The 72,089-nt window shown below is 38.6% G+C and overlaps 2 protein-coding genes across 6 annotated transcripts; one reads left to right on the forward strand and one right to left on the reverse strand.

Annotated features, from left to right (window-relative positions):
- Positions 1–9,476: 9,476 nt before the first annotated feature.
- On the reverse strand, positions 9,477–39,559 carry LOC131313340 (uncharacterized). Of its 5 annotated transcripts, none has more exons than XR_009196174.1 (7): positions 39,390–39,559; positions 35,789–36,826; positions 26,011–26,670; positions 12,405–12,553; positions 12,297–12,327; positions 11,836–11,908; positions 9,477–11,738 (listed from the first exon to the last, which is right to left on the reverse strand). XR_009196174.1 is itself a non-coding variant. In XM_058341601.1 (7 exons), exons 4-7 carry the CDS (start codon positions 24,617–24,619, stop codon positions 23,113–23,115), a joined length of 387 nt encoding a protein of 128 aa, XP_058197584.1. In that variant the 5' UTR covers positions 24,620–24,648; positions 26,011–26,670; positions 35,789–36,826; positions 37,242–38,683; the 3' UTR covers positions 22,905–23,112. The 5 variants fall into 5 exon arrangements, 3 of the variants coding, with proteins under 3 accessions (XP_058197584.1, XP_058197586.1, XP_058197585.1); XM_058341601.1 differs by lacking the exons at positions 9,477–11,738; positions 11,836–11,908; positions 12,297–12,327; positions 12,405–12,553; positions 39,390–39,559 and adding exons at positions 22,905–23,249; positions 24,147–24,284; positions 24,411–24,509; positions 24,607–24,648; positions 37,242–38,683; XR_009196175.1 differs by lacking the exons at positions 26,011–26,670; positions 35,789–36,826; positions 39,390–39,559 and adding exons at positions 15,485–15,582; positions 38,222–38,683.
- Positions 39,560–59,531: 19,972 nt separating this feature from the next.
- On the forward strand, positions 59,532–62,272 carry LOC131313342 (pectinesterase-like). The gene is made up of 2 exons (XM_058341604.1): positions 59,532–60,733; positions 61,339–62,272. Exons 1-2 carry the CDS (start codon positions 59,710–59,712, stop codon positions 62,061–62,063), a joined length of 1,749 nt encoding a protein of 582 aa, XP_058197587.1. The 5' UTR covers positions 59,532–59,709; the 3' UTR covers positions 62,064–62,272.
- The last annotated feature ends 9,817 nt before the right edge of the window (positions 62,273–72,089 follow it).

The following is a 72,089-nucleotide window of genomic DNA, read 5'->3' on the forward strand; positions in this document are numbered from 1 at the left end:
CTTTGAATATGTCAATGTTGGTTGCCCATGCATCATCATGTTCATACCCAAACCCAGAGATCGCTCCACCTAAGAAACACAATGAAAGAAGGTGAGTTTGAAAAGAGAAATTCCAGCTTTAAGTCCCACCGTAATCAATGCTCTTCTATGAGTATCCTAAACCAACCTTTGTCTGTTTTTAGTTAATTTTAGGAGTTATGATGTGTGTAGATGTAAAGGGAAATAAGCCCATGCTGCCATTATTCTATTTGTACGCTATTCATCATCTCCACCGTGACAATTCTCCACCCCTTCAGCTGCAGCAAATTAGAAACAAAATCAAAAGACCACTACGAAACTTTCAAAGAGGAGTAGACAAATAAAGAACCAAAAAAGAAAAAGAAAGAAGGTTGCTCGAAGAATATTTGTTCTCTTTTTGCAAGAAAACTCAAAATAGTGAATTCATTCAGCTTTAACACCTCTTCTCGTGCAAAATACGTTAATATATAGTTCCATAAATAAGACTGCTGACATAATGATGGAGAAGATGCATCTTGCTTGGATGCTATGAAATGGCCAAATATCTATGCATAAATAAGGAAAAGTAGGAAGAATGCAGTACAATGGTGATAAGCACTCAATAATGCATATTCTTGGTGTTTAAGTCCTTAGTTTTATTGTATTTACATTTATAAAGTTAGTGTTTTATGCGATATTACACTTAAGGTAGGTTTTTGTGTGTTTCAGGTAATTCGTATAAATAAGGCGCGTTTGAACGCCAAGGAATGCTCCTGGTGCAACCAAGTACCCAAGACCATGTGCCACCCCGTTATTGTGCCCGAAAAGTCATGAAAAGATGGTTTGCAGGTTGCACAGATTGCCTCAAGGGTCAAAGGAATTGAAGGAGATGTGAGGATTTTTCCAAAGCAACTCATCTTCCGACCAACTGAGGGTAGAATCGTCATATCTTTTGATGTACAAATTATTCTTGATCCAAACCATTTGGGTTAGAAAGTAGACTCGACAAGCTTTCCAACGGTCCAAAGAACACCCAAATCCGAATCCAGGAGTGTCCGAAGCGAGCCTGCGAAATTCAATCAAGCAAGATTTGCCTTAATGGCTTGGGTATCAATACCAAACACCTTAAATCACTCAGAAGCTGAACAAGCCTGTGGGTATCGATACCTCAGTTTTGAGGTATCGATACCAAAGCCCTTCGTGCAGATTTTGGACTACTTTATCAACATTCCATTTATGGAAAGTTTCTATTAATATGTAGTTTTTGGGATATTTGTAGGGAGAGAGGTTGAGTGTATAAATACCCCTCTCTCACTTTATGCATGATCTAGTCTTTTATGTTGTAAGTCTTTTACTTTTTTAGAACTCAATAGCTAGCTTTCAAGCTTTTGAATTGCATTTCCTTCAAGAACTCCTTAAGGTATTCGTCGTACGTTACTTTCTCATTTGTTAATGTTGTAGCCTCGGCTTGGATCTTTCTTAATATCTAGTTTATTTCAGTTTTTATCGGTTAAATCTCGTGGCTTACTTTCATACCATGCTTTGTTCATCTATTATGTGTGAGCAGTTCTTAGGTTTGGTCATGGGGTGATCTCTATCCCATGACTTGGTAGTTTTAATGGTTTTAACTATAACTTGATATGGTTTGGTAAGGAAAGACTTAATCTCTTATTTCCGGCCAAACCATAAAGCTGTTACCCTTTTTGATCGTATGTAGACCAGAGTTTAACCTACTTGTCGCACACGGTGCTCGGAGCTTTAATGCTCTTGGTGTTTGAATTAAATGTTTTCAAAACAAGTTTAAGTCATTTCCGAACTTATCCCATGATTATGCTTGGCTTTAACGTTGAGTACTTCGGGTCGCATGATTGTCTATGTCTTATCTTTGAGCTGTTAGAAAGAAATGGTTAAAACGGCTAAGTCATGAGTGGTTTAATCCCCTCGACCTTGCCGCCTTTTTATCCAAGTTTAAACCTCATTTCTAATCTTTTTATAAGAGTATTTCACTTTTCAAAGCAAAACCAACAGTTGACCGTCTAAACGCCGCAAACCTCACATAAAGCCTACAATCCGAACTAGCTCTATTCGAGCTCCCTGTGATACGATCTCGGTCTTACTGAGTTGTTCTGCAAACGACTAGAAAGCCCTATGCTTCAGGCTAGACATTCAGGAGTACTATCTTTGGTCGTAAGCAAATGGCATCTATGGCATTTGTTACTTTCTTCTACAACACCCTTGCCTTCTCTATTTTTATCCTTTTAGCAAATTACAGTCCTATCCAACCATTATCGGGTGCCCTCTTCTCCACTTGGAGACACAGCCACCACCTCCGACACTAAACACAACCAACACTTGCGTAATCTAAGACAGAAAAAAAAACGAACAGATGTCACATCAATTACTAAACGCCTTGTAAAATCTATGTACCATTCAGTAGAAGGGTACTGCTAATTGACTCATAATATCAGTAACACATGGAATCATCCCACCACATCAAAGTCAAATAGAACTGCATATAACACATTACTACCTACTCAAAACTTGAATGACGTTGCAAAATAGAAGAAATAAAACATCCATGTTTGCATGTAATAATCAAGTTTGGAATGGAATTTTCAAGTTTACCACGAAAAGAAAGGGCATGACCAATCTATAAACCACATCACAATAAATATCAAATTTGTAGTTATCTTTATACAGTATTCTTGTTAGCAGTCAAAGGGGTATCAACTCAAGGACACAATGTTTCTTTGGGCACTGTTCGACAATTGCATATGGGTGGATATGAGTAGCAAAAAATAGAATAATGTACGACTTTTTTTTTCTCTTTGTATTTGAATCACTGTTTGGGGTTGGACGTTGGAAAAACCCAGTTCAATATCCATCTCGAATTCCTACTCCCATCCAGGATTTTGGTTTCGTGAACTTTGGCACGGGTTGTCTGCTCTCCAAACTAGTGCATTATTCATTGGTTCGAAAGAAAAAGCAGATCCACTATTTTTTTCTAAAAGACTCCAATAGCAATATTACAGCAGGACCTGTGAGATATCATGTGGGTACTACATGATTCAAATAGAAACAGCAAAGAAAAGAACCAGAGGAAACAAATTTTACATGCTTTAGCTTCTTCAAGTAAAACAAAAAACTATTTATCCACCTGCTCAGTAGGGAAAAAAAAGCACTCATTAAAGCATGAAAGCAATTTGAAAGAACCAATTTTTAGAGGGAACCAATGAAAGCAAATGGATGCAACATTCACTTCATAAAGCGAAATAACACAAAGGATTTCTTCATCAAATCAATGTTGTTTATAGATTGAAAACCAATACCTTGCTAAATTAGCAGACCAAAATCAAATACCGGATTGAGTTTGGAACCAACTAATACCTCACATATAAAGGTTATGAAAAATGAGAGAGAGAGAGAGAGAGGAGGAGGAGGAGGAGGAGTAGGAGGAGGAGGATCTACACTGAAAATCAGGTTCACCAGCCGTTGGCCATCCTTCTATTCAAGATTAAACAAAAAGTATTTGCAGACCATCCAAGAGTTCATGAAGAGTGATCTATTTACCCTGTAACTTGTGAATTTAGAAAACAAAAGATATTCTAAGTCAATAAACCAAAATCTAAATGATAATTAGACCTTCACTCTATGGGCCACCTAGTATTCTTCTCTCTGTTAGCTCAATACTACATCACTTGAGCCACTCGTGCCCTTTGATTTCTAAAAAAATCTGCGAGTCAAAGTATTGGTGTCAAGTTGTGTGCCTATGTCGGTTCAAGTTAAGTCACAACCCATAATTCTACTTGAACTACCTGAGTAGCTGTTAAAAACTTAAAATTGGGTAGAAATCCTTGTCGTCTCCGGTGAAGAAAATAGAAGCTTCTTACCAACGACATTGCTGCAATTTACACTATCCCTAATGCCAAAAAATAGGAAGAAAGCAGTTAATTAGAATTAGCATGGTGACCTTATGTATTAGATCAACCGTTGGGATTAGAAATTACAACTACATGGATCACAATTCGATGAATGGGTGTTTTCTATAACATTCGAAAGGAGATAGAACTAAACGAATTATAACATTCAATTAATCTTGCAAAAGAGGTGAGCGATAAAATTAAGCAAGTTTTGTTAAACATTTCAAAACCAAATTCACAAATGGAGCCATTTAGTCTTTTTCTCTTTGTTAGGAAAATACTACTTATCTAAGCCAAATTGTGGTGTCATGTCCTCCGAATTTTGAAGTATCAATGTTGTGTTGTGTGTCCAAGTCAACTTCAGTTAAATCACCTAACTACTTGCCTTGTGATTTAATTGAACATTCAATCGCATGCTGAATGTCTGACTTTCCGTTTTCACGATTTTAATTACCACACCAAAAGTCGCAAACAAAAAGCCTTCAAATTCACGAAATAAACCAGTTATATAAAAAATAAAGCTATAACATACAAAACATTAGATAATTACATTTACTTCCATCCAGTTTTAACACAAAAAAGTCAACATATCAAAATGTGGATAAATTTAGTCAACTTGAAGTACCTGTTCTGTTGGTCAAAATTGGAATACAAATCCTTGCCACCATTGGTGAAGAAAATAGAAGCTTCTTATTGGAGACATTGTAGCACCACTTAAGCTCTCCTTGCTGTCAAAAAGTAGGACGAAAGCAACAAATTAGAATTACCAAGGCGGCCTTATTCATTAGATCAACTGTTGAAATTTAGACAATTAAAACTACATCGATCAAGATTCGGCAAATGGGTGTTTTCTAGAAGGAACGGAAAGGAGAGAACTAACCCAAGTACACCACTCATGCAGCTCATTGAACACTACTTAAAAAGGAAAACCAAAGCAGAACATTGCAGACACCACTTGCCAATAATTGCCCAAAGAAAATCTCTCAAACAAAAACTCAACCAAATGATCATGAAAAATAGTATTACAATTGAAACTCTGAAAACAAAAATTCAAAACTCTTATTTTAAAGAAAAAGTCTAACGCAGTGGAGACTTAAAAGGAAAAAAATCTCAACTTCATGATAGTTTATTTGCATCTTTTAAGGGAAAATTTTAAATACCCCCAACTTTACACTCAATGTTTAATAGACACCGATACTTTAATAAACTTCAATTTTACTCCAAAACTATTCTTCCGTCTAATTCTGTCAAATTGCAAACTTAATTTGCTTGACGTGGACTTAAACGGTGGGAGGAAAACGTTAGAGCGTTGATTTGGCATTGATAATTTTTTAAATACCCCCAAAACTTTGACCTCAACGTCCAATAGACACCCAAACTTTAATAATCATCAATTAGACACCTAAACTATGAAAACGTTATTCAATTAACCCTCTACCATCTACATCTGTCTAATTACTACAGGAAATTGCTGAGTTGGACACATGAAGCCTTTACCCAACCGGTAAGACTGTAACATGGCTTAAATCAGAGTCTGATCGGGTTAAAACAGGTCGGAGAAAGCAAATACCACCCCACCCCATTTGCTTATTGGGTCGGGGAATACCCGCTCGGATCGGGGTGGGGAAGTCAGAGGCGGGGATAGGGATGGGCCGAAGGTAATTGCCATCCCTAAGTGTTGGTATTGTTTTACCCTTAATCCCACTCTGCTCCCTAGCAGCAGCTAAAACATTATACTTGAATTAGGAAGATAGAGAGAGAGAGAGAGATCAAGTTTCAAATAAACATATAATGAGAAAAATAACCAAAGTCAAAGTCATTTTTGTTAGCAATTTGACGGATTTAAACGGGTGGTGGTTAATTGAATAATGACTTCATAGATTAGGTGTTTAATTGACGTTTATTATAGTTTAGGTTTCTAATTGACATTGAGGTCGAAGTTCGGGGGGTACTTTGAGAATTATCAGTGCCAAATTAGCTCTCTAATGCGAGATTATTTAGGGTTTTTTTTAGGGTAAATTTTCGTAGTCGTCCCTCTAGTTTTACGGTTGTCTCAATTTCGTCCTTCTAGTTTCAATTTCGTCCTTGTAGTTTGTTTTACGTTCCAAATTGATAAAATCGTTAACACCGTTAATGAAACTAACGGAAAAAATATGATTAAAAAATTAAGTGTTCCATTTTTCAATCCGATTGAACCGGTACGAAGATCTTATTTTTTTGATCATTTTATCCTAGATGGTCGTAATGAATTTTTGGCTCTAAGGCCTTTCAACAAGCACCCGAAGACTCGCTCTTTAGTTTCAGGGCTCTCTTAGGGTGTTCATTGAAAGGCCTTAGAGCCAAAAATCCATTATGACCATTTAAGATAAAATGATCAGAAAAATAAGATTTTGCACCGGTTCAACCGGATTGAAAATTGGAGCACTTAATTTTTTAATCATATTTTTTCCATTAGTTTCATTAACGGTGTTAACGATTTTACCAATTTGGAACGTAAAACAAACTATAGGGACGAAATTGAGACAATTGAAACTAGAACGACGAAATTGAGACAACCGTAAAACTAGAGGGACGACTACGAAAATTTGCCCTTTTTTTGATGTACTAGTTTGCTTGGACTATAAAGCAAAGCTAGGGTTGCCTCCTATGTCTTTCATGCTTTCATCATAGTCAACACCCCAGCACCTCGTGGAGTACAATTAAGCAATTAGCTTAACTCGGAACCACGTAAATCTCTGTGTCTAGTTCTTTTCTTGCTTGTGGTTGTTTTCTGTTCTTGGTTTGTTCTTCGATTGTGCGTGTTTGCTTGTGGGTTTAGACATTCCAATCCTCAACAACACTGACAAGAAAAACATAACACATCTAAAATACCACAACTTAAATAACAACGCGGAGACGTAGAGGAGATCCCACGCATTCCTTAAAATAAATTCCCCAAAATATTCAACAAAAGACAACAATCTATTACGCTATAGCCTTTTAGCCTTCCTATCACCAAAAGTCCATACACAGTAAAACACAGTGGAACAAAGAGACTAAGAAAAATTTAGCATTAGACACGAGTCCACAATGTTGTGGAATTTAAAAGTTAGGGAAAAACATGAAATAATTTAGCTTTTTATGACCACTATAGGCCTAGAAGACAATGAGCTTAGACAATGAGCTTCAAAGAGTCAGTTAGTGATATCTAAACCTAAACAATCAGCATAACCTCTGAAATAATCTAGTCTCCATTCTATCGTCCTCAAAGATATTAGCATATGACAGATATCACAATACAAAACAATTAGAGAATCAAACTTTGGGAGAAAAAAAAACACGATTCCCAAAATAGCTCCCATGTCAGCAAACTACAAAGTCTCATTGTGGGAAACTATATCTTTCTCTTTCCTTAAATCAAAGAAGTGAGGATAGATAAAGATCAACCGCAGAAATTGCTATTTTAAGTGTAACATTGCCGAGAAGGAACACTGATATATAAACACGACATTAGAAGGCATGAGCATAACACTATAGTAAGATTTCAAACCTGCAAATTTCTGCCTTCACCAATTTGTCCGAAAACTAAAACAAAGTTCTGGAGCTTTGAACGTTTCCCAAAACTTCTTTCATGAGTTCCTCATGTTCCTTCTTTTTCCACTGAATTTGCAAAATTTCTGAAAAGATATTCCCCCAATTGTCTATTCTAATTGTCATCAGATTTCTCAAGCCATCCTCTCAATTTCACTGTGTACTAATGCATCATCAAATACCCCTGCGCAAATCTAAGTATCAAGATTAATAAACTAAAATTTGAAATGAACACAAAATTATGATGAAAAGTTTAGGTAATGGTTAACTACACAATCCAATGGAGAAACACACAATCAAGTTTCGTGAATTTGATCTCCCATAAAAAAACTACTCACATACTTTTATCTATTTATGAACATCATTATTGAAAACTTGAAATGCATTTGGTTTCTCATTTCCTTTTTAAAAAAAATCTGTGAGAGGTAGAAAACTATAGGCCTAGAAGACAATGAGCTTCAAAGAGTCGGTTAGTGATATCTAAACCTAAACAATCAGTATAACCTCTGAAATAATCTAGCCTCCATTCTATCGTCCTCAAAGCTATTGGCATTTGACAGATATCACAATACAGAACAATTAGAAAGACGGACTGAATATCTTTCTATCTCATCAATATATCCGATGAAATCAACTCAATTTAAAGCCAATGGCTCTAAGTACAGCATAAGAAGAGTCATACCAAAAGACAAGGTTTCTATTACTCGCCAGAACTCAATATTATTCAATCTTGTCTGAATGTTGTAGGAACTCGTGAAGTTGCATCTTTAGAAGCAACCCTAGAAACATTTGGGCACTCCGTAGGTTCTTCAAAAGCAGCCACACCTTCCCCAAAATGAATGGTGCTTCTTTTTGTGGATAAAAAAAAAATAGTGCTTTTTTTTTTTTTTATTTAAGTAATGGTGCTTCTTTGTGATAAATACAAAGAAAAATTCAATGAAAGGAAGTGAATTCTAAAAGAAAATTTCAACTACCTGAAATTTCCAACCCGAACAATTCACAGTTGAATTGCCCTTCAGAGAATTTCCAACCAAAAATCTGCATTTTTTATGATATCCGTTTTCAAGTGGTGATTCAAGTATACCCTCAAGTTTGCAAGGAAGACCACCTGCAGTATTTTAAATGAAAAGGGCAGTCATATTAGTTCTAATTATTGCAATTATGCTAAAATAACAATGCATACGAGAACATTTTGCATGTCTGATGGACCTGCAGTTGAGTTTTTCCTATTAATATGAGCTAAACACTTCGCAATTATACCGTCTATGCCAGTCTATTTTCACTACTTGACATGCACAAAGTTTAAAAAACGAACCTTTGATAACGTATTTCCAAAACGAGCCTTCGTCTTTTTAAAATTTTTTTTTTTTGGGGAGAGGAGGGGGTGGAAGTTGTCATTCTTAGCTACAGTTGAAAAGAAGAGGAGCTATACTAAAGTTTTTAACTTACAAATAAAAACACACGGAATGGGACGTCTTGAAAAAGAAAATTACATCAAACGCTGCAAAATATGTATGACATCTTTTCAATTGGATATCCAAAATAAGAGTTGTACATCTGTACCTATTTCCCTAGATTGAAGAATTCACTCGGGGAAGTGAAACACCATTGGGACAAGCTTTACGTTCATTCCAAGTCTGGACACAGCCTAACAGAGAACGAAAATGTTATAACAGCTCATTGGGTATCATTCATCACAAAATTATAGCTCCAATGATTACCTTTTTTAACTATTATTTTCACAGAAAGCAATATGTAATGGCACATACACATACTATGGCATTAAAGAAAATAGAAGAAGGAAACAAGGATGAGCAATTCTCAAAGCCCTTTGAGAGGTTGCAAGAGGTTGCTCTTCTTGTGCTCCAGTTGATCAGTGCAAGGCATATAAACAAGCGAAGTCACTACATCATGTGCACTTCTCGCCGTTGAATTTGAGCAATCCGCTTTCAAATCATCCTCAATAGTATCCCCAACAGAACATTTTCCCAAGATTCAAGTTCTCAAACCCAACAAATTGCAGTCCCACTTAACTTGTCTAAACGAGGAAAATTGACAAAAAAATTTAATTCATCAGTAAGCCAGAGAGAGAGGGAGAGAGACAAAGAAAGCGTACTAAATCCAAAGTGAAACTCATGTTTAGTTTAGAACCAATTTCACATGTAAATCTAACTTGACTATAGACAGAAATACAACAAAAAAAATTAGCTCTCACCAGTGGCGGATCCAGAATTCTACATAAAGGGTCACCTTTCAAGCAACAATTTTGGAAAAGAAAAATTCAAGTACAACGCACGTCACATCCATATCCTACATATAGAACTATTTAAAATCCTCCATTTAATGTCTCTCTCCCATCCCCTCCCCCACCCCCCCCTTTTTTTTTTTTTCCTTCAGAATCCCATCTATCAAAGCCTTCCCCATCAACAAACATATAGATTATAAACTATTTTGGATGCCCTTAACCCTCTTACCTCATCACCCATTGTTGGGCATTTAGTCAAACACCTAATAGGTGCTATCTTTCTTTCCATGGAGTAAGATCTTTTGAAAGTCTGAAAGCAATTCATGGTTCAACGTGACTTCAAATGCAACAAAGTTGACTAGTACGTTACACAATTTCCAAATGTTACGTACTTTCAAAAACATACCATGATATTCCATATGACCCATACCAGACTTCTAGTTTTAAAATACGTTTTGGATTAGCACGTGTGTAGACTATAGTGCACTACGAAAAATAGTATTCCATAAAGAACTAGATTAAGGGCTTTGTGCACTGCACGAATGTCATGCCCGTCGATTTGTGGTTAAAGAGAATAGGCTTTGATTTAGCACAAATTAGTTTAGCATGTAATGGTGAAGTTGGGAATGCATGAAGCAAATTGAAGTAGTTATAGAAGCATAGTATATGGACTGGTTAAAGTAGCAAATAGGCCCAGAGACTTTGCTCTCTCCTCTCACTCATTACACGATCCCAATTGCCTCCAAATATCACCTAGCTATCTGTTCTCAATACCCTGCGGTCAGAAGCAAAAAAAGGACAACAACCAAGCTTTCACTGTTCTATTATAGCACATGTGACGTGGTCAAGTGTACTAAGTGCACTTGATAAATTATTCATAAAAAAAGAGAGTAAACATAATCAACCTAACATAAGAGAGTAATCGATAGCTAACATAACTTTTTCGATACCTAGGCCACAACAATGTTAATAATACTCATCCCTTATTATAACAAAAGATTTGAGATAGTGCGGAGAGAGAGCAGCTTCGTATGTAGTCTTAAAAAATTCTATTAATTGCTCACTCTGAAAAAATAAAACCAAATCAAAACTTTGTTAAAAAGTTAAGGGATTGTATGACATGCATGCCATCCTAGCTTATCTAGACTTGAAGTAAAAATTGCTAAAATGTGGAATGTAAGTGAATTCAACTATCATCAAAAAATAAAGAGGCAACAAAACTAATGACATAGTGCCTTTTGATTCAACATCCCTCTAACCTCCCCTTCCTTAACCCACTATTTTTTAGTTTAAAAAAATGCCTTCAATCCATGACTAACGTCCTACAACAATAAGTTTACAGAAGTAGCCATGGCACCCACATACTTAAACTTCTAACCAGGTCCAATTCCGCATTACTGTGCAATTATCCTTGCTAACATTTCTATGCCAAGCCCTAAATGAGATAGTAATGTGCATGGCCACAAGTTGTCCACAAAAGGTATCAGAATGCGGAGCCCTACAGGCGAACTCAGATGTCCTTGAGTACTCCCTCATAGTAGCTCGTACCACATCCCACATCCAAAATAGTTGAACTGAAAGAACACATCAATAATTTGGCATAGTTGTTCTGTTGTTATTTTTTGAAAGCAGCAATGGATGTACATGCAAACAAACTAAAACGGTCCAAAAGATTTCGAGAACAGAAGACAACAAAAGCATAAATTAAGTTCAGCACGTACGAACAAGCATGATGCATTCTCCGCACAAAACTAATTACTTGGTCCAAAGTGTATCAAATTCATGCATGAAAAGGATAACATGGTCCAATTTACCCTTTGCCAAGGATCGTAGCCGTTGTTGCCACATGAGGAAACTGCAAATTGACAGGTAAATTTGGAGCCGTAGCTGAGCTTCCACTTGGATAGGAGGGAGGGGGATACACGGCAGTTTGGTTGCCACCAGAAACAGCTATTTGGTCAGACAATGGGTACACATTCTGCAGCCCAAGAAGAGTCTGTAATTCCCTAAAAATAAATTACAAGAAAGGAAGATGAATCTGGAAAACAGGCTGCAACAACAACTAAATTGATTCAAATCCCATATTTGAAAATACAAACTAACCAGTCCTACATTCAATCTCTTATTACCTCAGTCATGAAAAAGTTCTTGAGATGCAAATCGCTTGTTTCAAGCACTTTAGAGCCAAAAATGAAGAAAATTGTACAAATCAATTACTGGCATGCCCAAACTAAAACCTCCCTTTGTCATAAATATAATTTTGACACTTGTGGTAAAATAACACCTTCGATAGAATAAGACAACAATATGCTCATCAAAGAGATAGGAGGCTATTGCCACTTATACATACGTACCAAACAAACGAAGCTACACCCAATGTCATGTTAAAGAGATTACACATCTTTTTGCTCACATGCCAACAAAGCTAAAGAAGCTAAAAAAGGTGGGAAGGAACCCAAAAAAACGTTGAGCTCAAAAATAATGTTTCTAACCCCCAACCCCAACAAAAGCGAAATATATTGGACCCTAATTTTAAAAGTTCCAAAGCTGACAGAAGGATGTACCTGGTGGCATGGAAGCATTGCACTTGTTGCACTGCCAGTAAAAACATAAGCCAAATCAAATACTTTAGCATCAAAAGAATAGTGAATGCTCAAAGTGAGTAGAAGTACCTGTTCATGAGAAGAATAGTCGTTAAAGCCACAACTGCAGATCCAGACACCATTTCGCCATCCACTACTATGACCTATCGGCAGCTGATTTGCTTAGCATATTGAAACCCATAACTGTTGTTCCCGCCTAATGGCCTGCAAGTAGACCTCTGCTGAATTGCATACTTATCAACCCCTCCTAAAAACCACTTAGTGCTCGAAGGAAATGAATGGTAGAGAACCCTATTGCCCAATAATCCATACAACTGGAAGACATGTACCAACAAAACAAAGATCACCATAAGAATTAGCTCAAATATCATCCCTTGTACAGAAATTGAGCTGCCAAAGGGACTGAAAACCCAAATACTTGGGATTACGTACACAAGTGAGGTTCAATCTTTCTGTTTTCTCTTCAACTACACTATTTCAAGTTCAAATAATTGCATGTTCGAATGACCATATAATTTGCTATAGAAGCAACCACATGCCACTGGTATAAAGAAATGGAGGGCATAGTTTAGACAAAATTGTAACCATAATAACCTACTCTTTTCCTTTTAACATGGGGGATACAATGAAAGCCAACCTACTTTCACAACCAGATGAGTTGGGATTTCAGAGATCCTAAAAAGAAATGAAGTTTCAAAATGGATGACAGCAATGGCGCATCAAAATATACAATTCCATTCTCACCATTTCGTTGACCCCAATAGTTTTGAGTTGTGCTGGGTAAAATAACAGTTGCAGCCACACACACTCGCTTTTTAGGGTATCACCACCAAATGACTTAATAACCTTTTGATCATACTTTGTTACACTTGACACACTCGAACTTATTTTCATCACATGTCAAAATCATCTACTGGATGACATCAGTGTTGGCAGCATGCCCTTAAAAAAGGCGGATCGATGAGCGCGCTTTTGGCAGACAAGCGCTCAATGCAAAGTCGCCACTTGGGTTTAAAGGTCCGACACCCAAGGAACCGAACTTGAAACGTTCGTTGCGCTATTTGATTTTTGAATAAGGTGAAGGAACTAGTCCATCATAACCATATCTAGGTTCGGGAGCCAAGTTACGAGAGGGGAAGGATTTTAAGGCACCCCTCTCGCCCAATCCAGAAATCGATCTCTACTTAGGCATTTGCGAAAACATTTGCGATTCTGTTTGATTAATCAATTCTTTAGCCATTTAGGGGCGGGGAACAGTTTAATGGGGATTAAAGCTGTAACACGATTTGCAGGGTGTGATTGCATAGCATGTATGCGAAAGCAGTAAATAGGATAACACCAGGTTCTGTTCAGAAGAGCAAACCCAGTGCAGTGTTCCAAATTTGACATGCGCTAGAAGGAACTTGCATGCACTAACCAAAGCCACTGCGCACCAATATGCAACACGCGCGCGCAGATGTGCCTTTCTTACAGGCTCTGTTTTTATCTTCCTCTAGGCTCTGGAAGGACCAGTGCACACCCAAGACAAACCAAGCAATTGATAAGCAGTTATAATATACAATTTAAAGGCTGAAAAACCCTACAAATTAACAAAACACCCATTAAACAGTGTGGGGACAAAACAACGGCCTAAGGCCAAATTACACGTGCAAGGCCACTCATTGGTCAAAGAAAGACTGGCGCGCGCGTATGGCGCTCCGACGCGTGCGTATGCGCTCCGGCGCGCGTGCATTGCGCCCTGACGCGCGCTGGTCTAAACCATTTAACCAATGTTTGGTTTACATGTTTCTGGGTTCTGGAATATATCTAGAATAATCCCAGGGGTACTCCATAGCAGCAGGTATGAATATTGAACTAAATCTAACAGTTCTAATAAAGGAAAGCAGTAAGCTGGTTATTTACATGCTCGCAGTGATCTATATACAAATTAAAGCGTAAATTAGCAAGACACCAACCCCCACGTAGATCAGCGTGCGCAACCACAGAGTGGCACGCGTGATTATGGGACCGACGCGCGCTGGTTCTTGCCTCTACGGTTTTTGAAACCTTGCCAGCTTTAGGGCCAGGACATGGTATTGATTACCAGCCTTGACCCTGCCAGCCTTCCTCAGGGATCAGAACAGAAAACAGTAGATATGCTATACCTAGATTGAGTTTGAAAGAGGTTGAACTTTGAGGTTTGAGACTTGAATGAGGTGTTGGGAGGAGGAAGAACAAGCTATGTTCATGGGTGCCTTTGTATCTCTTTGGTTGAAGAGAACAAAGTTGGTAGCTAAAGTGGTGACCCTAATTTTTGTAACCTTTTGAAATCTTGGAACCCTTTTGAATTTTGTAACCCTAGATGTGTGAGAATTTGTCTAACCCTTTTAATGGAAGCATATGGGGGGTATATATAGGAGAAAAGTGGTAGGTATGGAGCTGCAAAGAGATGAGTTCAGCCAGTCCACGAGGTCTGGCTGAAGTTGCTTGGTGGTTAAGCCTACCAACCAATAAAGGTGATGGGGACAGGTTATGACCGGTGCGCGCGGGTTGTGCTCAGGCGCGTGCATGTTGCGCCCTAGCGCGCGTGGGTCAATGGTCAAACTACTTTGACTGTTGACCACACCTGGCAGTTTGACCCACGTGCGCGGATTTGGGAACAGCACGCGCGTGTACCACCTACTCACGCGTTGGCCAACAGTCAAGCTTTGACCATTGACCAACACGGCAACACCTGTCAGGTTGATTTGCGTGCGCAAGCTCTCTACCAATGCGCGCCAGTAAGGTTTTTTGGCTTTTGAAGTGGCTTCGGCTAGATTAGGTTCAAGGGTTTTGCAAACACTCAAAGCTCAAACACTCGACATAACCGGGGCGTTCTTGATCCATTTCATTATCGGGGAATCAAAAACTGAAAGTAAACTAATCTGGAAGCCCAAATTGGGGTGTCTACAATCAGTAAGCACCATAAAATAAATACATGAATTAGAAATGGTAAAGCAAAAACAAAACTCTACTTTACATCCTTGGTCTTTTTTTCATGACCCACCAACAGAATTCATTGAACCCAAGAAACTTATAAAACTACGTAAAGCAGAACTTAAAATAATGTAAAAGATAGAACCATACCACCAAAAAGGATTTCAAATCAGACATCCCCACCACACAATCACCTGATCAATACTTGGAAGAAATCATATGCCATAGCAAAGTGGCTAAATGTGGAAATAAAGATAACAATGCGCTACACTTGCACAAAAATAAAATTAAGCTGCAACAATTAAACCAAACAAAACCATTTTAAGGCACACTTAAAAAAATACTAGGTACAAGGCGACGTGCAAGGCACATCTGTCATGCCCATTGTGGGCAACGATTATGAATGTTTCTGGAATTATAAATGTAGATGAGCATAGCAAACGTTGTATGCATAAGTTTGATCAAGGGTTTGATATACATAAGTACAGAACTTCAACTAGCATTTACATAGTAGCATATGGATTCATATATAGCAAGTCATTCCCAGTGGTGTATCCAGGAATTTTCGACAAAAGGGTCACTCCTTTAAGACCGGCCTTATAAGGCAAACTCACATCAATTTTTATTATTTAATTCGATAATGAGTATATATATACATGAAATAGTTTTCTAGTTAGTGGTAGTTAATGTTGAGCTTGAAAAAAAAATAAAAAAATGTTAAAGAAAATACATATTTATTTTATTTTATGTGGAACTTAGAATTATAGCAATTGATTTGTGTAGGAAATTACATTATTGTAAATGACTGTGTGATACCAATGCTACACGAGATAGTTTACGTTTGGGTTTGAGGTTTGCACGCTTAAAAAACCATAAAGAGGTGTGTGTTTTAACCATTAAAACACACACAAAAATGGAGGATGTAGGCGCTAGGATTCGAACTTGCGTCACACCTGTGGATAGGCGAATTCCTACCACTGGAACAGTCAAGCTAATGCAGAAATATTCGGGATATTTTATATATATTACGAACTTAGACTTGGGGGGCCTTCTTTGGGGCACAATTTTTAGGGGGGTCACTATGCCTACACTAGATCCGCCCTTGGGACTCATTCCTCATCCCATGGTCACGCACCAGTATGAGCTCTCTAATAAGCAAAACACATCCAAATAAAAAGACATTTATACCATCAAGCCATAGATCAGGGTGGTAGAGAATTTTACAAAGCAGACTATCTCTTAACTGCTATGCTTACATAGAATTTCAACTGACTGAAAAAATGCAGTAAAGATATAATGTGAAGTCCCAATCCTCTTTTTGTATCAAAAATACGTCCACATCATAACTATACGGATAGCACTTTGTACACAGCAAAGAAACAAAACAAAAAATAAAGGAAAGAAATAACAGAGCTAGTAAATAAATAGTAATGGTACTAAGCTTACCCCCATTGTAGTGGTGAACTCCAACCTTCGCCAACTTGGCGTAGTACTCTATCTCAGACTTCCGAAGAGGAGGGCAGTTGTTGGCAATGATAACCAACTTTGCTCAAGAACATAAAAACAAAACCAATTCAAATAATCATTTCACGATTATTCTTTCTTCTAATTACGTAGGAAGCAATGCACACAAAATTTGAAAACATTTAATTTCTTTATGAAAACTACAACGCAAATTGCTTTCCATAGCAATACAATTTCTGCTGAACTAGAGAGCTACATGTTCATAAAGCATGTTCATAAACAGCACCTTCAGCCAAATTCCATATCGATTTCAATCTTTTATCTCAGAGCTGATTTTTCTGATTAAATTTATCCTTGTCTGGGGATCTTGCAAATGGACCAAACATGAATCAAGGCAGTAAGCGACCCGAAAACCTAAGGAGAGTAATACTACATCTTTTTGCAGTAGCAAGTGCAAAAGGGTTAGCTCAATCAAGTGGTAAAGGTGGAGGTAAGTGCCTTGCAATCATGTCTTTCGAACCAACCTCATGGTGACAAAAACTTGCATGAAATAGCTGGGAGTTTATACAGAGCTTCGATCTCAACTTTAGTTTAGTAACAAAACACCACTCAAGGTATAGTTTTTAGGGGCAAAACGAATTACGCGACGCACAAACACAACATAAGTAAACACACCTCGAAGGCACAGAACACCAAACATGATCACGGAAATAAGATTTGAAAGGGAAGATTCAACAAGCACGCCCTTCCCTACATCATAGGCGACCCTTTTTAAAGCAAGTAAATAAATAAAAGAAGAATAAGAAAAGAGAGCTCAGTAACACTACCCTGCATTCATGACCAGAGAGTGATGTAGCTGTTAGATTTCTGTCTAACAGTAACCTTCTCCGTTGAGAGCTTTCCATCCATCAAGATTGGGATTGAATCCAAGGTGCCATATTGCAATTCCCTTGTGAGTCGCAATTGCTATTATCTCATATGGCCTAAAAAAGAAATATCAACCCAAGATAAGAGTCATCTCAAATAATGATGCTCCTAGCTCGTTTCTTTTTATTAGGAAACAACAGTAACAATCAGAATCATGGTACACTGAAGCACAACATTGCCCTAAAAATATTTAGTATTTGAAAATGTCGGGATCACAGAGGTAAGGTTACAATGTTACCTGCCAATATTGGGTGCCCAAGTAATTGCATAAATCGGATCGCATGAAATTCTGAAATAGTGGTGGTAAATAGAAGGCTTAATTTCCAGCTAGAAAACCCACCTACATGGAACCGAAGAACATTCACCAAAAATCAATGACTAAGATACCCAGCCAAACAAAACATAAAATGAGTCAGACATTTGAAATCCTACAAATCAATTAATTTCAAACCCTCGCAACTAATCTACACAAACAAAAACAATGCAATTTGAAAATCAAAAATAGTATCAACTTACCTGGGAATGTGGGGGACCAAATCAAGTGTTTTTTTCCACTTTTATCGTCCTTCGATTTTCAGAGCAAGAGAGGATATAAGGAAACATCTGCGCCCACAAAACCAAGCATAAAAAACAGAGAAATTTCTGAAAAACCAACATAAAAACAAAAATCAAAAGAGATAGTCTATGATTTCCGAATTATGAAACCTAAATGCAAGAAATTTTCAAAACCCTACATCTTACAAACCTAGCTAAGCCATGATAATGCAACAAAACCGAACATGCAACACTAATGGAACCTAAATACGAGAAATCATGAAAACCCTACATCTTACGAAGCTAGCGAAGCCATGATAATGCTAGAAAACCGTACATGCAACAACACGAATGAAAAAGGGGAAACCCATCAAAAACTAAAAATACTACCCCTGAATGAATCAGCAGACACAAATCAAACATAGCAACAAAGCGACTTCAAGAAAAACCCCAAACAGAACACCGAAAACACAAGCATGAACCAAAGCGTTAAAACCAAGAATCACAACACTTACCTCTTAACAACGGTGACAAGGACAGCCAAACGGAAGCAGTCTTAGAAGCGAAAAAGGGATGGAAAAAAACCAGGGTACGTAGATCAGACGGAGAAGCTCCGATAAGATGTAGTTGTAAAATTAAGAAAACCTATGATCTAATGAGAGAGAAGAGAGAGGGAGAGGGAGAAGAGAGGGGGAGAGGGAGAGAGATGAGGTTTTGTCATGGTGAGAGGGAGAGGGAGAGAAAGAGTGGCGAAGGTTCGAGAGAAGATATACTTGTGAGAGCTTCAGCCCATCGCACCACATACTCCGCAATGTACAAAAGGTAAAATGACAATCAAGGACAACCAAACAAAGACATAGCAGCAGCAATCAGAGGGAAAATTGGTCCAAATTGGCCAAAATAATTCTTCTTTAACAAACTAGGTGAATCGCGACGTGCAAGGCACGTCCGTCATGCCCGTTGTGGAGAACGGTTTTTTAAAGCGTAAACGAAGGTGAGTGGAACTGAAGTTGAATGCACAAGATTGATATGCCTAAGTTGTCTGCATATGTTTGTTACACAAAAGATGTCTACATAAGGTTCTTATGCTTAAGTTTGATACACATTATGAATATGGACAATATTCAACAACTATAACCAATACACAAGTTCACAAATTCACCATCTCTTAGGCCTCTTTCCACGAATAACCAAAGTTATTTAAACAAAGAAAATGCATGGAATCACAAATACATTCATAGATTGAAAAAACAAACACAAAACCTAAGCAAGCATGTGGACAAAAGAGCGGCACGATTTATCTTAACATCAACTGATGGGAAAATAAAGGCATGGTTGCATGACAACTTGGCTTCTAGTCTAATGACAAGGGCCGACGAGGGAAGCTCAGGATGGAGCTGTATGGTGCAGAAGTCTCACGTAAAAAAGCGCTAGCGCACACCTTTTACCTCAGCTTGCTTGTAGAACTTGTACATGTCCTCAGCATACTCCACGACTGCCAATTTGTTATGCACATCTGCCAAATCAATCCTTGCTATTGGATTCCTTGGTTCTATGGCCAGTCCCTTAGTTGCAGGAACCTTCAACTATGCCCACGTTTCTTCGACGGAAACGCGTTTCCACGTTCCCGTCGAAGGAAACTCCAAGAAACCCGTCCCAATGACGACGGGAACTCATTCCTTACCTATACGGGAACTTACACCCAAAAAACGGTTGAGAGACTTACGATTCAAGTTGCAATTGGTACCTTTAAAGTTGTTTTGATCTTGTTAGTAAGCACATCTGATATTAACCTTCTAAAGTCATATTAATGCCCTTAACTTTTACGCCTACTTAATATGCACAAGAGCTCTATTGTGTAATCATGTGCTGCAATAAAAATGTTGAAATATAACTAGAAACTTATAATTTTAATAGTAATATTTTATGTGGTAGAATAATATTTTTATATTGACATTTAACAATATAAAATTCCAAAATATATTTATAATTTTAATAATTTTTCCTAACCGCTCCCAATGGCGCTCCCACACTTCTGTGATCATCCGCTCCCCCACCCCTGCTCCCTCTCTCGTCCCCGCTCCCGCTTCGTGTAACTAAGGTCAGTCCACAAGCAGCCTGAGGAGGATCAAAATAAGTAAAAACGACAATGCCGGGCTAGACATTAAATCAAAAGTATAATCAGAGAGTATATACAATACACAGAACCAGAACCTCATTCAACAAAGTAGTAGCAAAACATCACAATTTAGATCATTGTTCCTGCTTGTTTTAACTTTGATTGGAAAATGGATGCTGATTAGGACAGAACCAAGCCCTCATTCAACAAAGTAGTAAGATAACATTCAATAGTTTCTCGAGAATTTGAAAATGCACAACACCAGCAGATATTACGAGTTGTTATGGATTTTTCAATGCTCAATCAACAATAATAGAGGATTCTCTTCCTTCTCCACTGCCAAGCCTTGAACCCCCGACCTTGGGGTTTTGAGAAACAACACCACCCACATCGGGTCAAGAAGGCTTAGTTTAATATGATGGCACTGCAGTTCATAGCAGTAATGCAAGGGGCAACACTGCTTGACAACTTGAGTAATCAAGAAGGTGAGACTCGAAAGCTGTATTCTAGTATCCAATGCACCTACAAGGCTATGATTTTCTCCAAATTCTTCAAAATAGAGGATTTCCCACCTTAAGAGACGTTTGGAACAGTGTACAAATGAAAGAACTCCGCTCCTGTTTCCTTATTCAACAGCCAAATCAAACCAACATTTAAAGGCTGCACAACTACCAAAGAATGTGTCAACTCCCACGGCGATATTGAATACTTAGTTACACGAAGAATGGACGGGAGCAAGGACGGGGACGGGAGCGGATGATCATAGAAGTGTGGGAGCGCCATTGGGAGCGGTTAGGAAAAATTATTAAAATTATAAATCTATTTTGGAATTTTATATTGTTAAACGTCAATATAAAAATATTATTCTGCCAACAAATATTACTATTAAAATTATAAGTTTCTAGTTATATTTCAACATTTTTATTGTAGCACATGATTACACAATAGAGCTCTTGTGCATATTAAGAGCATCTGCAATGGGAATAATCAAAATCGATAACCAAAATGTGTCACGTCAGCATTTGATTATCCATTTAGTTCATAATCAAACCTAACAAACTTGATCTCCACATTGGTTATTTTTGTATCCCTATAAAAAAAACCCCCCACAATACGCAATGCATCTATGTCCAATTGCAAACGAGTTCCAATCACGCACCCGACCACACCAAATTCGTCTCGATGAGACGATTCTAATGTGAGGTATTTTTTAATTTTTTAGTTTTGAATTTGGTTATTGGGTTTGGTTATTGAGTTTTGGTTATTGGTAAAAGTTGTTAAGTTTGGTTATTCAAAGGTCAAAATTTAATGAGTTGCTAAGAGGTTGCTAAGTTTGGTTATTACAATGTGAGCACTTTTTTTAGCAAACATTGCTAACTTTAGCAACCTTTTAGTTTTGATTATTACATTGTGGATGCTCTAAGTAGGCATAAAAGTTGAAGGCATTAGTATGACCAGAAGGTTAAGATTAGATGTGCACACCAACAAGAACAAAACAATTTTAAACGTATCAATTGCAGCTTGAATCGTAAGCTTCTCAACCGTTTTTTGGGTGTAAGTTCCCGTATAGGTAAGGAACGAGTTCTTGTCATTATTTGGACAAGTTTCTTAGAGTTTCCTTTGACGGGAATGCGGAAATGCATTTCCATCGAAGAAACGTGGGCAGAGTTGAATGTTGCTGCAACTAAGATTGACAATACTTTAGTCACTTGAATAATGGACAAACCAAACTTAGCTGGGGCCACAAATACATCAAATTGCCCAAAAATATGCACAATCAACCAAAAAAAAAGTTGCAAATTGAACAAGTAATATGGATATAGAGACACTACCAAATATAGCATTTGCACCAAGCTGAAAAACCAAAATTGGTTGAGTTGATTATATCATCTATAATAAGTAATGTCGAACTGGACAAAAGCATTCTACTAAGTGGCCTTTTTCTTGCACCTATGCAGGGCCGGCCCAGGCACAAGGCCCAAGAGGCCTGGGCCTTGGGCATCCAAAAAATTTCAAATTTTAGGGGCACTCCAATATTATTTGTAAATTAGTGTGTGTGCGCGTGTATATATACACGGGGCAGTTCCGGGGACCCTTATAAAAACCTCTAAAAAAACCTCCCAAATCTTAATCTCATAGTTCCTGATCAAATTTTGATGATCCGAGCCGCTCAAAGTGTTCAGAATGTGATTTTATGGGTGCCCACGTGAAATTGGCAAAAAAAATAACCGGGGAGGGCTTGATTTGAGCAGTTTTTTTTATTGAACCGTTCAATAAATTTCAATAAAAAACTGTTCGGATAAAGCCCTTTCCGGTCTTTCTTTTTTTTTTGCTGATTTCTCGCGGGTACCCTTAAAATCACATTCTGATTACATTGAACGGCTCGGATCATCAAAATTCGATCGGGAACTTGGGGGGGGGGGGGTTTAGAGGTTTTTTTTAAGGGTCCCCGGAACCGCCCCGATATATATTAGTATTTGTTTGTATTATAACACAAATGTCTTTGCTAGCTCAACGGTAAGTTGATTTTAATCCATATGGAGTGTCCGAGTTTGAATCTTCTGGGCAACTTTTTCTTTTGAAATGTTTTTTCCACAAAAGTAATGCTATTGTGACTATCAGGTTTCAAAACCAAGTCAAGTAGAATTCAAGCCAACCACTTTGGCCTCTGGTGACAAAGTAGTTAACATGCATTATAAAGTTTAAAGTCGTTATATAAAGTTACATTTCTATCATTGTTGTTTAATTATAAAACTACGGAGGGCACCGCCCCACAATTTAGTCTTGGGTATCCAAATCCCTTGGGCCGGCCCTGCACCTATGATCACGATCCCTTGGCCTGTCATGAGAACGCTCACGAGACTTGTCCCGCTCTCGCTCTCTTCCTCTTTCACAAGATTTTTCGATCCCTCCCCCTGTAATACAAGTTCAACTTATATGATAGTCCTTGAAAAAGAAATTTCCAACCTAAAAGAGTCTAATACAACAGAATGGTATCTGTAAACACAATTACAGATATCATTCAAAACTCCATCTCTCTTTCAAAAGACCTTTACTAACATATGGGTATTCTCCAAACAGTCTAATACAACTGAATTGCATCTGCTAACACAATTACAGATAGCATAAGGCTCAAAACTCAAATTCTCTTTCAAAAGACCTTTAATTCCACATGGGTATTCTATAAACGTGTTCAATTAGCACTAATAACACCAACGACAAGATATCAAATTATTATCAACCATAAAAGCACCAAATTATCTACCAAAAAAAACAACAAAAAAAAAGTACCCAATTGAAACCGAGCAACAACCAATCCCACTTCTGGGCATCAGAAATATTCGAACTTGAACAATCAAATTCATCAATAAACCTCAATAACATAAAAAAACATTCAATTACGTTGATGAGTCAGAAGTATTATTAATCACCTTAGAAATTTAATAACACGAACATACTAAGTCACCTAATCCTTCTTGGCGCTATCACCCAACTGAATGCCACTAACGGATTTCAATAGTCTGGATGTTTCAAAAGACTTTTTCTGCTCTACTTGACGCACTCACATAATGAGACATCCAGCTCTTGCGATTGAGGGATTTTATAAGAAAAGAAAAGCAAGGATTAGAGTTTCTTGCCAAATCACTCATTTCGGTTGAGTAATTTGGTGATAAATGGGGAGGAAAGTATTCATTGGCTCCTTTCTCTTTCTTATCATGCCCTTTCTCACAATCCAAAGGAGCTATAGTGCGCGTATACTCAGGAATAGCAACACACACATAGAGAGAGATGGAGGGGGCGAGGGGAATTACCGGTGGTGACGAAGTGACGGTTGTACTGCATGCGCTTGTGAGCCCTACCACGTGGCTTCTTCTTCATGTCCTGCTTGGCCACCTTCAGGGTTTGGCCTCTCACCTTACCGGCACGAGCCAGCGATCCGTGAACGTTCCCTGCAAAAAGAACAACCCAAAATTAACAAATAGACCCACAATCAAGGATAATCGTATACATATTCTGAGAAATCGATTCAAAACCCTAGACGCCATCACAAAGTCTCTAGGGGTCGAGATCCGTACCTTCGAGCAGTATCGTCTCAAGTGGAGGCCGCTTGGACCAATTAGGGTTCCGATCATCCGAGAAACGACGACAGAACCTCCGATCAACAACCAACAAACCTTTGAAAAAAATCGCAGCTACATTAGCCAAACCAAACACCATGCAAACCGCAGCAAAAAACATGCATCGGAAAAAGCCACCAAGAACGGAGCCAAACCTTTTCAGCCATCGATTTGAGCGCTGGACGGAGCTACGAACCTAAGCGAGCATAAGTGAACAAATCTCAGATGGAGAGATCTACTTTGCGATTGAGATGATAGTGCAAAGTCAGAATCGAGAGAGAGCATTCTCCGATTGTCGAAGAAGAAGAAATGGTGTGGTGGTCTCTGAAATTCGCAGAGAGAGAGAGGGGGGAAAGTCGGTGGGTGTATCTTTCATCTGATGCGGACCGTCGCACCACATAGCCATCAAGTGTATGAGGTCAAATGATCATTCCACCCAACCGACCAAGAACAACAACCACCCAACAATAGAGGGCTATAATTGTCCAAATTGTGCAAATTTTGGCAAGCGAAATTCCCCCAAAGTGCTGCTTATTATAGAGGGGGAGGAAATCTCCCCATCATCAAGTCTTCAAAGTATAGTATTTTCGTGTCTACTTTTTTTTGCTTATGAGTAAGTACATATAACCAGATCAAAAGAATCATGAAAAATCAAATGTAAAGCCCTAGTTTAGACCAAGATTAGCAAGCATACCAATAGTTATTTTACCCATAAGAAAAAGATATTAGAATTGGACTAACTAAGGGAAGGTATAGAGTTGCCTAAGAGAGGGAGAGAGAATCACCAACTCAAACTCTCTTCATGTCATAGCATCAAGGAAAGGCAAAAGAGGAAAACTAATTAGTATCACTCTAACAATTCATTACTCATAAGTCGTAACTCTTCAAATGAAAAGAATAAAAAGGGGGGTGGGGGGGGGGGGGGGGGGGGGAGAGAGAGAGAGATAATGCATAATTTTGTTTGTCTTAAGATGACAATATTAAAGGGTGACTATAGTCCAACCCTATGATGCACCGACACGGACACCGAAACCGACACGGGACATGGGAATTCTAAAAAAATGGGGACACGGACACGACGGGGGACACGCCACGTGTATAATAAATAATTATAGTTTAACACCCAAAAATTTAAAAAAATTTATAATTTGTCCCCAAATTTTTAAAAAAAATTACAGTTTAACCCCTAATTTTTTTCAAAAATTACAGTTTAGCCCCCAAAATTTTAAAAAAATTGCAATTTGGCCCCTTCCATGTCCCATCGGTGTCCCCCTCAAAATTTAATATTAAAATATGGGACACGCCACGTGGCATGTCCCGTACGTATCTCCGAGGTGTCCCGCCGTGTCCCCGTGTCCTGACACTGCGATTCTTCGACCTCTAGAGGTGTCGGTGCTTCATAGGTCCAACCCCTAACCTATATAACAACCAATCATAATTGGGAAAAAAATGACTCTTCTATCTCGGTTTCACTATATCAGACTGTAAAATGCTCATGGTGATATGGGAGAGGACAAATGAGTTTATGAGAAGCAATTTTTTTCAAATGTGTCCTTACCAGTAACCAATTGCATTGTGTAAATGCTTTGACATGGGGATAGCGCCAGGGATCCTCCCCGAAAATCCCTGCAAAATAATGGGGCATAAATGCATATAAGTAATGCAAAACCAAAATGATTTTGTACAGCTAAATCATTGCAGCCACTATTAGATATCACTGAAGCCATTATTAGATAAAAGATACAAAACATCTCAAAAACTTTGAAACCAGAAAAAATCCATTTGTCTCAGCAAATCCAGCCCTATTGTTTCTAATACCACACTTCTAGTCTTAAGTCCCAACAAACCACGAAAGATGAGATCAAATCAAAACTGTGAAATGTAATTTATCAAGATGGGTACGATAAGGTCACCAAAAGGTTCATTTTCTATTCTTGCTCAAGATTGACACCACTACCTTGCTACATAAACTTAACGCATACATAAACTTAACACATTCAAACCACTTAAGAAAAACAATAGCTCAAGATCCCATAATCAAGTCACACCTAGAAATAAATTCAGAATTACAACAATGGAGCAAACCACATCATGTTAAATTTTCTGAAGTTGGTTTTAGAAAAAGGAGCAAACTAAAACCATATCTATCTTGGGCATGCATTTTCAATTGCCCCGCAAGTGAAGCCATCCACTGACCACAGCAATCGGCGATTACCAACTGTAAATAGACCAAAAAAAAAAAACCAAATATGAAGCTGAGAACAGGTAAAAAGAGGAGCAGAACCACCCATAGTAGTTAACACAAAAAGGCAATGTTCTAAAACTCGGTACTCGGTACTCGCTCGGCCGGCCACCTTGTACCTTGTAGGCCGAGTACTCGGCGATTACTCGGTGATTACTCGGCGAGTAGAAATTACTTGGATTTTTTATTTTATATGTTCCCCAAATGATTTTCATAATGCATAATGAGAAGTTCAATGTTCATAGTTCAAACCAAATGAAACTAAGTACAAAATTACTAGTCCATTGCAAAGTTAAACGTTCAAACCAAATGAAACCAAGTACGAAATTAATAGTCAATTACAAAGTTCAACGTTGGAACAGCAGCAGTAGCTTGATTAATGTGTTCACTCGATTAGGGTAAGTATAAAACTATACTGAAATTACACTAACGACCCTTCAAATTTAACATCTTATGCATTTTACCCCATTTTTTCAGTTTTTTTTTCGATTTTCTCCCCACTTCCGAGTAATCTCGTTTTACCGAGTAATCAGTACTCGCCGGGTACTCGCCGAGTAATCGGCTGGCCGAGTAATTCACACCAAGTAGCCCTAACTCTACTCGACTAGGCACCGAGTACCGAGTACTCGTCGAGTACTCACCGAGTATTTCCGAGTTTTAGAACACTGCAAAAAGGAGAAAACGAATCGAATGAAACTGAAACCTAACAAAAGGAAAACATAAAAAACAGTGATATGATTACAAAAAGAATAGAATTCAAGTTGAAACTCTTTTTTCCTTTACTTGGATTTGTATCCCCTCAAATTAAATTTTGGTCCTCAGCTCGCATGGAAGTTTGATGCCTACAATCTTCTGGAAAGAAAAAACAAAAAAAAGGTAGCTCTATTCACTAACTAATATAACGCACAGTTCTATTGTCTTCAAATATCATTAACCCCTAAGGTCCAACCCCCACTTTCAAATTACCCATAATCTACTTACCCCTAGCATTTGCACATAACATTGAAGAGATTTGGCCTTTAGGGAATGGGAACCTAGCTAATAATGCATTGCAGAAGCAGAACACCTGTTCTTTTGCTCCGAAAATTGCAGGAAGATAATATAAGGTAACATACTATTTACACAACATAACAAACAACTAAACTCTATTAACCTAAAAACATAAACATACTATTTGCACATAAAAACTCAAGGAAAAGTTCTATAAGTTAACCAAAGGAAAATGGATGGTGGCCGCGACACGCCCGCTTTGAACGAAAAATAAGAAACAGAGAACACTGCTACAGTGGCGACAACGAAACGTGAGAGAAAGAGAGAGGGAGGGAGAGAGAGAGATTGACCTGAGTAAGAAGTTTGTGAAGAAATTGTACCAATGTCGAAGGATCCTTCATACCTACGTATAAATCTAGTTCAACATCCTGCCGGATCACCTTGTCAAATCTGCCTCAAGCCTGGCATCTCTCTCTCTCTCTCTCTCTCTCTCTCTCTCTCTCTCTCTCTCTCTCTCTCTCTAAGCACTTTGGTCTTTGTCTTCCTCTGTGAGAGAGAGAAGTGAACAGATAGATGTCAAGTTTTCTCGCCGTTTTGTGGTCCACATGTGACAAAAGGGGCACGAAGTGAAATAGACAAAATTGCCCCTCATGGCAAAATTACAATAACACCGAACCGGACAACACAGCATGTCCCCCAATCAAGGGGTACAATTGGAAAATTTGAGGCAAAAGTGGCAACCCATCCGATTGCCCAAGTCTTCCTTTTATTATAGGGGAAGGATAATAGTTGATTAGTAGAGCCCAATAGCACAAAACCAAAACACAATGATTAAAACTCAAACCACAATGCCATATTGGTTCTATGTGTTGAGCTTCCTCATCATTCTTTGTTGCCGACACTTATAGCAACATGAACATGTACACATTCACACATTAGAGGAATCATAAACCAAAAAATGAACAAAGGAGAAATCAGTAACAAAGAACAAGAATTACTCTGCATCTCGAACTTGCACCTAAGAAAATTGAGATTTATTGGAGCAGCACTCAAGCGTTTTGCAAATGCTAGACCCAATACTTCCAACCAGCCTTGATGTCTACTGTCTTAGGGTTGAAACAAGCATTTCCTGAAGCCTCAACTTCTGGTGTCTCAATGAGTTATTGAGCACCTCAGATCAAAGTGACATAAGCCTGTCAACTGTGAAAGCTTATAAATGAACATCCATGCTAAGATCCCGAGAAGGTACCGCCAATCTAGCAGCATCGAGCCACACTTCATGCCATAGAAAATTCTTTAAACCATCACGAATAAAAGGAGTACAAAAGTTTGAATTTGTTTGAGCATAGAAAGAACTAATTCCAGGGTGAGGTAATAGTATAAAAAATACAATACCAAAAAGAATCAACTGACCACAACATGTTACACGAAACAAATAGTGACTTGTTAGCTGCAGAAGAATGATCCCTCAACGTATGCCTACAACCTAACAACCAGGGCTCCCATTTTCAGACACATTCCAGAATGAACTGTCTGCACACCATAAAATAGAGAATGGAAAAAGTAAATCTAGCTAAAAATGCAAAGAAAAATCTGAGAATCTCATAATCAACCATTAAAACTTGTAAATACATAACTTCAAGTTTGACCTTTACTATTGATAACCGGTAGCAAACACGCACCCACATAGAAGCACACAAACACCCAATCTCTCAAGCACACAAGTACCTCTGAATATTCACGCCCCAAACAAATAGAGCACTCACAAATAACGATTCACCCAAAACACTCATATTCCCTGATTTTCAAAGACAAACTTCTACTCAACAGGATATAGGATATAGAGTGTAGGAGTATACTCATGAACAACTATTAATGCACCCACTATTAGAAACTCTAATTCATGCACACTCATGCTCAACGATCCCCAAAATATCTTAGGAAAGCATAAATATGTTAGTTGATCCTCTCCATACTACAGTGAGAAGAACTTGCATTGGTTATTATGGGTGGCGGTTGATGTCCTAAAAGCTCATTCAAGCAGCTCTTTGCTAGTGTCATCTTTGAGAATTATCCATCTAGTTCCCAATCATCAAACCAATAACATACTGGAAAGAAAAGCTCACACTTCACTTAAGACACCAGTAGGAAGCATCCACACACATGTGCCTTTAGGATATGCCAATATTTTCCTCGACTACCACAACCTATAAATAAAACTCATTCCAACACCAGAGACAAAGCTACAACCTATGGCACCAAAGTCACTCAAACCAAAAGGGAGAATATGGATTAGATCAATGTAATTCTTAGAGAGAGAATCAATACAAAATTAAATCCAGTTTGTCACTATTTCTGTTTCTAAAATGGTTTTTGGTTACTGATTTTGATAACCATTGATTGTGAAGAGAATAGATTGAAAAATCTGTTTTGAAGAGAAGTTCGAATGTCTTGAAGGATCATAAGACCAATTATAGCTATTGAACACTCAAAGTGGGCAAGAAAGGGCACAAAATTAATCGGAGTTGGTAAGAATGTGGGCTAAAAACCACCAACTTCCTCTACTGTTGATCAAGTAGAAGTAGGCCTGCCAAATTTCATGATCTCAGGGCCTCGGGACAAATAAAAGTTCTCATCCATTCATTTAGCTATATTTAGTGTTCAAGCGCGTCTAAACCTGACTGGGAAATTTAACCCATAGAGATGTGAATATATATTCTGTATCTAGAATATATATTCTGTATCTTCTTGTAATATGCTATTTTAGGACATGTATCGTAATCAAATCATAGCATAATCATAGGGTAATCATAGCATAATCATAGGGTAATCATATCGTAATCATATCATAGCGTAATCATAGGGTAATCATAGCGTAATCAAATCTTGTAATCTTCCTTTCTTAGGCATAGCTTTACTCTATTTAAAGGTGTACTCACCTCATTGTAATTCATTCAGAAATAATATCAGTATTTTCCGTCTCTGTTTCTCTTTTTTCTATCATGGTATCAGAGCCGATTCCGAAACCCTAACCTGTTTTCCAATCAGTCTTCTATCCTCAAATCTCTTTCCCTCTGTCAGCTACTATCGTTCCCTATCTCTCTGTTTTTCAGAAACTCAAATCACAAGAAATACCCACAGCAGCCGACACCCATCCCTCTCCAACCGCCGGTGACCTACCCACACTCCGACAACCTCCAGCAGCACTTGCAGGCACTGCAGTAGCTCCGGCAACCTCTGTTACAACTCCGACGAACCAGTCTAAGGCAGATTGGTACTCTGGTATTCTGTTTTCTTTTTTGACTGCGTTTCTCTGTTAGCATCATGTCTGGCGATAAAAATCAGGCTATTAGTGTTCGTTTGACCGGTAACAACTACTCCTATTGGGCTCATGTGATGAAAAATTTTGTTGTTAGTAAAGAAATGTGGGGATACGTAGACGGTTCTACGCTACCTCATTCTGATCCAAAAGACCCAGGGTATGCCACTGCCTTGGGAAAATGGAACACAAGGAATGCACAGATTTTGACTTGGTTTCACAACTCCGTAGAACCAAGTATTGGCATGAATTTTTCGAAATATAACACAGCAAAGAAAGTTTGGGATTATCTACAAGCTCTGTATCTTGAATCAAATTTTGCTAAACGATATGAGCTTGAAATGTCCATCCGAAATACCACCCAAAACAATAAATCGATTCAAGAATTTTATAACGAAATGACTACTTATTGGGATCAGTTAGCTCTCATGGAACCTTCAGATTTGCAGCTACTTGATAGTTATGTCAGATTTCGTGAGGAACTACGACTTGTTCAGTTTCTCATGGCCCTTCGGCCTCAGTTTGAGCCTCTTCGTGGGGCTATCTTGCATCGGTCTCCATTGCCCTCAGTAGATGGTGCTGTTCATGAGCTTATCGCTGAGGAAACGCGGTTCAAAGTGGCTAATCTTGCACCTCCCTCACAGTCTGTCTTTGCTGCTCCATTTGCTCCATCTGGCCAATATCCGACACATCACTCGCCCACTCCAGCATCTCATCCTGTCCAATTTGCGGCCAAGCCAAGGCCTCAAATTCCTGAAGATGAGTGTAACTATTGCCATCAGAAGGGTCATTGGAAGCATCAATGCCCTAACCGTCTCAAGCCAAAGGGACGAAATGTTACTCAGTCAACTGGTCCTCATGCCCCGCATCAGTCTCGGGCACCACAACAGCATTCTCGCCCTCCTGCAGCCTTGGCAGCACCGGCCTCCAGTAGTGCACCTCCAGAGTTTGATTATGAGCAATTTCAACAGTTTCAGGCTTACATGGAAGCCATTCGAGGGGGTTCCCCCCAAGCTTCTGCCATGACTACCACTCACTCAGGTTTGCGTGGTTCTCCCACCTCAGGTATCCAACCCACCACTTGGATCTTTGATTCTGGCTCTTCTCATCATATGACTCCTGATATGTCTCTTCTTAGTAATTGTGTGCCACCTGCTTTTCCTATTAGTATTGCCACAGCCAATGGGTCTCCCATGCATGTTGCTTCTATTGGCTCCATTCTATCTTCTACTGCACCTTCACTATCTATTCCTAATGTCTTTTATGTTCCTCAGTTGTCTTTGAGCCTACTTTCAATCAGCCAATTATCCGACTCTGGTTTTGATGTTGTTTTCTCTTCCTCTGGTTGTGTTGTGCAGGATCGGGATTCCAAGAAGCAGATTGGGGCAGGCCGTAGAGTTGGTGATCTCTATCTTTTGGAGCACTTGCATCTCCCAATAAAACCTTCTTCCACTGCTGCGTCATCTTTTTGTTTAGATCATAAGTCATCTCCATTTTATCTTTGGCATTCTAGATTAGGACATCTGTCTAGTGAACGTCTAAAACTTTTAGTTAAGTCAGGTCATTTGGGTCATATTTCAGTCAGCAATATTTCAGAATGCAGTAGTTGTAAGTTTGCAAAAATGTCAGCTTTACCTTTTAATAAAAGTACCTCTGTTTCTACTTCGCCTTTTCAGCTTGTTCACACTGATTTATGGGGCCCTTCTCCGGTTGCTACTAAAGGTGGTTTTGTCTATTATGTCTCTTTTGTGGATGATTTTAGTCGGTATACTTGGGTTTACTTAATGACACACAAATCTGAGTTCTTTACGATTTATAAGAATTTCCATGCCATGGTTCAAAATCAGTTTTCTACATCGGTTAAAATTCTTCGGTCTGACTTGGGTGGGGAATATTCACTTTCAGAGTTTCATAAATTCCTAGATTCACTTGGGACTATCCACCAATCATCTTGCACTGACACTCCTGCCCAAAATGGTAGAGCTGAAAGAAAACATCGTCACCTTCTTAATACTGCTCGGTCTCTACTCCTATCTTCCTCCGTCCCGTCCTGTTACTGGGGAGAAGCTGTTCTCACTGCAGCCTATCTCCTGAATCGGATGCCCACCCCTCTTCTTTCTGGTAGCTCTCCTTATGAGCGGCTTTATGGTCAGGTTCCTAATTACTCTCTTCTTCGAGTGTTTGGTTCTACCTGTTTTGTTCTCCTCCCCAAGAAAGACCGCACTAAGCTCAGCACCCGCTGTGTCTTAGGTGTTTTTTTAGGGTATGGCATTAATCAAAAAGGGTATCGGTGTTATGATCCTGTGACCAAAAAGCTTTATGTTTCAAGGCACGTTGTCTTCTTAGAGCGTCTTCCCTATTTTACTCTTCCACCTCGCACTGCTCCAGTAGCCAAAGAAGACTTGATCCATATTGACCCATTTCCTATGGATTTGGATGTGCCTCCCGAAGAGTACACCTCCACTCTTCAGGTATCTGATATTTCTGCAGCCCCCTCAGCATCACCTCGTCGTGCTCCGATCACCCAGGTCTACACCCGTCGTCCAACTTCTACAGCTGCTCCCCAATCTGCCTCTGCGGATCCTGATCCGCCTGCCCGCCGGTATCCCGTCCGCGACAATCGTCAACCACCGGTAAAATATGGCTTTACTAATACTTGTTTCTCATCCTCTTATCAATCATTCCTTTCCCGCATTCACACTTATTTTGAGCCTAGGTCCTATAAAGAAGCTTGCAATGATCCCAATTGGATGGATGCCATGCAAGCTGAACTTACTGCTCTTGCTCACAATCAAACTTGGGAGTTGGTTTCACTTCCGGATGGTAAGAATCTAATCGGTTGCAAATGGGTCTACAAGGTTAAGACTCATTCTGATGGTTCTTTAGAACGGTATAAAGCCCGCTTAGTTGCTAAAGGGTTTTCTCAGGAGTATGGGATTGATTATGAGGAAACTTTTGCCCCCGTTGCCAAAATGACCACTGTTCGCACCTTGATCTCAGTGGCCGCAGTGCACCAGTGGCCTCTTTCTCAGTTGGATGTAAAGAATGCTTTTCTCAATGGCAATCTCTCTGAAGAGGTTTATATGCGGCCTCCTCCTGGCTTCTCTCATCCTTCCGGTATGGTTTGTCGCTTGCGTCGTGCTCTCTATGGCTTGAAACAGTCCCCTCGCGCTTGGTATTCACGCTTCCAGGATGTTGTTCTTCAGATTGGCTTCACGCCCAGCATGCATGACTCTGCTCTATTTCTCCGTCGCACCTCTCATGGCCTGGTACTTCTCTTACTTTATGTTGATGACATGATCATCACTGGTTCTGATTCTACTGCTATTGCCGAAGTCAAAAGTCATCTCTTCCGTGAGTTCGAAATGAAAGACTTGGGCCCGCTACGTTATTTCCTTGGTATTGAAGTTGCTTCCTCTCCTCAGGGGTATCTTTTGGGACAGTCCAAGTATGTTACTGATATTCTTCACCGTGCTCGTCTCACGGATACGAAGACTGTTGATACTCCCCTTGAACTCCATGCCAAGTTCTCTGCCTCTGATGGTGTCCCCCTTGAGGATCCTACGGAATATCGCAAATTGGTGGGCTGCTTAGTTTATCTTACTGTTACTCGGCCAGATATTTCTTATGCAGTTCACATTGTTAGTCAGTTTGTCTCTGCCCCCCGGACTACGCATTGGGCTGCCCTCTTACATATTCTCCGTTATCTTCGTGGAACCCTTCATCAGTGCCTTCTGATTTCTTCTACATCAAGCTTAACCCTCCATGCTTATGCTGATGCTGACTGGGCAGGTGATGTCAATGACCGCAAATCTACCTCTGGCCTCTGTGTTTTTCTAGGCGATTCTCTTATCTCTTGGAAAAGCAAAAAGCAATCTGTTGTTGCTCGCTCCACCGCGGAAGCTGAATATCGTGCCATGGCCCATGCTACCTCTGAAATCGTCTGGCTTCGCTGGCTTATTTCCGATATGGGGGTCTCTGTTACTACTCCTACGCCTCTTTACTGCGACAATAAGAGTGCTATTCAGCTTGCCCACAACTCGGTCTTCCATGAGCGCACGAAGCACATTGAGATTGATTGTCATTTCATACGTCAGCATCTTCAGTCTGGCACCATTGCTTTACCCTTCGTCTCCTCCACATTGCAGCTGGCTGATTTCTTCACGAAGACCCATACCGCTGCTCGTTTCCGCTTTCTCCTTGACAAACTCTCGATGCTCTCTGCCCTCGCACCTTGAGTTTGAGGGGGGGTGTGAATATATATTCTGTATCTAGAATATATATTCTGTATCTTCTTGTAATATGCTATTTTAGGACATGTATCGTAATCAAATCATAGCATAATCATAGGGTAATCATATCGTAATCATATCATAGCGTAATCATAGGGTAATCATAGCGTAATCAAATCTTGTAATCTTCCTTTCTTAGGCATAGCTTTACTCTATTTAAAGGTGTACTCACCTCATTGTAATTCATTCAGAAATAATATCAGTATTTTCCGTCTCTGTTTCTCTTTTTTCTATCAAGAGAACCAACATTGCTAAGCCTACAAAAAAACAAAAAGATTGGTGCACAAACTGCAGTGGTGTCTAGAGAAAACCAAATCTTCTGAACCCTAATTGGTTAGAAACCCAAACTATCATAATCAACGTTTTGTGAACTCAAGTTGAATAGTCCAAAGCACAAAGATGATTCCCTAAGCACAGTCAAAGAAAGGAAAATGTTAAACTAACATTTCCAATCAGCCAAAACAAAGGACAAAGATGTGTTTGAAACAGTTACCTTGAGCCTTTTGTCACCATGGTTGAGTTCCAAAGAGCATGTTGTGGATGTGGTTATAGTATCACAAAATCAAAGTAAAATAAAACAGCAAACAAAATTCCAAATTCCAAACCAAATGAGTTTCTAACTGGATTTTCCAAGCCATTGAGAAACAAATGGCTACACATACAATCTCATATTTGGGATGGCAAAACCTACCAGATTCCCATAACTCTTCAAGTTATATATAACTAGCGCATAACCGTGCCGCACGACTCAAAATTTTAGTGTCATGACTTCTATCCATGGAAATGTGTGAGCATAAAATAATGGCACATCCAAACATTTTCTAGCGCATGCCCGTGACAAACGACCGAACGGAGTACAATCTCAAGCTAAATCAACTAAGTTGCCCCATCCAATGAATTCTATTTTATTTCCATAGTATTTTGTGTATATGTACTCGGAATAACAAAGAAAGCCGAGTTTTTCAAACATTTTGATCCTGTATTAAAAGGCATTTGATGTTTCAAATGAAGAAAATTTCCTATGAAGATAACGACATGTGAATGGAAGCATAAGGTTATTGAGGGGCATAAAACTTACTGAGGACACATAACGGAATTTGAAATCGGAGCATAACTATTAAGTACTGCAAAACCTATTGTTATTCATTAAAAGTTAGATTGGAGAGCTTACAATTGTCACTGATTATCTGATTTTAGCAAAGTGAAAAATCATCTCCACGAAGAGAGCCAAGCTATAATGTCCCCAATAATTTTGAAACTCACCCCCCTTCCATAGGCAGAGCCTTCTTTTGAAAAAACCTTGCATTTCTTCCACTATAAATGAATTGGTCGTAAAGAGGGAGAGCTTGTCAGCTTAGCACTCTACATGAGCAGCTTGTGTATCTACGTGCTTGTGCAAGTAAATTAAAAAAGAATGCATCAGAACCTTCCATGTTTGAGATAGTGAGAAGGAGCGAAGAGTACTTTTGTTGTGTACGTAGTTATAAAGCAATTCCATCACAGCCCTAATTGTATTCCAAATTGCTCGCACCTGAAAAATAAAACCAAATCAAAACTTTGTTCAATGATATTAGTTTGATATCATAAGAATGCATCAGAACCTTAACTTTATGTTCACTGGTCTGTTCAATTTCAGTCATTCAGTGAGTTAAATGAAGCAACAACATATAGGAGTGCGAAAAAAATGCAGAAGATTGCATCTGAGAAAGGAGTAAAAAAAAAAAAAAAAAAGCAAAAGAGGCATTTGATGTGTCTCATGACAAACACACCTATTTATAAAAGAAAAGATAGCAGAACAATGCCTCTCCAAATTATCTATTCTACACCAAGAAAGCAAAATCTGAAAACACTAACCAAATTGTATTTCCAAATAAAATGTTAACAGGAGAAAATGCAAAAGAAGAGAAAAGATAGCCGAGAATATAAGCATCGAGAAGTCTTCCCACCTAATCCGAAACCAAATTGTTGGATTCAACAATGGATCGCCTACTTTCAAAAAGCGACAACATTGAAATGAGGAAATCTGTAAAATGGGAATGCAAAAGCATAGAGAAATAGGAGGACAAAAACAATGCAAGAAAGGATAGCAATCCATAAAATACCAACAATGCCTATCACTGCCATCGATTCTAGCAAACTCCAACCAACAAAGAACCAACTCCAAAGTCAGAAAAGAGCCGCACAGATTTATGCCGCATAAGGCCTACTTTTTAAGATCGAAACATTACAATTTAAGTTCTATAATAGAAAGAGTTCTATATAAGAAATACACTTGCAAAGTATATAGCCCACTAAGGGACTAACCAATACTAGAGAGGCAAATCTTCCCACAAAGGAAAAATCCTCTGCCTTGATCCATTATTTATCCAATTCTTGTTCTGCACTCATAAAGGATCAAACCCATAGACAATTCTCAAGTAGCAGAACAACCACAATGCATAAAAAAAGAACAGTTTATGAAACTGATCAAACAAAGAAGAAAAATATGGAAAGTATAGTAAATTGTCAGAAAACTAAGATGCAATGACATTGGCATGTTCAAAACTAATGGCATAGAACCTCTTGAACCAACAGCCCTCCAACCTCCAGCTTTAACCTACAATTTTTTTTCTCTTCAATCCAACACTAATGTCCTGCACTCACATAACTAAACTTCTAAGCAAGTCCACTTTCATATTACTGTGTAGTCATCCTTGCTAATATTCCTACGACGACCGACCCATAAATGAGTCAAAATTTTAAGTGAAAACCAGAAATTAGGGTTCAAAATTTATAAAAGTACCGCCAAAATTTGGTTAAAAGGGTCGTGGTTGCTCCCGCAGGGGCTGTCAAGCAAAAATTAGGCCTCGAAAATTGGGGAAAAAAGAGGAGAATGAATTGTTTGTTTCTCGCCAACATCATCCGACTCACCAGCGATCACATTCACCTTCTCCAAGAGTACCACACAGTCATCGTCCAAATCTTCCGCTGCCACTAGCGTCGGCCTCTGACTAGGGTTTAGCAAAACGACATCAGCATAGGGTTTCGCAAAACGACATCAACGGCGGCTTAGGGTTTCGGGTTTCGCAGAACGACATCGTCAGAGCCATCTTCCAGAAGCTCCGATATCCGGTCGTAATCATCATCGCCTCCTTCATCTTGAACTTATGTCGAGTCCAGTACCCAAAGGCCTCGATTTCTTCCAAGAAGTTGCAGAAAGACAGAGGTGATATCATGGTTGCACGTTTTCAAGGGTTTTTTGTTCTGAAAATCGATCATTCCTAAAGGTTTGTGGCTTGAGACGAGAGAGAGAGAGAGAGAGAGAGAGAGAAAGAGAGGGGAGCAGGGAAGAGAGGAAGTGCTTCTATGACAAGCAACTCTAACGTTCCACCAAAAAGGCTTTTTGAATTTTGAGTCGGTGGTGATCAAAATTACTGAGGCAATACAAAAGTATTCAAGTAAATATAGAAAATAGTAAGTGGGTGTTCCAACTAAGGTTCTTTTTTTAAAAGTTTTTTTTCTTCAAATTTCAAACTCAAATATAATGAAAATAAAAAATAATTTTTTGATTTTTCTTGCACCGTATAAAAGATCTCAATGAAATCTATCAAACAAGATTTATATTGGTAGAAAAATTATTTACGTAAACACATGATTTTTGAGCTTGAAATTACCTTCCTTTTTCCAAAACTTTCTTTTTCTTTAGTTGGAACACCACTTAAATCCCTTTAACTAACACCCATTAGCATTTTACCCCCTCTAACTATGTAAATTCCAAATGCTTTAGACGGCATTAAAGGAAAACGTTAAATTCTCATTTTGTCCTCTACGAATAGAACACCATTGTCCAAAGCTCAATCTTCTTTTCAGGGTCTAACACAACCCGCCAAGGCTCAATCTTCTTTTCAGGGCCTAACACAACCCGCCGCCACATCTCTCACCACCCGCCATCACCAGGGTGAAACCCAACAAACCTAGAAGAGATAGGTAAAGCTCAATCCAGCCATTTCGCAGATCATTCAAGCCAAATACCAAGCAAATTGAAAGAGATAGGTAAAGCTCAAATCTGAGATTTCTATGTCAAATTGGTATATGTTAATAAGTGTATTACGTACGAGGAGATTCATGTATTGTTCAGCATCGAAAGAAGTGGTGTTGATGGTGTCAAGCTTGCGTATTTGGAAGAATTATTGGAGGGCATTGAAGGAGGACGATCTGCGGAGTAGACGCTCGACAACAGATCTTTCATTCTCTTGGCCTTGTCGTCCAACAGAGCACCACCATCCACCTCTCTCTCTCTCTCTCTCTCTCTCTCTCTCTCTCTCTCTCTGAAGCGTTCTTTAGGCATTTGGATCAGAACTTCAACGCTAATGAAAGAAACGTAGGAGATAGAAGTGGAAAACAAATTTACGCAAGAAACGCAGTCAACCGATCTCTAGAATTTGGTTAGAGCAACTCCACCCCTCGTCATCGTCATCTCAGAATCAACCATTGCAAGCGGTGGCCGCTGGGATTTTTCAAATCAACCCTATAGGCTCGTCGATTCGATCGGTACCGCCAAGGACACTCTCTCTCTCTCTCTCTCTCTCTCTCTCTCTCTCTCTCTCTCTCTCTCTCTCTCTCTCTCTCTCTCTCTGTATAGGTGATATAGGTTATGGGTTAGGGTTAGGGTTTGGCTGGGTTTTGGGTGACTGTTGGTAAGAGGAGAGAGACGTGTTGTGGAAAAAGGAAAGGGTAACATCCGTAAATTTTAAGGGGGGACATGTGACTTCCACATGATATTTACCATTCAATTTCTAACAAAACTAGCGCTGTGTCCCAATGCACAGGTCAACAAAAAAAATATTGGGTTGAAATTTATTCGTTGTCTCGTATATCGAACGGAACACAAAGTTAATTATTAAAATAATTATTTTGCTTGTGCAAGTATAAATAAAAAATATATGATCAATTAAAAAAAGAAAATAAGAAGAAAAATCCATTATAAAACATAAAAATAAATAAACAGAAACAGAAATAGTAAAAAGGTGTGATTCCGTTTACGTTAAATACAATATAAGAAAAATCAAAATCCAACCCTCCCTCCATTTTTTTTAACGGACCCTCTCCTCCGTCTTCCCCTCGGCCAATCCTATGTTCCCTCCCTCCCTCGCTCGCCACCCACCCACCCACCCACATCCTCTCTCTATTTCTCTCTCCCAATTTATACAAATTTACAAAAATGAAAAATCTGGAAATCAAGGGATGGGTATTTGGAGACTTGTGAGACTTTAATACATTTGTATAGATTGATGCAAACAGAAGAAGGGTTTCCATTAGTTAGAGGGGTCAAGTGCTAGAAATAATAGTTAGAGAGGATAAAGTGTCTCCAAACAATAGTTAAAGAGGGTTAACTGTAATTTATCCAGAAAAATATCCCAGTTAGATTTTTTTCTAGGTAAATATTTTCAAAACTCTTGATACTAAAATACTTGATTTTTTTTTTGAGTAAGTTTTTTCAAATATCTGGAAGCACTGTTTTCTAAAATCGAATGTTTTCATTATGTCATTGTTTACCCTGAAAGTAGAGTCGCGTAGAAACAAATAGCTTTACATTTCATATCTAAATGACGTACATTTATAAAACAAAGCCTAAAATTGCCAGTTTTTTATTTTTCGTTTATGAGAAATAAGAAATGAGTTTTTGTTAATTTATTAAAAAATAAAAATAAAAAACATGTTTGGTGACCATAATAGTTTTTATATATTTGTTTTTGGGCTGCCGAAAGTGTTTTCAAAACAAATGAATGCAATTTTTTGTGTTTCTAGAATTTTTGTAAACTAATGGAACTGATTATGTATTTTGTAAATAAATAAATAAAGTAACACAATCATATTTATGATGCCTGTTTCAAAAAATATCGAAAAATAAAAACTGAAAATAAAAAACTTTTCCAAACAGAACCTGAGCGATAAGGTTTTTTTTTTTTTGCCAAGTATACATCGGATAACTGGGATGTTAGTACACATGTGATTTTCAGAGACTATCTATAATCCTAAATCTCAAACGCCCCACGACGAGGCTCGAACCTTGACCGACCAGGAGATGTCAATTGAGCTAGAGCCCATTGGCGAAAGATCGAGTTTTGAATCAACGAAAAATTGGCCTAAACCCAAAATTAGGGGTCTATAGAGACATTTAGCCCGGGTTATGTATTTGAAAGGTTTAGGGTCCGTTGATTTACAAGTGTTATACTCTTGAGGATATACAATCCTTATCAGACAAAAATACCCTTGAATATATACAATAGTTGTTCTCTCTCTCTCTCTGGTGTGCATCTTTACTGTTGGTATCATCCCAGCCCCCACCCCAAATACCACAGCCATGTTCGTTTTGTGTTCACCCAAACTTTTCTCTTTATGCATGGTCCCTAATAAATTTCTCTCATATATTCATTTATTTTGTATGATTGGCAATGAAACTTCTACAATTTTGACAAAAAAAAAAAAAATGGATTGAACAAAAAGGAAAATTACTTGGCAGAGGCGTGGACCAGGCTTATTTACCATCTGATGGTCTCCACTCTCCAAATCACCACTCTAATGACACAAGGAAAAATATTTACCAAGACATGGTGTGTCAAGTTGAATTGACAATTATACCCTCCCTTTTATATACCAGTAAAAAAGCCCTAATTCTCAATTGCTCCCAAATCCTTCATCATCGTCTACTGCTCTCATCGACGATGGACTCTCCTCTCTCTCTGTACAACTAGTATGTTCCTCTCTCTCTCTCTCTACCTCTCTCTCGTTCTCTCTCTCCTTCCTCTCTTCTCTTCGTCGTTCTTTGCTTTATCCTCTCTCTCTGGGGTTCTCTGTTCTCTTTATTGTTCTGCCATTCGAGACGATTTTTTGGTTGAAAAACCAGATCGGAGCAACGGAGTTGCGATGAAAATAAGCAAAATCCATTACGGCGCTTGTAAAATTGGAGTTGCAGGGGGTAAGGGTTACTATGAAACCCTAGGCGCAGTTTGAAAGTAAAATTGGCCAGCATATGAACACTAACTTGTTCTTATAAGTTTGTGTCAGAGTGTTGTTTTCCTTTTTTGATGTAACTCGTTCCAAAATAGAAATGGCTTGAACAAGTTGAAAAGTAGATATGCTTAAGTTAATAATGCTTGTAGCTAGGTTGTTACCTAGTCAAGAAAAGGTACCTGTAATGCTAATAAGTGGGAATGAATTTTGAAGAAATAGATTGGTTTTTGATAGGTGGGATCAGAGCCCTTTTGGTGAGGAGCTGTTGGGTTACAGTATATTATGCACAATACCACAAAACTGTACCCAAGGTTGTTTTAAGCACCAGAACACATGTTCTACATGGTTTGCTTGTTTGTTACAGGGTTGTGATAAGACCTAAGTTTAGTAGTTTTAGAGATTTTATAAAGATGCTCCTGCCCTTATGAAGGGATACACCTCTCCTCCCGTTCTCGATCCTCGCTCTACTCTCCCGCTCGCAATCTTGGCTCTAACAAATTTAAGTAATTTTAGATGTTTTCTAAAGACGTTTTCATAATGGCCTCCCGCTCCCGCACATGCGTTATGCGATTATGGTTCAGACACCACAAGTCCTTGGTACATTGTCTTTCTAATATTTATTTAACAGGTGATCATGGATGTGTTTTCAATCACACTGCCACGTCATTTAGAGGTGTTGATAAAAGTGTCTTCTATATGCTTGCACCCAAGGTATAGCTTCAATTTCTTTTCACTCTCCTTTGCTATTTATATCAAAGAAGAATCCAAGTGGTGGTAGTTTTTAAAAGTTCGTGTAGGACAGTCTAGTCTAAAGTTTCTAGGCAATGACTTTGCATTTCCATTGCCGCTAGTTTGCAAAGAAATGACCAGTGTGTTCCTTCTTTGTTTGGTGTTCTAACTCCGTTGAGAAAGTTTGCAAATGGAGTTGCTATTCGAGCCATATATAAGTTTAAACCTGCCCTATCTTTTTTTAAGTGGATATAATGTTTAAGTGCTAAGTATAAGTAATTACCAAGCTCGGGGTTCCCAAAATACCATTTCCAGTATTGATTAGTGAAGTTTTGGTGTGAGTTTGAAGTGTTTTGAAAGGTTTTAGAGTTGAAAATCGCAGGAAGATCAAGAGGATATTTTCTGGAAATCTGCAGATTTGAGAAATTTGTATCTGTCCTGATTTTGTGGATTTTTTTGAGGCAGTTCCTAAGCTCGAAAAATTATGAGATTTTTACTGAGAGTTCCTCTATGAGTCTTCTATCTATGGTAAAAATTTCGGGATCAGAATCAAAGTATTGAATTCTGTAAAAATTCGTGACCTTGCAGCACTCATTTTCGGAACTGTGCTGACTGCACAGACACATGTTACGGAAACGGTCATATTTTTTAGCTCGAGCGATGAAATTGCGATCCGATTTCTGATTTTGAAACTAGATTCATAGACCTTAAAAAGTATGTGGAGTTTGTACCTTAGTTATTTCTGTGCAAAGTCAGATTTTAAGTTGAAGTTGATGAAATTGCAGATTCTGAAATTTTTCTTGAGATTTGGTTGTTTAACTTCATATGTCTACCTTAGGACCTTATATTCATAAAAATAGGCTTGTTTAGCATCTTCTAATCATGTTCTTATTGTCTAATTGTTTTAGGAAGCTCGGGTGGTTCGTAGAGCCGAGGTGAGTGATTTAATACCTAAACACATGGTTTTGAACTTGTTTTCCCTATCGAGCTTGATTGAACATGTTTTATAAATTATGTACTCCATGGATAACAATGAAAGGTGGACCTATTTGTGAAATATTTGCGAATCTATTTAATGGCATTCCCAATATCCGGTCTTGCTAGGGGACGGCTTAATGGCTAGCAAGGGTGTTTGAGGTTGGTATGTGTTTTGGGATATTGCATAGACGTCTGGCTTATCCACTACCGGGGACGCCCGGTAGCTTTTGAATTTTGAATAGCGGAATGTGCATTATATTTGGCTTACAGTTTCGAGCTCTTTGTTTTGAAATATTATCGAATTATTTTGCATTGTCCATGGAAGGCATGTGAGTTAAGTATTAATCATTCATACGAGCTTTGGCTTACGAATTTTCTTTTCCACCTTTCAGGAAGCGATGAGTAGGGTGGCGTGTTGTTTACTTTTGGAATGTGTTGTATTTTTTGGAAACTTTTGGAAAGGAAGTTATGCTTGTAGACACTTAGCTTTGTACATGGTTTGTTAGCTTTTGAGTTTGTAAGTAAGCACAGCTCTGAGAGGTTTACCTTTTGGTTTGTAAAACCTATGTAAGACTTTGGTTTGTTATTAATAAAAGTTGACTTTTGCTTCCGCTGTTATGTTTTAGCCCCTTTTGATTATCACTTGTTTAGATGATATTTGATTTGTGATTTGGCCTTAGTGAGAGATCACTGGCATTTGTCATGATTAAGACCTCATAGGGCGGGTCAGGGTCGTGACACTCACACTTAATATTCCATACTCAAGAGTTATATAAAAACATAATTGGTCTTTGTGATTTAAATTTGTAGTCTTTGTGAAAAGCAATTATACTCCCTAAGTAATATTTACTTGCTCTTACTCCATTGGAGAATGGTATTTGAGGTGCTAAACTTCATAGTACGTTTACTACTTTCATTGGGGAACTATGTACAAATAATGTCCTAATGTTACTCAATCTTTATTGGTAGGGTACATTTATGACACGATTCACTAGACCTTTTAGGTGGGCCCCCTTTACAAGGGCAGCTGGAATAGGGGATGACTCACACGTCATATTCCATAGTCCACATTTATATACAAACATAAGCGCTCTTTATGATTCTAAGTGGTAGTCTCTGTCCAAAAAAAATGTGCTCTTAGAGTAATATTTACTTGCTCTTAGTACCTCCGAGAATGGTAGTTGAGGTGCTAAACTCCATAGTACTGTTAGTACTTTCACTGTGGAACTACAAATAATGTCCTAATGTAAGTGAAGATGTATTGGTAGGGTCCATTTATGACAAGATTCATTGGCTTTCTTAGGTGAGCCCCCTTTAAAAGGGCAGCTGGAATAGGGGATGGCTCACACATAATATTTCATACTCCATAGATATCTAAAAACACAATTGCTCTTTGTGATTCAACATTGTACTCCATGTGAAATAACAATATACTCTATGAGTGATATGTACTTGCTCTTCTTACCTCGAAGAATGGTAGTTGAAGTGCTCAAACTCCATAGTACTGTTAGTACTTTCACTGGCCAGAAAGTATGTATAAATACTGTCATAACGTTAGTAAAGAATTATGACAAGATTCACTGAGCTTCTTAGGTGGGGCCCTTTTTCAAAGGACAGCTGGAATAGGGGATGGGTCACCCGTAATATTCCATACTCCATAGTTATCTAAAAACACAATTGCGTTTTGTGATTATCATTGTACTCCCTGTGAAACAACAATGTACTCTATGAGTAATATTTACTTGCTCTTCTTACCTCGGAGAATGGTAGTTGAAGTGCTCAACTTCATAGTACTTTTGGTACTTTCACTGCAAAACTATATAAATAATTGCTCTTCTTACCTCGGAGAGTAGTGGAGAATTTTTTATTTTTGTTCTTGGGTGTTTCATTTGTGATTTTGTACACCAAAGAAATAAAGTAGACTAATTGATTGCATACCTGACCCAGTAGGTACATGGTATAAATGTGTAATATATAGTAGTAAATGATGTGTATAAATATGAGATAGGGAACTGATTTGCATCTTCATAATTTCGGGTGTTGTCTTATACAATTACTCACTTCATCTTCTGAATGCCTCATAGAATGTTTCATGGCTCCCCTCAATTTCCATCCCAACTTTCTATATACCTCAACTTCATATAGTCATAATCCCCCAAACATTAACTACAATCGAAACTCAACATGCTAACTTCTTCTTCTTTCTGCCTCTCTGCCTCATAGATTGGTTGATGGCTCCCCTCAATTCTCATCCCAACTTTCTATATACCTCAGGTTTCACATAGTCATAAACCCACGAACATTAAGTACAATCCAAACTTAAGTTTCCCAACTTCTTTGTCCTAACAAAATTCTAGTTGCTACGCATGAACAAGATGTACTCCGTTTCGATTCACAAACCCAGAAACAAGCAATACAATCCAAACTTCAGAAATGCTTTTCCTTCACAATCTATGGTTATATACATTTCTTATTGGTTTGATCTTCTTGGATATGGGCAGTGTTGGTAAAAACCACTAAAGTGGCTATTTACATTATTATATTGACTTGTCGTCCCGATCCCTAACATCTTGATGAAGACAGGTCACAAAGGTAGGTTTTGGAAAATTTTCGACAGAATCTACCCTATTTTTTGTCCTAGCCCAACGTCTCGCGTCTCAGTCAGTTAAACAATAACAACAACAATAACATCAGGTTATTAACAAGCCCACGCTGGGCATTTCTCATTCTACATAATCATTCACAAGCCACATTCATAGCCAAAATCCATTGGCAAATTATCCATTCAAAACAAAGTTAGGTTTCACATTACAAATATATAAACATTCACAATACAATTTTATAAAACTTGATACTACAACTTGATATTCCAATAAATAAATTACAACTTGATATTCCAAATTACAACAAATTGATCATTTTTCTTGGCCTTTGATTCACTTAAATAGATTCAATCTCTTTCACTGTCTTTTCGATTCACCCCAATAACGCACGAGAAAGACTGGACTTATAGTATAAAGAAAGAAGTAAGGCCACTGGATTTGCTTTCCTCCGATCCATTAGTTTCATATTTCCACATTTCCCGCAAAAGCACTTTGCTCAAAAACAGCATGATCAGCACCCAACATTTCCTGCAGCAAAAATAGTATGATCAGAATCTTGCTCACTAGAAGTTGTATTATGAACATTGTAACTCCAAAATTTTCCTACTTTTGGCAAACTGCTGCAGCTCGTAGAATTTTCTTTTAAATTGCATAAGAGCCTCAGAACTAATACAATCTCAAACAAGTTTTGAAAAATCAAACAATAAAATGCACCTAAAGGAAGCAACAAAAGTTGAAAACAGGAGAAATAATAACATAGCCAACCAACACATAATCAACATAATTCACGCTACTGTAACAGCAAACAACTAAGCCTATTTGGGTCTTCCAAGAGGCTGTTTTTTTTGGTCAACTTAAGAATTTTGCTCACAGAATGGACCACAGCCGAAAGATCACTATAACACCCGATCGATGACATATAAAAGACTACCGGACTATAAAAAGTGGGGCTAGACATAACTATCTGGTGAACGAAGCAGTTCCACTAAAGGATGAGGTAAATTGTTTTTTGAATCTGGTCCAAAAGAATGGAACAAAAAGATGAAGATCGATCCATTAGCTACCAATTGGTGCTTCAAACAACTATTGAAACCCAATCTGTTCTAGTTTGCACGAAACGATTGAGAAATCTATATAGTGCCTACAACTTTGGGCAGAACCAATTTGAATTTCAAAAATCTATTTTTGCCTAAGCACTCGAGTCAATGCACTACATAAGACAACTCATCTTTAAAGATGTCTATGTGTTTATTGGCAACATTAATTCCAAGAGTCACATGATTCCAACATGAAGATATAAAAAAAATACAACAAAGATTAGGAAAACACAATGATAATTCATGCATTATCATGCCTTATCAATTGCAATAATGATGATGAATGTAGACACCCCGATCTGACTTCCCGATCGTTTTACTTTGTTCTTCGGTTTCTTGATTCCCCGATGATGAATCAGGTCGAAAACAGTCCCGAGAACTTGGAATGGCTTGAGTTTGGCATGTGAGGAACCCATCCTTAGCCCTAAAACCCTTGAATCAGAACCTGGACCTTGGGTTTAAATGTCGCACGACACACTGGGATCCTCGCGCGATGGTCCATTTGCCAGGTGGTGGTCAAAGTCAAAGCTTTGACCATTGACCCACGCGGGGTTGGATGGACCCTCGCGCGATGCTCTCACTTTATCGCGCGATGGTCAACACCAGTCATTTTCACCCGGATTGCGTGGTGGTCAGGGGGCTACAGGCCTATGTGACCCCGTTTTCGTCGGCCGAACAGCGTTCTGGGGGCTCCCCTTGCACCACCTCACCCCCCATTCTCCCATCACCTTTGCCACCCCACTTCTCCACCAAGCAATTGTAACCAGCATTGCTGGCTGGTTACAAGGCCTTGGCTAGCCACCAACTAACCTTTCCTTCTATAAATACCCCCCCATGCTTCCTTGCAAAGGGTTACAAAAATTCTCTCTAAGAAAGAAGAAGTAAAAGCTCAAGCACAAACACTTCACACCACACTCTCTCCTACATAGTCACCTCCTAAGCCTCATCACCTCATTTAAGCCATCTCCAAGGAACTCAAGCAAAGGTATAATATCTTTCTGCTTACTGTTCGAACCCCTGAGGGGGGCTGGCAGGGTCAAGGCTGGTAATCGATATCAGCTCTGGCCCTAAAGCTAGCAGGGTTTCAAGAGCCGTTGCCTGGGACACCCTCGCGCGATGGTCCCATACACTCACGCGACAGTTCTGTCTGCGTGAGATTGGACCACGTGGGGAAGGGACCCTGGCCCTTAAGTTTATTGTTGTGTTCATAGTCTTTTAAAAGTCTTTTAAGGAGTTTTAGCTCACTGCTTTGCAAGTTTGCATGTTAAAAATCATCGTTTCAACCTAACTCATAACTCCTCTTGGTTCGGAATGCCCTTGGGATGCTCTTGAACATGTCTCACAGCCCTAAGTATGCAAAGCAATTCCTGGAAGTCCAGTCTGAACAATCGCGCGCCTGTGTCACTCTGTCGCGATGGTTCTTTGTTTTCCAGGGACTGCCCTTGCAGGAGCAGCTTGGCCTTGGCCTTTGTTTAGATACCCCCACTGTTTAGGGGTTGTGCTTTCAAAATATTTCTATCTACTTGCTGTAATATTGTTTACTTTCAAGTGCTTATAAACTGCTTGGTTTGCACCTGGGTGAGCACTGGTCCTTCCAGAGCCCAGAAGGGGATAAAATCCAAAACATTGCTGGAACGTCAACACTCGCGCGAGTGTATGGTAGTGTCGCGCGATGGTTGGCTTGCATGTAGATGGGTTCACGCATGCAAGCTGGCTGTTTGTTCGTGCCAAAATCATACACGGCACTGTTTTGATGAACGACTGATGTTTTGAATTTCATTCCATTTATTGTATGTCATCTCACTAATCCATGTCATATCTTATCACATCCCGCAAATTGTTACAGTTTTAAAATCCCCGATTAACTGTTCCCCTGCCCTAATTAGCTAAAAATTGATTAATCAAACAGAATCGCAAACAAACATTTTCGCAAATGCCTAAGTAGAGACCGATCTCCGGATTGGGCGAGAGGGGTGCCATAAAACCCTTCCCCTCTCGTAACCTGGCTCCCGAACCCAGATATGGTTATGACGGACTGGTTCCTTAACTTTTTCAAATCAAACAGCGCGGCAAGTGCTTCGAAATACGGTTCCTTGGGTGTCGGACCTTCAAACCTGAGTGGCGACTCTGTATTTTGCGAGCGCTTGCTTCCCCGCTCGCGATCCCTTGATCTGGGCCCTTGCATTTTGGAATCCGGAAATTCCAAAAGGGCACGCTGCCCACAATGAATATCCATGGTTGGAGTGTGTGTGTGTGTGTGTGTGTGTATATATATATATATATATATATATAGAGAGAGAGAGAGAGAGAGAGAGAGAGAGAGAGAGACCAAATGGATCATATGAAGGCACTAGTGCTACTAATTAGGAATTTCTTGGCCAAATTATACTTCTTTTAATGATATTGGGATAAAAACTAATCCTTCCAATTAAATTTTTTTATGCTTCATTGTCATGAACGACTCAAACCAAAATCAAAGCAATATACTCACTGAAGCATTTTATCAAACACATCAAAGGCTGAGCCACGGATTAGTACTTTTGCAAAGAAAATGAAGATCAAACGGAAGACCCAATTGGCAATTCCACAGATTAATAATTCTTAAAAGCAACTGACTTTCAAGTAGTTGGAATCGAAACTTACTTTGGCCCGTAAAATCCAAATTTGTGTAGTACAACTATTGTGTTGGGGACTAAGGAAAAAGTAGGCTTCTGTTTCACACCACATGAATTAGGAAAATCGTGTGGATCTCTACCCAGAAGTGGTCAAGTACAAGGAGATGCATAGTCAGATGATTCGTATGTGTTTCAGATCTCCACAAAATTCATATGTGTTTCAGATCTCCACAAAATTCATATGTGTTTCAAGCCCTGGTCCTAGTTACTTCAATCTACATTACCGTTTACTCCAAAACCCCTAATCCATAGAAAACTTACCTGATGATGATTGACTATGAATCCGCTCTAACGAAGCGTGGACGATTGAAACGGATTCAAAGGCATCTCTGGCAGAATGAGGGAGTTGGGGAACAAGGTCAGGTGTCAGGGTAGGAGCAAGTCTTCCGAGGATGGAAAGCACAGAGGAGAGGAAGAGTGAACAAACCCTAGAGAGAGGAAGATGAGAGATTACGTACCAGTGGAGAAAGAGAGAGCGAGAGAGAGAGAAGAGCCAAAGAGGGGGGTTTGGGTTGAAGACGTCTTCTTAATGAAAGGGCAAAAGAGTCCTTTCTGGTCATGGTTACCATGCGTTGGTGATTAAAATAAGGAATACCATGTATTGGTGATTTGGAAAGTGTAGACCATTGAAGTGGCAAATAAGGCTCTCGTCCTCCACTGTCCGGTAATTTTCCCTATTTTTTTTTATATAAATAGTAATAATAATAGCATTAATATTATTCATATTAGTTCTTAATTATTATTTTTAATACATAGACCAAACATACATGCATGCATATATATATATATATATATCTCTCTCTCTCTCTACAACTCCCCATCTCTCTCTCCCTCTTTCTTTCCCTCCAAGAAATCATGATCATTCCCACGCAAACCAAAAAATTTCTTTATCCCCAAGAAAAATCCGAATTCAATTTGTTCTTATCCACCTCCTGCTTCCTCTCTAACCCCGAATCTGGCTCTATCCCGTCCATTTCTAATCCCAAGAACCCAAAATCCATAAATGCTATCTTATCCATCATCTCCCAAATTCACCTATATAAACCCCCCATTCACCTACGAGCACACGACCATACCCTCACACACCACTGAGTCAGAAAGGAGAGAAAATCGAAGGCAATTAAGCTCCAATCAATGGAGTAGAGAAAAGTGGGTTTTGTTCCTTGACCCAACTGAAATCCAATTCAACCGTTTCAATCACTTTCCACAACTCTAAGCATCCCCAAACATCCTCCAATTTGATCCCAAGGTTCCCCAATCATCAAACCCAAAGTCATCTTTTCCAAATTTAAAGTTTCGATTTTTGATTCAATTCAATCAATTCAAGGTATTATAATCCTATGCAACTCCTTTCTAAGTATATTTAAAAAATTTTAAGCTTAACCCATAGTCCCATAAGGTCCCATGCATCAAACTCGTGGAAAACCAAAAAAAATTCAAAATCGCGAACCAACTTTGAGGCTGCAGGGTCCAGACTTTTTTCTGGCGGACCGCAAGGTTTTACCGAGTCAGACCTTGCGGCCGAGACTCCCACCGCGAACTATGTTCGATTTTATTAAAAATTGTTCGAAACCACTTTGCAACCTCCTGAACAACGTTTTTGACACCCAAACTGTTTTCCCTAGACTCCTTGCACCTCAAAGATGATATCTTGTTAATATCAAAAAAAAATTATTTAATTATCTTTCTTTTTTTTTTTTTTACAAAGTTTTCAATCAAAACAACTTTGCAACCTTACGAACCACGTTATTAATGCCCGGATAATTTTTTTTGGACTCTTTATACTCCTAAGATAAGATCTTGTTAACCTCAACATATTTTATTTATAAATTATTTATTACCTAATTATTATACTTTCGGTAATATCTTTATTTAAAATAATCTTGCAACCCTCCGGACCAAATTTTCGATACCCGAACTTGTTGCGTAGGACCGTTAGAACTCTTATTAAGGTCATGTTAATTATTCTAATATTTGTATCTATTTAATGTATTTAATATAGTTATAAATCAATCTAATTTCATAAATAAACTAATACAAGCTTAGACTTACTAGTAATTTGACAAAAAATATTTTTATTTATGAATAAAGATTTTCGCTATTAAATTTAACTTATTAGCTATACAAACTTAAGGGCAACAACTTGTTCATAAGAAGTTACGTGATTTCTACACTTATTATTTATTTCAATTATCGCTTTGATTATTTGTATATTGCTCCAACTCTTGATTTATGTGCTAGATTGGACCCTAGAGACATGGGTTGGTTTGTGAATAGCATTCATCTAAACGTTGTTAGGTAAAGGTTAAATTGGAAAGAAGTAATGTTAGAGATTGCCTGCAAGCGGGTTTTTGAGATATGAATTGAAATGGGTGCTAACGAAGACCCAGCCTCCAAACTGGTGGGAGTCTAGTGGTGATGGTAAAGTGATGATTAAGATAGGCGAATCCTAATTATGTCACGGCATGATAAGCTTTCCCTTTGTATATAGTTATTGGGATGCACCATTGGTACATAACTTAGGTGTATCCGCAATAACAAAAGGAAGTGATCTCATGGGACCTGTATGACTAGCGGTTGGGGAGGAAAGATCTCGCGGATGAGATCTTAGATCACACGTTAGGCTAACAGATAATAATAAATCGGTTTATGTGCAAAATCTCGGTTTTATTCATTCACATTAATATTATATTGTTTACTTAGTAGCTGTAAAGTAAGAGGGGTAGTTGAGTTGAATTATTCTATTGAGTGAATTATCACTCATGGATACGTCTGTATCCTGGTAAATCGATTGCTTCAACGATCAATTTGCCAGAAGGTGCAAGATTCAATGGTGGAGCAGTTTGACACAAGAGAAATACCAGGAGCAGAGATTGAATATGCTTGAGATCTGTATCAAGACTAGAGTCGCTCTGGAGTCATTTCAATAAAAAATTATTATTTAACACCTCCAATATTCCTTGGAAAATCAGAGCGTTACAAGAAACAAGTATGTTAAAGCAAGAAGTTGTAGACAACGGTTACTTGTAAATCATCACTATTTTTGCTTAGCGCTAGCCCATAGAAGGATCCCAATGGAAGAAATCAATGAACTTTTCTCCAGAAAATACTGGCTCTGATAAAAGGACATCCATATAGGCCAGGTCTGCCAATGCACTAGATAAAATCTGAATTCCATTGCCAAATTTGATCTGATAATCCATTTCATCTCCGCCTTTCTCCCTTTTTTTCTTTGTCTCCTCACCCTTTCTCTCTCTAAACAGCCACCGCCTCAGCTTTAAGGGTTTTTTTTTTTTTTTGAGGGGGGGGGGGGGGGAAGGTGGTAGCCTCATCTCCCCTGGTTTCCCCCTTTCTCCTCCATCTTTCAACCCACTTTCCGCCCTCTCTCTTTGTCTCTCCAGTCCCTATTTTCTTCGCTCTCAGTTTGGGGCTTTCGGGATGTGCGACAGGCGTGGAGGCCATGGCCGTTTGGCCGGTGCTCTTCTTTCTAGCTCGACTCCCTCCGAGTCCCCTGATCTGGTAGTTGTGTTGGTGGTGCTGCTGTTGTGCTATAGGTAGTGGTGTGGTTAGGGTTTGGGAGTAATAAAGGAGGATGAGTGAAGGGGTTTTTTTCTGCTTTCTGTTTTCTCTAGCTTGTCCGTATTTAGTTTCCGGTCCTGGTTCCCCTTGATTTGGAAGGTTGTAGCAGCGGGCGAATAACTCCTTCGGGGCTTGGCTTTCGGAGTAGTATAAAGGGCAAGGGCTTGGCTTTGGTGCCTAGGTGTGTGGTGGTTTTTGCTCTAGCAGCAAGGTAAGGTCAGTCGTTGGCCGCCACGATCGTAGGACCGATCCACTAGCCAACATGGATTTCTGGCTCTCGGTTTTCCTCTCAATCGGAGCCTGTCGTGACAACGTAGGTTTACCTCGGAGATTCCCTCCACTGCTTCGGTCTGAAATCTCGTTTGCGCCCTCGGCAAACGGCGTCTCGTATCCTCGCTCGAAGACGGCAGGCGTGCTTTTTGGGTAGTAACCCAAGGCAATTGATCGTTCTCTGCTATTTTGATATCCATTGGAATTGTGTTGCTAGCTGTGACTTGAGTTTTCGCCAATCCTCAGGGGATTGAATGTTTGGATTTCATACTCCACGTGTCTCGACCTTTATTGGCGGTGTGAAGTCGTTCTTGGTCTTAGACATTTATCTTCCTTGTTTCATTCTTAGTAGGATGGTTTCGGTGTTTCCTTTGTCATTGTTTTCGGATGGATATCTGTGTAACGACCCGAATTTTTGACCCAATTTTTTTTCCTAAATATAATATTATTAGAATTATTTTCCTTAATGCAATTTTTTTTAAATACAATTATGCATGCAATTTATGCATGCATTCTTTTTAAAAAATTTCTACACACACATGCGTGTATGCACACTCCTTCTCCTCCCTCACCTCAAACTCCTTCCGTCTCTCCGTCTCCTACTCAGTCTCTACTTCCTCCCTAACCCTCAAATCAAGCTCAATTCGTCCATTCCAAATTCCATGAACCCAACCTCATTAAATTCACCATTATCCTCTTCCACCAAAATTCTCCGATAAATACCCCATCCTATTGACCCACGAAAATACCACGATATTTCCCACACTCCACCGACCAGAAAAAAAGAGAAAAACAGAAGAAACCCAAGCTCCAATCAATGGAGTTTTAGAGAGAGAAAGAAAGAGAGAGAAAAGTGGGTTTTGTACCAAGACCCGACCGAAATCCAATTCGATCGTTCCAAACTCTTCCCACAACTCCTAGCATCACCAAGCATCGTCCAATTTGGTCCCAAAGTCTCCCGATCAAAAAACCCTCCAAAATTCAAGATTCGTTTTTAAATCAATTCGATCCGATTAAAGGTATTATAATCCTATTCAACCTCTTCTCCAAGTATATTAAGTATTTATATGTTTAACCCTATGTCCCGAACGAAAAAAATATAGTTCAATGCGCGTTTTCTGCTGTATTCACCAATTTGATATTATTTTTGAGCCCGACAATTTAGTTGTAATTATTTACAAAGAAGATGACTCATGGGATATTTATTTTACAATCTTTCTGATATTAATATTATGAAAAACTACTGATTTGATATTATTTTCTTACAATATAATATCATCTTAGTATAAAACGTATTAATTATATCAATTTAATTTATCTGGTAGATTAAGTTGATTAATAAAAGTTTTTAAATTAATAATACTCCTATTTATTAATTTTAGATGTTTCGAAATAATTTTGCGACCTTCCAAACCTCATTTTTGATACCCGAACTATTTTTCCTAGATATTTCACATCTCAAGGACCATAACTTGTTAAGATCATTTTTTTATTTATTTAATTATCTATTTATTAAATTATTTATTAGTTATCTATCAAAGTTTACAAACGAAAAATCTTGCGACCTTCCAAACAACGTTTTAACACCCAAACTAATTTTTTCTGGACTCCTTGCATCTCAAAGATGATATCTTGTTAAATTAATATTTTTTTATTTAATTTACTATTTATTGTTATTTCTATAGTAATTCCAATCAAAATTAATTTACGACCTTATAAACCATATTATTAATGCCCGAGTAATTTTATTTTGACTCCTTACATTCCAAAGATGAAACTTTGTTAACCTCAACATATTTTAATTTATAAATTATTTATTATCTATTACTTCACTTTCAGCCACTTTATTTAACGTCTTTATTTAAATTAATTCCGCGACTCTCCGAACCCAACTTTTGACACTCTACTGGTTGCATAGGATCTTTAGGACTCTTATTAATGTCATGTTAATTATTCTAATATTTTACCTAATTAATGCATTTAATGAGTTTTTAATTAATCTAATTACTTGAAAATAATTAATAGGAGCTTAGAAATTTTTTTTTTATTCTTTTAAAAAAAAAAGTTCTTACTTATTATCATTTGGTCATGCGATATTAAGGGCAACGGCCCATTCATAAAAAGTTGCGTGATTGCATTGCTTACTAATTGTTTTAATTATTATTCGTTTTAATTGTATATTGCACCGATACTTGATTTGAATGCTAGATTGGACCCAAGAGACATGGGGTGGTATGCGAATAGAAATCACCTAGTCGATGCTAGGTAATGGATGAATTGGAAAGTTTTATTTTTAGATTGCCTGCAGGCGTAATTTTGAGATGTGATGAGATTTGTGATGGGATTGAAACTGGCGTGTGTCCAGTGATGAATTGATAAACTGGCGTGTGTCCAGTGATGATGGTGAAGTGGTATATAAGATAGGCGAACCCTAGTTGTGATTCAGGCATGATAAGCTTTTCACTTGTTGTAGTTATTGGGGTGCACACTCGGTATAACTTAGGTGTACCTGCGACAGCAAAGAGAAGTGATCTCATGGGACCGAGCATGGCTAGCGGTTGGGGGAGGAAAGATCTCGCGGAGAGATCTTAGATTTCACATTAGGATAATGAATAGTAATAAATTGATGTTTGTAAATCCTAATTCTGCTCTTTTGCATTATTATTATTTTGTTGCTTGTTAGCTGTAAAGTAAAAGGGGTGATTGGGTTGGATTATTCTACTGGGTGATTTATCACTCACGGATACGTCTGTATCCTGGCAAATCGTTTGCTTCGGCGATCAATTTGCCAGATGGCGCAGGATTCACTGAAAAGGATTCAAAGATGGTGCAGTTCGACACGGAAAGAATATCAGGAACGAAGATCGAGTATGCTTCGGATTTGTATCAAGCCTAGAGTCAGCTTTGAAGTTAATGTATTTTGAATCAGTAAATTTATCTTGTGACTGTAATAGCTAAACTTTATTTTGAAAAATTATATTTATTTAGCAAATTTTCTTAAGATTTTATTTTATATTGCTTCCGGAAAATCGGGGCGTTACAATCTGTAGATGCCATATGACTTTTTTGAAATGATATGAATCGTGTTCGGATAAAAATAAATAAATAAGTCCATTTGATCTGTATCAAAATTCATAATTTAACAGATCCAATATTTTTTTTCAATCGATAGAAGAGATCATTTTACATACATGAAGTATAGAGTACAAATTCGGAACACAACATTAATTGTGAGAGTCGATGAAACAACCAAGCCCAACAATTTAACCAATACAAGAAATAAGCCCATTATAGGATAGAGAAACAAAAAAAGAAATGAAAAGCCCTATAAGGGAAGAACACCCACATGCAAATGGGGAGACTCGAACTCTTGACCCTCTAGTGAGATACAAAAGTCCTAGTCAACTAAGCTAACTCCAGTTGGTTAACGAATTCAAAATTTAACGAACAGGATTTTGATATATTTGGTCCGATGCAATATCAAACCAACTTAAAATTGGAACGGATCCAAAATTTAACGGATAGGATTTTGATATATTTTGTCCGATGCGATATCAAACCAACTTAAAATTATTTGTCACTAAAACTAGATTTTTTTAATCAAAACGAAAACCTTGTTGGATTTTTTTGGTGGACTATATTTTTAGCAAAACACAACAAATCACAGCATATCTTTTTTCGAGCAAAAATCAAATCTCCTTTTCATTGTAACTACGTACAAATTGTTTTTTTAATCAAAAAAAAAAGGAAGAAAGAACCGGATAAAATATTGGGGCATATATGATTAATTTCTGAGTAAGTTAAACAAAACCGGATCATATTAAATTTTTGGATCGGATATGCGATTTTTTGAATTCGGATTGCTTTAAACAAATTTGTAAAAGTTGTATTAGGATTATCTTGTAATTGGACCACATTCGGATCTGATTGATCAATAAGTCTACGGACCATGAAACCAACCCATGACTGCTGACGTGGCGTGGAGCGTACCGCCACGTCAGCGAAAACCCAAAAATCAATTTCTCCCAACCCCCCCATCTCTTGTTCATGGAGAGAGGGAGGGAGGAGGAGAGGTCAACACCCATCACCACCGGCAACTCCCATCACCACCACCGGATTCACCTCTGGCGACGAACCCTCCGGGCCTCCTCCCACCACAACGTCATTGCCGCCCATCACCTGTGTCGGTCCACCCTGTCCTCTCCTCCTACCTCTGTTGTTGTTGTCGCTGCCGTCGCTGCACCTCCACTCCCACCAACTGCCGCCCCCGCCGATTCCACCCAAATGACCTCCATCGAAGATCCATTCACCCACCAAAAAGAAAACATCATCTCTGTTTCAACTATGTTTTCAATCTTGAATTCACAAGGGGTGGTTCTGTCCACTGCTATGGCGGTCTCTGGCATTGTCATCCTCCTCGCCCTCCGCCTCCAGTAGTCTTTTCCAGCCTCCCAATTCTAGTCCCCTCTCCAGATCATGCAATTTATATTTCTGAAAATTTTCTGCAACTTTTATGAAATTTGTTTTTCTTGTGCAAGAGATCATTTGGGTGGAATCGGCGGCGGCGGCGGCGGGTGGGAGTGGGACCAGTGGGTTATGGGTGGGCGAGTGGAGGGGGTCTGAGGGAAGGTGGGGGTGTCCATGGGAGGATTGGTAATTGGTGAAGAGGGAGGAGAGAGAACAAGATTTGGTTTTTTTTTTTTTTTTTCCAGCTGTTGATGTGGGACCATCCTGCCACGTCAGCGTCATGGGTTGGTTTGATAGTCTGTAGACTTATTGCTGCTGATCCAATATGTTCCATTGACACGCCTGCTTCCCCAGGATTAATTTTTTATCCACTCCGGTTAACATGTATTGGATGATTATTGAGAAATTGGAATAGAAGTCGAGTCCATGCTATTAGTAGTAATTAATGATGGAGTAGAACAGAAATGTTCTACCCGTTAAAAACGGTACCTCGGTCAACGTTACTTTTAACCTTCTAAAAATCACTTAAAATAGTAAAATTGGGACCAAAAAAATCCACAGTTGATGTTGAACGTTGAATGAAAAATGCTAAAAATTAAATGACCTCGTATTCGTCTAATAATTTTCCTTAAACGTCGCGAGCTCTCTACCGCTCATCGATGTGAGCTCTCTACCGCTCGTTAATGTGGTTGTTCTAAAATAGCCTAAATTAACTACATTTGAATGAAACCACCAGGTGGTCAAAAATCCATGCATTGCGTATACCATGGGGAGGGGAGAAGAACTAGGAGGCTCCTTACCCTATTTTTGGCTAATCCCAAGCATTATATCAGTCTTGCCCGTGCAAGTCCCATCATACTCATCAGCCATCTGGCAAAGAGAGGGAAAATCTCTCTCCCTCTCTCTTTTGTTCTTCGTGTAAATCCATTTTGTTCTAATCTCTCCGGCTACCTCGATCTCGTATTTCTCAAGATTGAAGAGAGAGAGGGGGGAGGTTAAGAATCAAAAAACACAAAAACGAAAATGGTAGGCAAAGTCATAGTATCATTAGTCTCTCTCATCCTCGTAGTTGGCGTGGCTATTGGTGTGGTGGTCGCGGTGAACAAAGGCCATGGTGGGAGAGATACCACGAGTGCAACCGCCCCAGTGGCAACCTCCTCCAAAGCTGTGACCAGCTTCTGCTCCACCACTAACTACCAGGACGCTTGCGTTAACAGCCTCGGCAATGTGGCTAAGAACGAAAGCGCCACCCCTATGGACTACATCATGGCGGCCGTTAATGCCACCATCGAAGAGGCTGCCAAGGCATTCCAAGTGGCTCAGTCCGTAAAGGTTGATGCTGCCAAGCACCCTAACCAAGCGCTAGCCGTGGACGATTGCAAAGAGATGTTGGAATGGGCTGTTCAGGACCTCCAAGCCGCCTTCTCCATGGTCGGCGATAGCGATATGCACTCATTGCAAGATCGGGAATTCGAAATATTGAATTGGTTCACCGCCGTGGTTTCGTACCAGCAATCATGCCTTGAACAGCTCGAGGTCCCTGAGTACAAGTCTGCCATCGAGAACGGTATGGTCAACGCTACTCAACTCACTAGCAATGCCATCAACATTGTTGCCAAGATCTCAGACGTCCTTCAAGCCTTTGACATCAACCTCGATATGTTCAAGCCCAACACCACCACCACCCCTACCAAATCACGCCGACTTCTCGAAGTGACCGAGGTTGGACACGACGGGTACCCCACCTGGTTCCAGGCCGGCGATCGCAAGCTTTTGGCCACCGGTGCAGTAACTCCTAATGCCATTGTCGCCAAAGACGGAAGCGGTCAGTACAACACTATCAAGGACGCAGTGGCTGCAATCCCAAAGAAGCGTCAAGGAAAATGGATCATCTACATTAAGGCCGGGATCTACAATGAGATCGTCTTGGTACCTAAGAGTGCTGCCAACGTGTTCATGTACGGAGATGGACCAACCAAGACTATTGTTACCGGCCGCAAAAACTGCGGCATCGACGGAACCCCAACCATGCATACTGCCACATTCGGTATGTATATATATAAATAAATAAAAACATGCAGCAGCCAATTCATTACTAAAATCTTTCTCCGTACCAAGGGGGGATGCATGCATGGGCAGCCCCTCAACTTTTTAAATGTCTATATAATATAATTGTATATTGTTAAAACTTACTTTGCAAATTTGACCCACTAAAATCATTTTCTTGCCTCAAGCATTCTATATATATAAATTATAAAATCACTCCCCAAGTACTATTCCATTCGAATTACAAGGAAGACATTTTATTTTATGTAGACTGTGAAGAATTAATTGTTTTCCAAGTTGGATAGGAATTAATGCATGAATTATATATATACACACACACCCCAATTGGACTTATATCATGTACTATATCATTTTTTGAAATATAAAAGGCCTCCAAAAGCTTTGTAAATCAAACTCACATTTCTTAAAGAATTCACATGTATTATCTCAAACCATGTTACTTCCCCGTATTAAATACTAGGAAATACGCGAGCCACCATGACTTAAGATAATATTTTGACCCCATCCACCAAATTTTGATGGCTCCTCCCTTGCTCCGTACGTAAGTTGTGGTTTTCATTTTGTTTACGTGATTTGCGTGGGCAGCTGTTCAAGGACCCGGGTTCATTGCCAAGAGTATCGGATTCCAAAACACCGCGGGTACAAAAGGACACCAGGCCGTGGCGTTCAGAAGCCAGTCGGATCAATCGGTCTACATCGACTGCAGGTTCGAAGGGTACCAAGACACGCTCTACTACCAATCCAACCGGCAGTTCTACCGCAACTGCTACATCAGCGGAACCATCGACTTCATCTTCGGCAAAGGCACGGCCGTGATTCAAAACAGCGACATCGTGGTGCGAATGCCAGAACTAAACCAGCAGAACACCGTAACCGCAGACGGGAACATAGAAGCAAACAGTATCGCGGGATTAGTCCTCCAGAACTGCAGGATCATAGCCGAGCCAGAACTGGTCCCAAATAGGTTCACCATCAAGTCCTACCTGGGGAGGCCGTGGGAGGCGTATTCGCAGACCGCGGTGATTCAGAGCGAGATCGGGGATTTGATCCAGCCCGAAGGGTGGATGATATGGGCGAACGCGAACAACCACGAAACCTCGGTTATCGCAGAGTACGCAAACAGGGGACCTGGGGCCGTTACTGACAAGAGGGTGAAGTGGAAGAAGTACAGTATCATTACTAATAGCAATGAGGCTCTACGGTATACTCCTGCGATTCACCTTGAAGGAGGAAAGAAACCGAGTCAGTGGGTCCTTGCTACCGCGGGATCCGTCGGTGTTTCTATCGATATGGGACTTTCCCCAGCTTGAAGAGACGATAGAGAGAGGAGATCAGAGATCAGAGATGGAGTTTAATTTTCTTTTTGTTTGTTTTTCGCAAATGAGTGTTGTTGTTGTTGTAATGGAGCCGGGGCCGGGGCCGGGGGTTTCACTGGCTTGTATGAGCAATCTCTCTGTAAATGTCCCTTCTTTGCCTAATTGATGCAGTAACATATAGAAACACGGCATTCTCGATTTAATTAATAATGTCTTTTGGGAATTTTATGGCGTATAGTTTATGTAGGTTGAAGCAAATTAATCAAAACGGAAAATATACCAATGCTCAACAATTTTCTCCAACTTGTTCTACCACGAGATCGATTTCTTAATATATATCATGAGATTCAGTTTGTTGACAAACTAAGGAGAATTTTTTTTGTGCAAATCAGGTACCACATGCAGCACATCCGAGCCGTTCAAATAATGCTACCGACGGCTCAGATTGAAACACTATTTTCCTTCTTTTTTTTAAAATCTGTTCGGTACTTTTCAATCTGAGCCGTTGGTTGCATTTTTTGACGGCTTGGATGTGCTACATGGATACCACGTCAGCCGTACCCTATTTGCACCCAAAAATCTCTCCAAACTAAGGGGCTATTTGATAAAAAACTGAAACTCAAAATTAAAATTAAAATTAAGTACTGAAAACTAAAATTTGAATTTCTTACGCTGAAAAACTGTTTGATATGTGCGGAATTTTAAACACTGAACTAAATAAGCTGTTTCATCTGTACTGATATCTTAAATTTACAAATCTTTCAACTTTGCCCTTTTTATATTCATGCTGGAATGCTAAAACAATTAAATAAATAAAATAAAAAGTTACATTTACCAAAATCACAACAACATACACAAAGATATTGGCAAGATAATAAACAATTATACAAAAAAACGTAGTTTACAGCGTTGCAAGTTGCTTCTTAGGTCAGCTTGGGTCGATCCTCCTCATGCTTCTAAATTATCTGCATGTAAGGATGGGATCAGGGGGTTTAGTGGTGGCGGACCGCCACGACAAGAATTTTAGAAAATGCAATTATTATATGTAAAAAAATTATGTCCAATTTATATAGTCTCTCCACCACTAAATTTTTTAAATATACATTTCGCCACTGCTAAGGTAAAATCCTGATTCCGTCATTGTGCATGTCGTTGAGCATTTGGATCGTCGAATTCGTCAAAAAATGTGTATGAAATGCAAGTTCTCCGAAGATGATTAATTATGTATGGTTATGCAAGCAACTACTACTATATTTCTTTGTACAGCGATACGATGGCATCCCTTTTTAGTATTATTATATTATAAAAAAAAACAAGCCTTCAGAATCCAAAAGCACGTTCAATCAAGTTTCGTGTAACCTACATGTGCTAGGTATTATCGCTCTTTCTTTATTCCTATGTGACGACCATTTGGGATATCAGATAACCAATACCGCAAATTCTGATATCATGTATGTCATAAATCCACGAGTATGAGTATATGCGGCATCACATAAAAAAGTATTTTCCCGCACAATAGAAGAAAAATCAATCTACAAAGGGGAACCCTCAAAATTTGGGCATTGTAGTTACGCAACACAAGCCAATTAAAAAAAATAAGGGCCCGGAAGTCCGAAGTACATGAATACAAATAGCGAGTTGGAAATATAGAACGTTCCTTCCTTTTTGTCCTTAATATAAAAATTGATTAGATCATGATGAACAAGGCACTGAATCCACTAATCCTTGGCTAAATCAAGCTAATTAGAGAAGACTTTAGATCTGTTCTCATCGAATCAAGGGAAAATTTCATATTAGCACTTGACCTTGCACTTGACCTTTCACGCAAATTACAATGGACACTTGACCTTAACAAAACATCACATAAACATCTGACATATTAAAAAATTCATCAATTAAACCCCTACCGTTAACCTCCGTCCAAAAACTAACGGAAAACATATTTCTCTCTCAATTTTGCTACCCATACTAACTTTTTTTTCACATATTTTGCACAAATTTTTTGTGGGGTCCATTATTGGGTCCCACACAAATTATTCGATCTGTTCACTAATTCTAAAATATTTTTTCAAGCGATCTTGCCAAAAATCAGCTCCTTAAAATAAATGTAAGTGTATGATCCAATCGTACAGCTTTTCATTCATAATTCTGGATCAAAATTTTGAATAAAAAGTTGTAAAATTGAATCAAACACTTACATTTAGCCTATTGAGCTGATTTTTTTATAGGGTCAAGCAAAAAATATTTTAAAACTACTGAAATGATCGGATCATTTTTAGGGACCCAAAAGTGGCCCTCCCAAAAAAAATCTATGTGTGAGTATACTGGGTAGTGTTAGTTGCTCCAGCAAAAAATAAATTTAGGGAAAATGACAGCCCAGGACGTGTTTTGATAATTAATATCCGCTAAGGACATATTGAGAAAAATGTCATTGGTGGGTATTAATTATCAAAACACGTCATTGACCGTCATTTTCCCTAAATTAAAAAAAACAACTTAGCACTATGCGGGAAAGAAAAAAGGAAAATAATAACGCAAAAGAAAAAATTTCTGTTACAATTTTTTTTTGTGGGAACCCGGCCAAAAGTGAACCAATCCGCTCATTAATCTTTTTTTTTTTTGCATGACCCTATAAAAAAATCAGCTCAATGGGATAAATATAAGTGTTAGATTAAATCTTACAACTTTTCATGCAAAATTTTAATCCGAAGTTCTGAATAAAAAGTTGTACGATTGGATCATACACTTACATTTATCTGATGGAACTGATTTTTTTGTAAGGGTTCTCAAAAAAATAGTTTTGACATAATCAATGGATCGGATAATATGTGTGGGACCCAAAAAATGGGCCCCTCAAAAAAAATGTGCAGAATCTGTGAAAAGTCAATGCGGGTAGCAAAATTGGAGAGAGAAACATGTTTTCCGTATTTTTTTTGACATAATCAATGGATCGGATAATATGTGTGGGACCCAAAAAATGGGCCCCTCAAAAAAAATGTGCAGAATCTGTGAAAAAAAATCAGCGCGGGTAGCAAAATTGGAGAGAGAAACATGTTTTCCGTTTGTTTTTGGACGGAGATTGACGATAGGAGTTTAATTGATGAGTTCTTTAATACATCAAGTGTTTATGTGATATTTCATTAAGGTCAAGTATCTATATGTGATTTGTGTGAAAGATCAGGTGCTACTATGAAATTTTCCCCGAATCAATATATATACCCAAACACAACTAACTCAGCTATATGTTGATTGCGCCAGTAGCTTTGGAGCACAGGGAAGTTTAACAGAATCACCATGTGAAAAATAGAAAATCGACCGGGGAGAGAGAGAGAGGGAAGTTTAACAGAATCACCATGTGAAAAATAGAAAATCGACCGGAGAGAGAGAGAGAGAGAGAGAGAGAGAGAGAGAGAGAGAGAGAGAGAGAGAGAGAGTATTTGTTCATGATAATATATTCAATAAAAAATTAGTCTAGGGTTCTCTACCAATAAAAAATTAGTCTAGGGTTCACTATAGAGAACTTGTAACCTAGTTTGTCCACTTCTAATGTTTGTAACCCCTTTAGTCCACTAATATAGTTTAATAAGGCCTAAAGTCCATTTCTTTTAAAAAAGAAATTAAACCAAGACAAAAATGTCTTTCTATATAAGCTGAGAAACCCTAGATCGACCACAAACAAATCTAGAGCACAGCTTTCTCTCTCTCTCTCTCTCTCAAACTCATGGCCTCCAAGCTCCGCTTCCTAGTCGCCGACTCCCTCGTGCCCATGATCGGCCACACCTCCGCCGCCTGCTGCATCCTCGCCCTCTCCCATGACTACGTCCTGATGCGAAAGGACCCATGTCACATTTGATCGATTCAATGGGTTCCTTGGTCTCCCTGTTGAGTTTAAAGTCGAGATTCCTTGTAGAATTCCCAGTGCTAGGTAATTTTGGAATTTCCAGTTTCCTTTTTGCCACTTGGATTTTCTTGAAATTCAAAATCTTGAATTGGGTTTCTTTGGAACACCATGATTAGGGGGTTTGGAAGAACGAGTCGAGTCGGTGAAGTTTTCGATTACTACAAGAGAATGCAAGAAAAGGGAGAAGTAGCAAACAATTTCACACTCTCTTTTTTGCTAAATGTGAATGGGCAACTGGGATCAGCTATGTTGGGAAAGCAATTGCATTGCGAGTTTATATGGTTATAATGTTATTTTTTGGGATATATAATATTGTTGGAAAGATATAATATTGTTTTGAGAACATATAATTTTGTGTCATGTTTTGTGAGATTTAAAGTTACAGAAGCTCAGATATAATGTTATATATTCTATTTTTTTGTGACATTTAGAATTACAGAAGCTCACATATAATGTTATATGTTTTGTTCTATTTTTTTGTGAGATTCAGAGCTGCAAAAGCTCAAATATAATATTATATGTTCTGTTTTTTTGTTGTTGCAATATTTAGATATTCAAAAAGTCACATATAATGTTATATGTTTTGTATGGACCAACATATAACGTTAAAGACTAAAAACAAGAAAAACCAAAAAGAAATATTGCATGTTAAAAAATTTTTGCCACACATATAACGTTGTATGTTAGGAAATTTTTATCACTCATATAACGTTAAAAAATCAATATAAGAAAAATAGGAAAAAACAAAAAAAGAAATTTGTCACATATATAACGTTAAATGTTAAGTGTAGTGGGTTTAATAAAAAAATCGAGAAAAATGAAAAAATAGGTTTTTTGTTACACATATAACGTTATATGTGGAGTGATGGCAGCGGCGAAGGCGGTGGCGGGGTGGCGGTGGCTTGATTGCAACAAAAACGAAAAAAAATGGAAAAAATACATTTTCGTGTAGCCAAACAAGGCCCTCTTTTCTTAGGTGGGGTATTTTTGTCATTAAAATTATTAGTGAACTTAGTGGGTTATGAAACTTAGAAGTGGACTAGATGGGTTTGAAAACTGCTATAGTGGACCTATGCAAAATTCTCCATATTCAAGGAGGCATTTTGGAAGGAAGGCACAAAGTATGCTTAATACTAATAATTTTGAAAGTGTGTGTATATATACACACACACATTCAAGCTTAATCAGCATATTAATCTTTACATAAGTTTTACCGAGCAAATTCAAATAACACAAGTTTGTTTGAAAACATGCATAATGCAAACACTTAGAGTCAACAAGCACGACATCCATGCAATGCACTGAATCAATTAAAAATTGCGTTATGTTTTATTATGTTTACGCTTTTCAACAATTTTTTTTAATATCACATGCAAATAAATTGGAAAAGTGTTGGCACTAAATAGAGACTCGAAGAAGTAGAATGGTGGAGGAAAGTGGAAACGATCGAAGAATGTGAAATAAGAGAAGTGGAGAAGGAGGTGTAGATTTTTGTTTTATTTTCCTTAATTTTTTAGAATAGAGAGATAACGCCAAGCAAACTATATATACTTCTTTAGTATAGTATTAGTGTTGTTCCCGTTCAATGCACAGAACAACACAAAAACTAACTTTGACTTGTTTTTGTCGTCATGTGCATTGAACGCTAGTATAATATGTCCGTTCGATGCACGGAACGATGAAAGAAGAGAAGATACTGGTAGATGACTCACTTTTTTTCCAAAATGGGTGAAATTGTGACTTGCAATTCTGTTTCTTCGGGCATCGCATCCACAGTAGGTATCCACGGGCTAGGTCATTACTTCACAAAAGAAGAGAATATTTAGGGGTGTTTTCATTAACATAAAAGTTGCATAATACAATTTTTTTTGTACTTATTTAAATTTTCTTTTTGCATTTGTCAGTTTTGTGTTAAACTTGGAAGTATGTATTATTGGTTCATCTCGACGAGAGGAATCGAAAAAGTAAAAAATTATGAATTTTACACAAATATTGAGGGAAATATCCAAAAATTTCCTCTCGTCGAGACGACCAATAATACATACAACTTTGGCGCAAAACTTAATAAACGAGGATTTTTTTTTTAATAAGGACAACACAAAAAAGTTGTAGTTCACAACTTTTATGTTAGTGGAAACACCCCCTTAGTGAGGTCAGTTTACATTTTCTTTTGTTCTGCTCATTTTTTTTCCTGGAAAAGTGCGTAAGAGCATCTCCAATGGATCCTATAAAATATTCAATAGTGTGAATGGCTAAGATTTTAGTTAGTGAATGCGCAAAAATTAACTACAATGTATTAGATAAATTGGGTCGTTAGTCTATCACTTAATAAGGGAGTGTTTGGGAGCCTACTTTTTGGCTTTTCATTTTCAACTTTTTGACTTTTTGGCTTTTTGGATTATGGTCAGAATGAGTTTTTGAATTTGGTAGAGTGTTTGGATGATATGTACAGAATGCATTTTGCAACATGAGTAGTGTTTGGAAGATATGTGATGAAAATGAGTTATGATTTGATTTTTTACCATATTGCCCTTGATTATTTTTATTATGGAATATAATGTGTATGAATTGATGGTTCAATAAATTTTGTAAAATTTATATTTGTAATTTGTATTATTCTTGGTTAATTGAACGTCTCCTGCTATTTTTTTTTTACAGATAATTAAGAAGGAATACCAATAAGATAAATCCAAGAACTTTTCAAACGAATTAAAGTTTACAAATTTCAGTCTTCCAACAATGGACCCACATGAAGCAATTAAAATGTCACACATATTAAAGTCTTACCGAATAAATTAAGGCCTTACACAAGAAATTAAAGTCTAGAAATTTAAAAATACCCAAGAAAAACTACCGCCAACACCAGACCCACTTTAACGAATATTATGATTGACAATCCAATCTCGTATTCCAGTCCTTAGATTGGCCATGTGGTTGTCATCGCCGAGGTATTGGCTCCCATGTTCACCGTTAGGTGTGGTAGTTTCTACACCACGATCCGAAGGCATGAAATTAGGTCGCCGATCATAGAACCCAAAAGGAATATTAGGCATGTTAGTCCTTCTTATGAAATTATGGATGGCCATAGTTGAAGTTACAAGAGCTTTATGTGTTTCAAATGTGTAACCAACAGAAATGTCACATATCAATGGCCAACGCGCTTTCCATACTCCAAAGGTCCTTTCTATGGTGCACCTCAAAGATGAATGTATTTTGTTGAATTTTTCGTAGTTATTCCTTGGTACGGCTCCATTCCGACAATCGGGAACTTGATATGTATAACCTTTGTACGGTGCTAGAAAACCTCAAGTATTTGGGTACCCGGCGTCTACCAAGTAAAACTCATCTGCAGACATTGTCCAAATTTAGGAAAAAAAAGAGATTAAACCAAAATGTTAATACTGACTATTATAACACTAACAAATGTAAACTCATCAAAAAAGATTTTTTTAGACTAACCTCCTTGTGGGTGTGGAAAATTGTTAGCTGGATTCCTTATGCAATCATAGAATATTCTGGTGTTGTGCGCACTTCCTTCCCATCCCGTTAAGGCAAAAGTAAAGCACATATCAAAGTCACATACGGCCATAATATTTTGGGTTGCATACCCCTTCTAACCTATCCATTTCCGTAGCTCAGTGGTATAAAGGTGAGCCTTTATGTGAATGCCATCAATTGCCCCAATGCAATTCTACAACATAAGATTATGAACGTTCATTCGTTTAAAATATTATCGATACAACTATAGAAAAGGAAGAAACATAAGTTGAGACTATGGAAAGAAAATTTAGGGGAAGGATTAACCTGAAAATGCGGATTATATCTTGAATTGTTAAGAATTTTCTCATGCACTTGTTCGCAAGGCCAAGGTCTAACCCATTCAAAAGCCATGGTGTTGAGGGAGTTTAGTACATTATGACAACACCTTGATACCGTCTCCCCCGAATGTTGGAAACACTCTTGGGCATTTCTATTGTTAGCTCGTTGGCCAACAATCCATAGGAAAATAGCCACCTGCTCTTCCTCCAAAACTCTCTCCCCTTCTTCCAACCAATACCTAGTCTTGAGCAAGTCACAAAGTGAAAAAAAAATTAGTCTTGCTCATACGAAATGATTGATACATACGTTTTGGGTGACCCACTCTCAACTTAGCGAGCCACGTCGCACTGGTCAATGCGGAGGTACGACAAGGTTCCTTGCCCATGAACGTATCATTGTGGATGTTTAGAATTTCTTGCGCAACATCTACTCTCCATTGATCGAATCAACGATGAGCAATGGGATCACTAGGCCCTTCTTCATTGTATGGATCCCAATTGTATTCATCCACATTGTACGGATCTTCTTCTTCATCATAAATATCGTAATCGTGTTCAACCCATTCATCGTCTCCGTTCATTTGAGTATGGTGTTGAGAACTTTGAATGTGTTAACAATGGCTATTTCAGAGGACAAGGCAAAAAGTGGGGTATGAAAGAAGGCGAAGAAAGGTGAACCAATGTGGTATATAGGTTCACCAGTTGGAGGCCATAATCCCAAATTACAGACACAAAGCAAAATATATAGAAATGAATATTATTGGCTCTGATAAAAATCTCAGTCCCGTGACCTATATGGCTTATCAGCTTACTATACCAATCTGTATCTATTGTCAAAGTTCTGTCCAAAGTTATCACAAAGCAAAAACAGTAGGAACACCTTACTGTGTCAATCCCTGTCTACAAACAAAGTTCTGTCCAAAGTTCTCACAAAGCAAAAATACTAGGAAATCCCGTGACCACAAACAATAGGAAATCCCTTTGGCTTATGAAACACCAAACACATAAACATTACAGATTAATGATCACCAACTAATGAAACAAACACATAATTTGAACCCAAATCTGGCCCTTTGCCTAATTCAAGCCAACTTCAAACCAAATTCATACAGTTATTACAAACCAAAGTCTACCAAAGTTTTTAACTACAAACCAAAGTCTACCAAAGTTTTTAATGCAATAACATTTTTTGACCAAATTCCCAATGTCTTCAAGGTGCAGGTGCACGTGCAAACCAAGGGTTTTGGTTTTGCAAGTCGGATGGTCCCATCGGTGGAGGTTGAGGTGCAAACCAAAGGTTCTGGTTTTTCACGTCGGATGGTCCCACCGGTGGAGGTTGATGTGCAAACCAAGGGTTCTGATTTTGCAGCTTTGATGCTACCATCGGTGCAGGTGCAAACCAAGGGTTCTGGATTTGTAGCTCTGATGTTCGCACCTTTTGCAATTCTTGGGTGACCTAGTGATACATCCTTAAATCATCGGCGATTGACATGAACATAGCTTGGTTTTTAGCAGAATTGAAGAGGTTATATGCTTGTGCCCATAAGGCAGGATCATTGTCGAACTCCCGAAGCTGCAGTAACTTATCTCCACAATCTTTAAGTGTTGGAATTTCTGAACTAGCCCGCTGGACCGAAGGAGAGCTAGCTCTGTCATTGGACTCAACAATTTGTTGCAGACATGCTTCAAGCCTTGATGTAGCTGAACCCTTTTTTCCTTTGCCTTTGGGAGTAGCTGACCCTTTAGGACCCCTTTTCTTCTGCACTGCTTTGGTAGGGTGCACCAGCTCTTGAACTTCATCATCGTTATCCAACAAAGCATCAATGTTGTCCACATCAACAGGCGCTTTGCATCGGACCGCTCGCATAACCCCCGAACTCGGTGTATATGACTCATCCCCAGTAGTTATGTTGCTTCCAAAAAAAATACGCATTTCGGCCTCTAGAGGCAGGGCCTTCTCCCGAAATTTGGCGCAATCAGGATGCCGCTGCAATAAATACAAGAGACCATGTTTCAACTTTAAAGTATAGTTGAAATTACAATAAAAGTACAAACAATTGCAACAAATGTAAATTAAGTGCATTGATGAATAGGTTACGAATGATGGAATACCATAAGCTTTAAGTCTCAGCACTCGTTTGATGCATCAATAGCACCTGTGTCTGGATCCCTACCGAGTCCGCTTTCACCTAACACCAAGTGCTACCACAACTGCCAATCCTTTTTCAAGACACCCCACTGATTCTTAAATTGTGTTGCTTTCCAATCCTTAAACATGCGTTCATTAAATTTAGTGATAAC

Source organism: Rhododendron vialii, chromosome 13a (genome assembly GCF_030253575.1).
Source record: "Rhododendron vialii isolate Sample 1 chromosome 13a, ASM3025357v1".
Classification (NCBI taxonomy): domain Eukaryota; kingdom Viridiplantae; phylum Streptophyta; class Magnoliopsida; order Ericales; family Ericaceae; genus Rhododendron; species Rhododendron vialii.

Bases quoted from the DNA above. Each gene is read 5' to 3' on its own strand.
- LOC131313340 (XM_058341601.1), bottom strand. The intron at 24,285-24,410 runs GTACGGATCTCG...TTCTTTTTGCAG, and splicing joins TGAGACGATACTGCTCGAAG to GGAACGTTCACGGATCGCTG. The intron at 23,250-24,146 runs GTAATTCCCCTC...CTTGTATTACAG, and splicing joins CCGTCACTTCGTCACCACCG to GGGGAGGGATCGAAAAATCT.
- LOC131313342 (XM_058341604.1), top strand. From the start codon at position 59,710: ATGGTAGGCAAAGTCATAGTATCATTAGTCTCTCTCATCCTCGTAGTT. The intron at 60,734-61,338 runs GTATGTATATAT...TTGCGTGGGCAG, and splicing joins CATGCATACTGCCACATTCG to CTGTTCAAGGACCCGGGTTC.